Raw genomic sequence first — 72089 nt, forward strand, 5'->3', positions numbered from 1 at the left:
ACATAAAACAGCAAATTAGAAACTTTGACTGGTCAAGGAATCAGCCTCAAAGTCCTTAATCAATTATATAAAAAACTCCAAGGGGGACAAGTTCTTCCAATTTGAATCTATGTTGTAAGGCGTTCCAAGCCGATGGAGCAGAGTACATAAGATGGTAGCAAACACAGAAAGGCTTTGTAAATAAAAATATACCAGCCTACAGGTGACTAGAGAAGGCCAGCCAACCCCAGCTTATGAAGTGCAATGGTGCGTAAGTACTTTGCAGTTTTAAATAAATCTCAATGCTCTGTGGTGAAGAGTGTCAATGGATCTTAAACACAGAGCAGAAGCATTCTCATATAAAATATCACAGTTGTCCAATATGGGCATATAAGCTGATACAAGCCTCCCTTTGGCTTCAAAAGAAAAAACAAGCCTTATTCCTGAAACAATAATCACAACTTCAGCTTCAATTTGAATGTGCAATTTAAAAGAGATTATGTCATCAATTAAAAGTTACAGCCCAGTATTACTATAGTCTAGTAATGCTTATTTTGGTGCCTTGAACCACACCAGTCATGTAATTTATTTGTAGAACTGCTAAAATTGGAAAAACTTTTCTCAGAATTAAATGAAGTCATTACCATGTAAGATATGCAAATTGCCTCCTTCAGAAAGGAACCTTTAAACACATTGCTCCAAATTATTTCGCCATTGTGTTATTTAGCAATAAGCATTATCCTCTATAGCCTAAGCCAGGGATAAAGAGTAGTATTTTTCTAACGACATGGTATTCTGTGTTCAAGTGCTTCTAATCCCAATATATAGTTTGTATGATCTCTGTTCGCCAAGTATCCATATTCAATAATTTTCATGTAATTTCTGTCATGCAGCATTACCACTGGCGTCCTTAGGCCTTGGCTTCAGGGGCTTAAGCCTTGGGTCTTTTTAGAGTAGCCTGGGTCTCTTGATTGAATTCCAAAAATTGATTTTTTGGGGGTTCTGATTAGATTGTGTAACCATGGGCATAACTGCTCGGAGATCTCTGCTTGTTTCGTGAGTTGACATCAATGTTTCATTAAACAAAAAAATAAAAAAATTTAAATGGTATATTACGTATATATTGAACCTTATTAGTGTTATATCCCTATACATAAGGAGGACACATGGCTGCTGGTCAGTTTGTAAGAAAGACAGGCTTCCTGACTATTGTGAGGAACAGACTTGTTTGAGCCTGCTGTCTGCGGTAAGGTTCATAGACATGCAATTCTTCTCTAAAAATCAAACCAAGAGCATAATTGACATAATTGGGAGTGAATTGTAAATTAGTTGAGTAAAGACCAAGAAAGACAGTATCTGACTGATACTTTAAGGTGGGAACATAATTGAATTTCCCCGTGGCACATTATTGAGGAAGTGAAATTGACCTGTGTCTAATATCGGAGAGGTTATGACCTCCCGGTTTCAGCTGTCCGATTTGAAGTGATTAGCGTAGCTGAGGGCATTCATTGAAAGGTGTTTTAAACATCCTTTCATGAGCCGCTTACAAGGCATTTAAATGTTCTGTTACCTACTGCTTTCTTAATGGCTCCTTTCATTCCCCTTCCCTCCCATCCGGACAATCACAGGGAGGACAATACCATGTTTGACATTGAATGGCTTGGTCGCAGGGTGGCCTTGAAGGCCAGTAATGGGAAGTACGTGTGCACCAAAAAGAACGGGCAGCTTTCCGCTGTCAGTGATTCTGTAGGTAAGTGCTTTGAAATCCAAATCTCTTCTGTGGACCAAGCACTATAAATATCATGTTTAACTCGCTCAACACGACAACGAATAAAACAAGGTTTTTGTCATGTGATCATAGGAAGAGGAAAATTCAGATAAAGAACATGTATTATTACCTAGGCCAGACACCACAGTTAAATCTGTCAATTGTCAGATTTTAGGATATTTTGCAACTTTAACTTCCATACTTGATTTATATAATTTTATCCCAACTCCATCAACTACGCCTAGCATAAATGTTGTTATTCTTAGCATGTTTAATGTAGACATTAAACCACTATTTTTAAAACTCAGGTTGAAACATATATCGTTCAAAAGCTTGTTTTCCGCAGCATATTGTGAGCTAGTCCACACGTCTATATCTTCTGTAGACATGGTGTTTTGTGCTGAAAGATGAGTCATTCTTATTTCTGGAAACTACATTCTAATTGCATTTGCCTATCTTCTTTTTTCTTTTTCTCATAATTACATGTTTAATTACAATCACCATCCAATTTTTCTCAGTCTTCAAAGGAGGTACTCTACAATCATAATATTCCACACAGGTTCTTAGGTCTTATAGCCAGATTTATGTAGAGGCTTTATATATCTTGTGTCATTTAGCTTTTGTGTCATTTTATCTGTAAATATAGGCAAAATATTATGTATTCGTCATACATATGAATATAGTTTTTATAATAATTTCATGAAATAACATATTTTGATGAACTGTTCTGTAAAAGTCTGAACATTGGGTGTCTTTTCACAATAAAAAAACATAAAACATTCTAGTTTAATGTGTTGAAAAATGTATTCTCGTGATATGCAAATTAGCAAATATTAGTAAATATTACATTTGCATATTTTAGTAGTTACATAAATAAACCTTGTAATACCGAAATATCTTATATTTCTGAAAACTTTCAACTGGTAAAGTTTCTGTTTGGTATGATTTAAGCAAAAAAATAATAATTAATAAAAATATATTAGAGGGTGGTACCTGGCTTTAAAACGGTATCTCTCTGTTGTTGCAGGAGATGATGAGCTCTTTTTGATGAAGCTCATTAACCGTCCCATGTTGATCCTGCGAGGGGAGAACGGTTTCGTGTGTCACCACAAGAGCTCCAACACGCTGGATGCAAACAGATCTGTCTACGACATCTTCTCGCTGCTCTTCAATGATGGCGCCTACCACATAAAGAGTAAGTGTGTTTGTGCGTGTGTCTGCCTTTTCTATGTATATGTAGGTATTTTGTTTGCCTGTGTTTTGTCTGTCTTAGGTAACATGTACCTTAGGCTCAGTATTCAGTCTAAGCTCAACTAAACACATTTAAATAGTGCATTACGGGGCCAATTCCAAGTTAGAAACATGCTATACTACCCATACATTTTTAACATACTTCTAGGTCGTTTTTCTTAGACTTTCCTCATGCACAGTGGTTGGGGGGGAGGAAAGTCTAAAAGTTCACCCACCTTTTATAAAAGGTGGGGGAACAATCATGCAAAACAACAAAAGGAACCAGGCAAGCCTAGTTCAGCCAGCCCACGATTAGAAAGGATGAATGCTACTGCCCTTGCTGGATTCAAACCGGGGTCTCCTATGTGACAGGCTGTGTGTTTAACCAGTAACCCACTAATCTATACGCCAAGTGTCGGTATAGCATCTTGACATTAGGCCAAGTTTGAATATTTAGTTAGACACCATTAAGCATTGTGTTAAACTGTCTTATTAAGTTTACTTCCACCACAAATAGCATGTATGAATTGTATGGATTTTGCCATTGGCCGTTTTAATAGCTCATTAGTCAGTAATAGGCTTACTAGTATCTACTAACTTACTACTTGGAATAGTCATAAGAATTGAGCAATTGCTAGCTTTCGTTTTTCATTCATTCGTGAATAACACTGATACAGTAACTATCCTTATAGGTGATGATAACTGACTTTTTGTCAAGTGAAAAGACGAGAGAATCGTGGAAACCCCTACTCTTTTACTGCGCAAGGGGTTGTGATCTATACCCCATAAAGCATGCTCATAGGCATACTTCAAAGATCCAACAGAAATAGCCGCAATATAAATGTAAAGGGTTTTATTTTAGGCTTACTAATATGTAGCTACTGAAGGTTGTAGCCAACAACTTTTTATCTGTGGCAAGGCTCGAACACCGGTCACCTGTATGGCAGTCCACATCTCTAACCACTACACTATTTAACTTGGGTAGTCAGTCAGCCAGCCAGTCACTCACTCAATCACTCAGTAAGAAACATTCACTCTCTCTTCTTGGCACTTCTATTAAAGGAGACTATGTAATGGCTTGTTTATTTGCCTCACTGTTATCATCAGTTGGTATTTTTAATATAGTGCTGTCAAACCAAAAAAATCATTGGGATTAATCGTAGTGTCTTCTGTAGTTAATCACGATTAATTGCAATTTTAAAATGTATTAAAATGTAATGAAATGATACCATATTTCTACAATCTCCTACCATTGTGCTTTTGATCAAGGCTCCAAATAAAATAACATTTATGTTAGGTTATTTTATAAGAAGTCAAAAATGAACAAACACACACCTTAGTGAAATGTAGTGAAGAAAAAACATAATGAAAATTTGAGATGAAAGTTGCTCTGAATTAGAGCTTTTGCTAAATGACTAAAATCTATATATTTTAAATTAAATAGGAAAGTACTAATGAATTAATAATTTAAAAAGGTTTGGAGAGGCTATACGCACAAAGAAAACAAAAGTGGCAAACCACTTTTCTGGTTTTCAACCCAAGATAATGATCAGTCTACATATAGAAGAATAGTATATAACACCCTGGTATGTTCCTATAAAAAATGGACTGACACGGATTTCTGTTACAGGCAATGGAGCAGAGCTACTAGTTTACAAAAACCTGTCATAAATCATGTAATCCATTGTCACAGCTGTCTAAGTTCTAACTACAGGAAAAGGGAGGAGAGAGCAAAAACCTACAAATTAGTTTGAATGCATAGAATCAATCAAATATTATTTTAATATGATGACTTCCCTTTTAAGTCTAAGGTCAGAAGAGAACCCAGAACATTTTAATTGCATACCATTTAAGCATTTGTACCTCGGGTAGGAATCGGACCATATGTGAACATCGATCAAGGCAAAATTATTCCGCTTTAACTAACACTAACATTGTCCATCTTCATTAAGGTGTGGGCGGAAAATTCTGGTACATTTCCTGCAGTGGTCTGGTGTGCTCAGATGGAGACAAGCCTGAAGACTTCTTTCTGGAGTTCCTGGAGCATGGACGGGTTGGCATTAAGGGGAAGAATGGCAAGTATGTGCGAGGGGACAGCGGAACGCTGAAGGGCGATGCTGAAACTCTGGACCCCTCCTGTCTCTGGGAGTACTGACCCGGCACAACCCATGACAGACTGGTTCCCACCAGAGTCCACAGTTTACCCAGGGTACAGACTCATGTGGAAAATATTCTCTGCACTTAATTTTGTTAGCTGCGAAGTGCTCCCACATTTTTTTTTGTATTGGCAATAAGTACAATGTGTAGAAAATTACTTTGTGTTCATTTTATTGTATTTGATGCCCCCCCCCCCCCCCCCCAAAAAAAAAATTTGGTTTTAAAAAGGTATTTATCTATTCAATCATTTTGGTTTAGGCCCCTGTGGGTGTCAGGTGTCTGTGCCTGTTTGTTCATTCAGACTTGAGCTTTTTACATTCATGTATTTGTTGTGATATTTACTGATGTGATGAACAGGACACTGCTCTTGAACATATTTACTGATTGAAAAGTTGTCAGGTGGCCATTGTAAATAATAAGGTGTTTGTAACTGCCTGGTTAAATAAATGTTAAGAATTTTTTTGTTTGTTTTAAAGAGGAAACAAATCAGCCTCCACAATCATCAAATTAATGACCCTGTTTAATTAACTTTGTAGAAACCAACAGATATTTGATGTCATCCTTGTGTTCATAAAACTACTCTTTACCAGAGGTTTCTCCTTGGAATTGATCACTGATATGACATGGCTGCTGCAAGCAACCTTGCATGGAATCTTCAATTATGTCCTGTCAGATCAGTGATTTACTCTAGGGTGTCTTTAAAAGGCATCTGAAAAATGGCAGTGTCTGGTCTTCCTACAGAATATGTATTGCAATCAAAGTAATTATAACTAAGACAAGAAATGACTAGTATGTTGAACCACCCACTAGTACAAGGAAGTACTAGAAAGTTGTTAGATGTCTACATGACAGAAAAACTTAAGACCAAAATAGTTTGAAAAGGGAGCATAAAAAAGCTGGGACACTGTGTAAAATGGAAATAAAAATGGAATGGAAAGATGTGCAAATCATTTAAACCCTATATTCAATAGAAAATGGTACAAAGACAACATATCAATATGTTGAAACTGAAAAAATTACAAGTATATGCCCACTTTGAATTTAATGCCAGCAACACGTTTGAAAAAAGCTGGATCAGGGGCAACAAAAGACTGGAAAATTTGTGCAATGCAAAAATAAAAATCCTGGTGGAACATCTCACAACTAATTTGGCTAATTGGCAACAGGTCAGTAACATGATTGGTTATAAAAAGATCATCCCAGAGGATGCTCTTCCAGAAGTAAAGATGGGGAGGGATTCACCACTCTGTGAAAGACTGCACGGGCAAATTTTGAAATAATGCATGACAATATATTAATATCAAGGACCTAATAAGGCGTAGGGCCATCCGTTGCCTTCTGAACAGCTCTAATCCTATTTGGGACGATGTCATACTAGTTCTGAACTCTGTGACGTGGACTATCACACCATTCTTCAAGAAAAAATCCTCTTTGTACTCTTCACTCCAGAACTTCCCATAAAGGAGGACAGGGAAGCTATTTGATGTCATCCTAGTATTCATAAAACTACACTTGCATTGATTTAGCAGTGTGTAGGGGTCATTATCATCCTATAATATTGGAAAATCTTGAGGGAACGGTGTTTGCACCATAGGGTGCACCTGGTCCTGTAAAATAGCCTTACATTCCTTGGACACTATACAACTAAGTTGGTTGTAGACATTGTGGGCTGTAGGCATCCTTTGGCTTTCTCCAGACGTAAACCCATCCAGATGAAGAACTTAGGTTGAAAGATGACTCATCCAACTATATGACATTTTTCCTTTGCTCAGGGGTCCAGGTTTTGTGCTCCTTACACTAAGTTATGCATCTTTGTGCATTGGCCTTTCCAAATGGCAGCCCTTCCATAAGTTCCAGCATTGTGAAGCTCACAACGTAAAGATTTTGTTGAGTGTCCCAATATGCCTGTCGGTCATCCTTATCTTGTGAGCAAAGTTCCTCTTTGCCGATGACATTTGTCCATTTATTGGCATATGATGTCAATATTTTTGTATGTAATTCCAACAATTACTATTTGGCCATAGATGTAACGTTGTTAGTTGCCTCATGTTTTTTTGAAAGCTGAAATATCAAACTGCTAATTGTCCAACCCCTTTTATAGCTAACACATATGTACTGCTAATTAGCAATCAACCTAAAGGGACCTCTGCATCTGTTTGTAAATGTGATTCAGTTACATCAAAACAACAGTATTTTTCTATGTGGTGCTTTTTGTCCAAGCTGTGTACATCTTAGTTCTAATCAAGCAACAGACCAGCTGATACACAACTGAAAATGTCACTAAAAATGGGATTATGTAAAATCATTATAGAATATATCAAATATCAAGAATACATCCCAGCATTCTATAGTTTGGCGCTTCCCAAGCCTGTTCCTGGAGATCTACTGTCCTGTGGTGTTTCTCTCCAACTCTAATTCAGCACAACTGATTCTAATAATTAACTGGATGAAAAGCTAAATCAATTCCGTCACAAATGGGGTGGGAGAGAAAACCTACAGAACAGTAGATCTCCAGGAACAGGGTTGGGCAGCCCTGCTATAGTTCCTTTCATGTTCTTTTGACATTTAAATCCAAACGTGTGCTGATCAGAAGGGACAAAGAAACAACTCCATAAAACCATCTTCCAAACTGAATGTTAGACAACATGTAAACACAAATCTAGTGTAATTGTGGAAATCTTTAGCCTCTGAAAGATACAATGACGAGGCAGTTTTAGCCTCCTCAGAGTAAGACAGATTTTCTCTTCGTACTTGATGGAGTCCATGTTGCCATACAAAACTACTCAAAAGTTTGAGTGACTTAGAAATGTCCTTGTTTTCCATGAAAACATACATGAAATCAGTTTGAACAGGAAATATAGTAACATTTATAGGAAATGTAGTCATTGACAACGTTAGAAATAATGCTTTTTAATGGAAATAATAATTAAAGGAAATAAAAATTGTGCTTTTGTCAAAGAATTCTCCATTTGCAGCAATTAAATCCTTGCAGACCTTAGGCATTCCAACTGTTAATATGTTGAGGTAATCTGTTGAGAATTCACCCTATGCTTCCTGAAGCATCTCCCAGTAGTTGGATTGGCTTGATAGGCACTTCTTACCTTCCATAGGGTCAAGCTGCTCCCACAACACCTCAACTGGGTTGAGATCCGGTGTCTTTGCTGGCCACTCCATTATAGACAGAATACCAGCTGACTGCTTCTTCCTGAAATAGTTCTAGCATAGTTTGGAGCTGTGCTTTGGGTCATTGTCCTGTTGTAAGAGAAAATTGGCTGCAATCAAGTGCATGGCATGGTGTCGCAAAATGGAGTGATTGCCTTCTTTCTTCAAGATCCCTTTTACCCTGTACAAATCTCCCACTTTACCACCGCTAAAGCACCCCCAAACCACATTGCCTTGCTTGACAGATGTCGACAAGCACTCTAGCATCTCTTCATATTGTTTGTGTCTCATGAATGTTGTTCTTTGTGATCGGTACACTTCAAACTTCGATTAGTTTGTCATAACACTTTTTTCTAATCTTCCTCTGTCCAGTGTCTGTGTTCTTTTGCCCATCTTAATCTTTTCTTTTTATTGACCAGTCTGAAATATGGCTTTTTCTTTGCAACTTTGTCTAGAAGGCCTACATGTCAGAGTTGCCTCATCATTGTTGAAGCTGCCAGTTGAGGACCCGTGAGCAGGGCCTTGGCTAGGATTTCTGGGCCCCTTGAAATTCTGGGCCCCCACTCCTCTTTCTATTCTGGTTACAGACATTTTGTGCTGTTCTGTGAAGGGAGTTGTACACAGCACTGTACAAGATCTTTTTTTTTTTGTCAATTTCTCACATGGAATAACCTTCATTTCTCAGAACAAGAATTAACTGATGTGTTTCAGAAGATAGTTCATTGTAATGGAAACCACAATTGTTGACGCTCCAGATACTCAACTAGACTAAAGGCCAGTTAAATTGCTTCTTTAATGAGCACAACAGTTTTCAGCTGTGCTTACATAATTGCAAAATAGTTTTCTAATGATCAATTTGCCTTTTAAAATTATAAAATGTGCCATTTGAACACAGGACTGGTTGCTGTTAATGGGCCTCTGTACAGTTATGTAGATATTCCATTTAAAAATTCAGCTGTTTCCAGATACAATAGTAATTTACAAAAATACACTATATTTCTTATTAATTTGATGCTATTTTAATGGAAAAAATTTGCTTTTGTTTCAATAACAAGGATATGTCTAAGTGACCCCAAACATTTAAACTGTAGTATACATCCTAACAAAGTTCCTAGGGCCTTTGGAAGTAAAACAGCCCCACAACGCAGATCCACCACCATACTTCACAATGGGAAGTAGGTTCTGTTTTGCAAGACAATGGCTCCTTTTATGCTAAACACTCCAAATAGCTAGATTTTAGTTTCATCAGAGCATTGAACCTGTTTCCAAACCAAGTTCTAATGACATTTAGTCCAGGCGCTTATGTCTGTGGTTAGGTGACAGCAGGGCAAACAAATTAACACTAGCACACATTTACTTGTAGAATTAGCAAAGAATCCTTGCTTCCCAACTAATGTGGTTACTCTGATACCACCCAAGTTGTAAAAAAAATTCGGAACGACAATAAAGTAACTGCATCCACGTAACTTAGATGCAGTAAAAAGACGATTACAGCTCCCAATAGTTAATTGAATAGGCATGGTTTTATGATAAGTAAGGCCCACATAATTTGCTGTTAACGACAGTAAATAGTCATATGCAAATAGAAGGTTATACATTTTTCAGTAAATTCCCAGCAAAATATCCCAACAGTTAGCTTCTGAATATAGCCAAAAATAAGCTGTAAATTCCATTGTTTATTTAGCAAGAATCAAGGCAGAAATCAAAAGAAATATCAGACTTATTTTCAGATTTGGTATTTTTAAACTGTTGTGGTCCAAATGCAATTATTAATTATAATTTTTGTATCCATATTTGAACATGTTTCACTAGGCAGGAAAATCCCAATAATATCCAAAAGCCACTGTCTTTAAACCTATTGTACAGTAGCCTACTCCGGTTCAAACATGAGGTTCAATATCACAGAAAGGCGCAAAAAAAAAAAAAGTATGATCCCTTAGAAAAATGAATCCTTCAAATCATGGCGACAAGCCATTTTGTTTAATGCAAAGTTAGCTAGCTAGCTAGCAGTATCCAGTCTACCATGGATGGTTTTAAAGAACCAGCTATGTGTGGGGGGGACGTGGTATCTGTTGTATCAATATTTTGGGATCGATCCGCCCACCTGTAATGGAACTTACGGGTTTTAGCGTTGGAAAAATGTTGACGTCTTGTACATTTATCAACATACACGGTATGGCCAAAAGTATGTGAACACCCAACCATCACACCCATATGAGCTTGTTGGACATCTAAAAACCATGGGCATTAATATAGAGTTGGCCTCTCGAGTTCCTCCAAACCAACCTCGTCAAACCATGTCTTTATGGACCCTGCTTTGTGCACAGGGGAACAGTCATGCTGGAACAGGAAAAGTCCTTCCCCAAACTGTTGCCACAAAGTTGGAAGCACCCAATAGTCTAAAATGTCTTTGTATCCTGTAGCATTAAGATGACCCTTCACTGGAACTAAGGGGCCAAGCCCAAACATTGAAACACAGCCTCCGACCATAAACCCTTCTCTGCCACACTTTACAGGAGGCAGTATGCATTCCGGTAAGTAGTGTTCTCCCGCCACATCCAGATTCATCCATCAGACTGCTGGATCATGAATGATGATTCATCATTCCAGAGAACATATTTCCACTCCAGAGTCCAGTGGTATGCTTCACACAGTTCCAGTCGACGCTTAGCATTGCATATGTTGATGTCAGGCTTGCGTACAGCTGCTAGGCCATGGAAACCCATTTCATGAAGTTCCTGACCTACAGTTATTGTGCTGATGTTGCTTCCAGAGGCAGTTTGGAAACCTGTGGTGAACAGGCCTGGTGACGGGGGGGGGGTTGTTTCCCCATAAATACTGCAGTTTTGTTTCCCCATAAATACTGCAAATGGTATATATATTAAATATGACCCCTCATTTAGGAAAAATGCTCCTACAGTTATTTCATCCTGCAGCTGGGCCTGGTGGTGAGTGAGTCGGCCGCCCTGATCTGTGAGGTTGCACAGTCTACCACTTCATGGCTGGGCTGTTGTTTCTAGACACATCCACTTCACAAGCATAGCACTATATTTGACTGGGGCAGAAATGTCACTTGTGGCAAAGGTGGCATCCTATGACAGTGCCATGTTCAAAGTACAACCCATTGGTCTGCCAGTGTTTGTCTATGGAGATTTCATGACTGGATTTTTTGCACCTGTGAGCAGTGGGTGTGGCTGAAACACATTAACTCAATTAATTGTAAGGGTGTCCACATACCTATTGCCCTAAAAATCTCTCAGACCATATACACAGTGGTGTAGTCTACGTGATACGCAGGTATACGCCGTATACCCACTAGGAAAAGTCAAGGATTTCCGTATACCCACTTACAAAAGCGCAATGATACGTAACAACATCGTTGTGACAGAACGTTCTCATTTTCATTCATAAATTCACCCCGTCTGTGTTGTGAAGCACTGACACTTGGACCTTTGAGGATTCCGTGGCGGTGCCCTGGTTACCTATGGTTACCTTATATACCGTATATATGTCAATGAACGTTACTAAGCAACAACAAGTTGTTTCTCGCAACTAGCTAGCTAGGTAGAGCAGAGCCAATGAAACGTAAACAGACCCAGGAAACACTATTTCAGTGTTTTAAAAAGTCCGTCCCTGAAGCTACTGCCGCGTCGGGTGACACAGCTGCCGCAGATCATGACGACTGGATTACGGTTACAGAAAACCAGCCCGACAATCCAACGTTACTGTTACCTGGTAAGTGACAGTATCATAGATATATTGTCCTATATCTATGGACAGTATCTTATATGATGTTGTGTGTGTGTGTGTTTTAAAAGCATTGAAAAAGTCTTAAATTTGATAATCTCAGGCCTTAAAAGCCTTGAATTTGGTATATAAAGTCTAGGATTTCGTTACAAATGTCTTATATTGTTTGTCTTCCCTAGGATTAAGTTCATACCATAACTAAATGAACTGTTACTAATGTAGGCTAATTAAAAACTGACCGGAGCGAGGACCGAGACACAAAGTAAACACGTCTCTCTGACCGGTACCGGGAGGGGGGGTTAGCTCGGTTAAACTGATCGGCGGATGTGCGGAATGTGTCGGGTGTGTCGGAGCCTGGCTGGCCACTCGGCGCCTTCAGACAAAGCTCAAGGTAACAGGCAAACGGCTTATTAGCTAGCCAAACACCGAGCGGCTCCATTAATCTGCTCTTATAACAAACCGAGCATCTGTGATCCGTGCAGGACTTCACTGTGAGCGGACTGTTTAGAGACCATGTTACCGGGAGGTAACGTTAAAGGTTCGCTGCTATTGTAGCGGAGCTGCAGGTAAACCACCAGGGCTCTCAAGTGTCACACATTGAGCGTGACAGTCAACGTAAAAAGCAAACGGGGCTCTGTGTCTGTCAGACGGTCTGAGATTTACCCTATCAGCAGAGCAATCATGTAATGCACAGCAGACTATGGTGCAGGTAGATTCTTTTTATAGTTTTTTTTAGGTACTTTATTTTTCTCAAAATATCACGACTCCTCCAAATCTCAGAGAACACGGATATATTTTGAATGTGCACAAAGTTTTGAACATGAGCAGAAATCTTGCTCAAAACACATCTGAAATATTACAGTCCAGGGGTGTATTAATTCATTAAAATGAATGAGTTTATCATTGAGGTGAATAATTGTCATATGCACATTAAAGGAGGTTACTTCCTCAAAAAAGGTGTCACTCTTGTCCTTAAAACTTAAGAGCCCTGAGTAAATGCTGACCTGAGCTATATGTTTTCAGTGTTAAACACAGCTGCAGGTATTCATGCACAACTGTTGTTGGTGATTTACAGAGGTGGAAGATTGTGTATTGCAGTAAAAGTAGAAAAAACAGTGTTGTAGAGTTACAAATTACTTGTCAGTTACAAGTCCTGGATTCAACATTGTCCTTAAGTAATAGTACAAAAGTATTATCAAAATATACTGTAGGCTACTTAAAGTACCAAAGGTAAAAGTGCTCATTATCAGTTTAATATATCTTATTTTATTGGATTATATTATAATCCAATAAATTGTATTAAATGACTGATACTTTAAATATTACTGTTATATTAACTCGCCTAAAACTTGAGACATTAGTTAATGAGTGGCCTGTTGATACCTTGAACCTGTTATGGATGGATAATCTCTAAGGGAAGAGCATGGCTGGTTTTCTTAGTGTGTGATGTCCTGTGGTGTTCAGGTTCAGTTGCATTTTTCAAAAAGTTAAATATGTCTCATCTGTTCTCAACTTTAAGTGTTTTTCCAGGGCTTTCAATAAACGCCATCAATACTGAAGCAGTTGTCTGTGTATACTAGTTTGTATATGGAAACGTCACAGTGCTTAGTGTATGGGGTGTTGCTCTGGGACAGGCGAGTATGAGGCTGGGAGGGGAAATCACAGTTTACTCACTACAAAAATATAGACTACACCACTGCATATACACACCATGTAATGTACCCCAGGGTTAAGTGCTCCTTTATTGCCTCATAGGAAATGTGCATTAAAATTAAAAGAGTGGTCTTCGAAAAGCACAGTAAAGCCCACCTTAAGATGGATACCTCAACTTGTGCCCATTATACAGCAAAACCACATAGAGTACCAGTCAAATATTTGGACACACCTACTCATTCAAAGGTATTGTTTTTTTTGTTTTTTTTTACAATTTTCCACATTGTAGGATAATAGTGAAGACATCAGTGAAATAGCACATGAAACTAGACATATGAAATAACACATATGTATTCATGTAGTAACCAAAAAAGTGTTTAACAAGTCAAAATACATTTATATTTCAGATTATTAAAAGTAGCCACCCTTTGCCTTGATGACATATTTGGACACTCTTGGCATTCTCTCAACCAGCTTCATTAGGTAGTCACCTGGAATGTGTTTCCAACACTTTTGAAGGAATTCCCACATATTCTGAGCACTTGTTGGCTGCCTTCCCTTCCCTTTGCGGTCCAACTCATCCTGACTTCTCTTCCAATTTTCACAGTGGGAACCACACATGCGGAAATAATCCGCTTTTCCCCTTGGTTGGATACAAAATACGGTTGGATCCAAACTCCTAAAATTTGGATTCATCAGACCAAAGAACAAATTTCCACCGGTCTAATGTCCATTGCTTGTGTTTCTTGGCCCATGCAAGTCTGATTATTATTGATGTCCTTCAATACTGTTTTTTGCAGCATTTCAAGCATAAAGGCCTGAATCATGCAGTCTCCACTGAACAGTTCATGTTAAGATGTGTCTATTACTTTAAGTCTGTGAAGCATTTATTTGGGCTGCAAACGGTAGTGCAGTTAATTGCAATATCTGAGGCTGGTACCTCTAATGAACATATTTTCTACAGCAGAGGGACTTCCTAATAATAAAAAAAATTGAATGAGTGGGTGTGCCCAAACGTTAAACAGTTTTCCATAGACACTTCTTCTCCATAGATACATCTGAGGCCAACTAATATTTTGGTAACACTTTATTTGAGTAGTTCATCTGTAGATGCTTTACAGATTATCTACAGAGTATCAATAACATTTCAATTGACTAGCTACTAACACTAACCCTAACCTTAAACCTTATCCTATCGTGGAACTTAAACCTTTCCCTAACTCTTACTGTGACACTTATCCTAACATTAATCTTAAGCGTAGCAAGCATTTAATAAAGTTTTTATAGTTTGTGGAGAGTATGAATATTTGTAGAATATCTACAGAAGATACATTCACTTAGAGTGTACACTATGTTTTAATACAATTGTACATGGAAACTTTGGGACCAACCGTTTGGTGACAACACATTTGACATTAGACAAATAAAGTGAAAACAAATAATGTTTGTTCTTCATCCATGTGTAAGAAATCTAAAGGACATTAGAAATGAGTCCATATGCTGATTCTGCATAGCATAGCATAGCATAGCATCATCTTCCGCTTATCCAGGGCCGGGTCGCGGGGGCAGCAGTCTAAGCAGGGATGCCCAGACTTCCCTCTCCCCAGACACTTCCTCCAGCTCTTCCGGGGGGACACCGAGGCGTTCCCAGGCCAGCCGGGAGACATAGTCCCTCCAGCGTGTCCTAGGTCTTCCCCGGGGTCTCTTCCCGGTGGGACGGGACCGGAACACCTTCCCAGGAAGGCGTTCCGGAGGCATCCGAAACAGATGCCCAAGCCACCTCAGCTGACCCCTCTTGATGTGGAGGAGCAGCGGCTCTACTCTGAGCTCCTCCCGGGTGACCGAGCTTCTCACCCTATCTCTAAGGGATCGCCCAGCCACCCTGCGGAGAAAGCTCATTTCGGCCGCCTGTATCCGGGATCTTGTCCTTTCGGTCGTGACCCAAAGCTCATGACCATAGGTGAGAGTAGGAACGTAGATTGACCGGTAAATCGAGAGCTTCGCCTTGCGGCTCAGCTCTTTCTTCACCACGACAGACCGATACATCGACCGCATTACTGCAGAAGCTGCACCGATCCGTCTGTCAATCTCCCGTTCCATCCTTCCCTCACTCGTGAACAGGACCCCTAGATACTTAAACTCCTCCACTTGAGGCAGGCACTCTCCACCAACCTGAAGTGGGCAAGCCACCCTTTTCCGACTGAGAACCATGGCCTCGGATTTGGAGGTACTGATTTTCATCCCCACCGCTTCACACTCGGCTGCAAACCGTCCAAGTGCATGCTGAAGGTCCTGGCTTGAAGGGGCCAACACGACAACATCATCCGCAAAGAGCAGAGATGAAATCGTGTGGTCCCCAAACCTGACACCCTCCGGCCCCTGGCTGCGCCTAGAAATTCTGTCCATAAAAATTACGAACAGAACCGGTGACAAAGGGCAGCCCTGCCGGAGTCCAACATGCACAGGGAACAAGTCTGACTTACTGCCGGCAATGCGGACCAAGCTCCTGCTTCGGTCGTACAGGTACCTGACAGCCCTTAGCAAAGGACCCAGGACCCCATATTCCCGAAGCACTCTCCACAGGATGCCGCGAGGGACACAGTCGAATGCCTTCTCCAAATCCACAAAACACATGTGGACTGGTTGGGCAAACTCCCATGAACCCTCCATCACCCTGTAGAGGGTATAGAGCTGGTCCAGTGTTCCACGGCCTGGACGAAAACCACACTGTGATTCTGCTCATTCCTGATTAATTTGGATTTTAGACAAATCTCTTTTTAAAGAGTTTGAAATGTAGCTTCTTTGCTTAAGATAATGACATTTCCAGTCTTAGCACTAAAATGGTAATAAAATTCAATATTTTTTTAAAAGATAAAAATTTGCATCAGTGTAATGTAATTTATAGATCAATTACAGTGGGGAGAACAAGTATTTGATACACTGCCGATTTTGCAGGTTTTCCCACTTACAAAGCATGTAGAAGTCTATAATTTTACTCATAGGTCCTTTCAGCTCCTTCCAAAGACCTCCTTCCAGAGATTTTTTATTGGGTTCAGCTCTGTAGACTGACTAGGCCACTCCAGGAACTTGAGATCCTTCTTACGGAGCCACTCCTTAGTTGGCTGTGTGTTTCGGGTCATTGACCCATCTTCAATGCACTTACTTTGGGAAGGAGGTTGTTGGCCAAGATCTCACGATACATGGCCCCATCCATCCTCCCCTCATTACGGTGCAGTCGTCCTGTCCCCTTTGCAGAAAAGCATCCCCAAATAATTATGTTTCCACCTCCATGCTTCAAGGTTGGGATTTTGTTCTTGGGGTTGTACTCATCCTTCTTCTTCCTCCAAACACGACGAGTGGAGTTTAGACCAAAAAGCTCTATTTTTGTCTCATCAGACCACATGACCTTCTCCCATTCCTCCTCTGGGTCATCCAGATGGTCATTGGCAAACTTCAGACGGGCCTGAACATGCGCTGGCTTGAGCAGGGGGACATTGCGTGTGCTGCAGGATTTTAATCCATGACGGCATAGTGCGTTACTAATGGTTTTCTTTGAGACTGTGGTCCCAGCTCTCTTCAGGTCATTTACCATGTCCTGCCGTGTAGTTCCAGGCTGATCCCTCACCTTCCTCATGATCATTGTTGCCCCATGAGGTGAGATCTTGCATGGAGCCCCGTCATCTTGAACTTCTTTCTAATAATTGCGCCTACAGTTGTTGCCTTCTCACCAAGCTGCTTGCCTATTGTCCTGTAGCCCATCCCAGCTTTGTGCAGCTCTACAATTTTAACCCTGATGTCCTTACACAGCTCTCTGGTCTTGGCCATTGTGGAGAGGTTGGAGTCTCTTTGATTGAGTGTGTGGACAGGTGTCTTCTATACAGGTAACGAGTTCAAACAGGTGCAGTTAATACAGGTAATGATTGGAGAACAGGAAGGCTTCTTAACGAAAAACTAACAGGTCTGTGAGAGCCGAAATTCTTACTGGTTGGTTGGTGATCAAATACTTGTTCTCCCCATTGTAACATGTGGTCCAATGGTTACAGCCACCAAACCTGGCACAAATATGCCACAGTTGGCCTGGGTCAAAATCCAATCTATTGCCACACAACTTGTTACCTACTGTATATTATGGACTGGATGCAAACAATCTAAAGAATTTAATATGTAACATTTACATAATCTTTCATTGCACTACAGTTACAATTTGTTTAATAGCATGGACATTGTGACATCCTTTGTTTTGTGATCAACTAATATTCATGGCAATCACCATTTAAAATAAATAAATTTCCTCTTGCTAAGTTGGCAATGCATGAACAAATTGAAAAGATTCATGCCAGCTACTACAGTGCTTGAGCAAAACAAGCATGACTGGTTATTTACTGCAAACTGCAATGCTAAAATGGTTACAGTGGACTTTAATTATTTGGCTAGTCCCTCCTGCTAGATAGAATTATGTTAACCCTCCCTAACTTATATGACATCTCACCCATTTAACTGCTTAACATTATTCAAATCTTTAATGAGTCTGGCTGCCAATACCAAACAGTTTTTGTGGAAAGTATGCCATCAATCCATTTTAATTGATGCACTCTTACATCTCTCTGGTCCCCTACCCACTTAATTTGCCTCTGTCCTCCAATCAGCCAAAGACATAGCATTGTGGAACTGCATCTGCGACTTAAACCAACATGTGATTTTAATGGCTGTTGAACAATGACAAAACGCCGGTCAACTCGATTTCTTAACTTTTTTCCTAAAACATGATAGCCCTCTCCCCCCGGAGAAAACATATAGCCTCCAATCAGGAGAGCAGTTGTGTAAGTCCTGCACTCAAATCTAATTTATGAGTTTGTGTGGACCTCCTAAATGTAAATGACTGCATGTATTTAGAATAGGATGAGCATTATTGACCAACATTTGAACTTGTGATCTGGCCCTCGTAATACTTGGACCCCCTCTACCTGAGGGAGCGAATGAAATGCTTAGACAGTGACTGAAAGCATTAACAATGACTCAAAGGGCTATATGAAACCAGACACATTTTCCATATTCCTCTTTTATACTTTCAATAGGTCACAGGTGGGATCTGAAACCTGGTCCTCCAACCCAGGCAAAGAGGAAATGTCGTTTCCAAGGGTAACACTGACCAAAAGTTGCAGACAAGTCTACACAATGAGAGCATGATTACACACACCTCCACTACAGTAGCCATTACAGTAGGTGGCAGCATGCACCTGGTATGGTTCTTAGTCTGTCAACATGCCCGCTGGGGAAGGAGAACAGATAGAACCACACTGAATGAATGATAATGCAGTCATAATGCACATCTAATCTCTTTACATAATGTATTTTTATTGTTTCATAAGAATCCTTTCCAAACCATTTTCAGAAAATATGCTATCAGGACAGTTTTATAAACCATATATAATAATACATTATCAAGGCTCATGATGTGCATTAAGTATTATTAAATATTTTTTTCCAGAGAATTTAAAGGGTTTGTGTTAGTGTTTGTAGGTGCATTTGAGACCGTAAACTTACATAATACTTGCTGAATTACATAATTCAGCAAGTATTCATTCTGAGCCTGTATTTGAAACATTGCTTTCATAACAACAACCACATACCTGTGAACAAAATCCAAGCAAGCTCGCGCCATGTTAAATCACCAAACAATCCATCCTTACCTAGCTAGTTTTAGATAATAATGCTATCTACTATGCTAAGCTAGCTAGTAAGTAAAATCGACATTGTCTGAAACTAACAACTGGTTTCATATGTTTTGTTAAGCATAACGTTGTTGACATGTTGACCCTGATTTTGGAGCAACTGATTTTCAGTTATTTCACTCTTTAGACAGTAGACGTAATGGCCCTACAGATAGATACACAACACTGTGTTATGTTACTTTAGACAGATGTATAAGTTACATACAATACTCAGTGCATGAGCAAGATTTTATATTGGCTACTTAGTCCTACGTCATCATGTCTGAGGAATCAGCTGCAAAATGTCAATAAACGAGAAAGCTAAGAAATGAAAATAAGTCCTGTGTTTCCAGCTTTGTAAAGTCAAAAGAACTGAATATGAAAATTAAATATTTCTTATTTGAGTGATAAAATGCAAAATCCATTAAGCAATGATATTTTTTTGCACTTACTGAGTGCGGCTTTAAAACACTTAAATTGAAGTGTAAAGAAACCAGGCAAGCCTAGTTCGCAATAGAGAGTATTACCCTCTTGAGATTTGCACCCAGGACTCCCACATGAAAGGCTGTGTTGGCAACCACTACACCACAAAGCTCTACATTCTGTGGGTGTCAGTATAGCCTCTTGTGTCTATGAACAAATCTTCTTCTGCCACCGGCTTTTTTAACAGTTAATTGGTCATTTGTGAATGATATTGATACAGTTAAACTGACTAACGTTTCTTACTACGTTTACCTCCACCACAAATAGTGTCTATGAACTGTTAGCGTCTGCCACTGGCCGTTTGAACAGCTTATTAGCCAGTAATAGGCTTTACCAGTATCTACTAACTTACTGGAATAGTCATAGGAATTGAGCAATTGCTAGCGAGTCTGCCAAAGCTATTTAATTTCATGGCATAAGAACGTATTTTTTACTTTCATTCATGAATGACATTGGTACAATAACTATCAAGAAAGGTGACAATAACTTGTTCATCACGTGAAACGTCGAGAGAATCGTGGAAAAAAATTAAATAAATGTCACAATAGATTCGAACTTGAGCCTTCCATGTGAGAAGCAGTGTCTTTAACCATAACACCACAGCATTACGCATATCACCAGTCCCCAAACACTATTGAGCATTGTGTTAAACTGACTAATGTTTATATTAAGCTTACCTCCACCACGAACAGCGTCTATGAACTGTTAGCTTTTGCCACTGGCCTATTGAACAGCTTATTAGCCAGTAATAGGCTTACTGGTATCTACAAACTTCTTAGGAATAATCATAAGAATTGAGCAATTGCTAGCAAGACTGAAGAGGAACTTTTCCGTGCCAGAAACCGTCGCAATATAACCGTATACAATTTTCGTTAAGGCTCACTGTAACGTAACTACTGCAGTCTATGTTGTAGCCAGCAAATGTGTTTTTCAATCCTGACCCAAAACACATCCACCAGAAACAGTCGCACTATTACCGGAAACTGTTTTATTTCAGGCTTACTATAAAGCAGTCACTGGAGGTTTTAGACAGAAAAGTATTAGTCTATACAGAATAATTCATAATGCGTACTTCGCTTTGCCTGCGAGGAGATACAAACGTGGGACTTATAGTTCACAAGTCTGCTTCTCTAACCACTATGCAATTTAACAAGGTGCAGTCAGTCACTCACTCACTCACTCAGTAAGAGACATTCGGTCTTCTTAGCTGGCTCCGCTTACACGGTCCGGCAAAAAGATAAGCACATCAAGAGGTCTTTGTTGATACTCCTATGTTTAATGACATTGCCAGACCCAGACTATGTGGTACTCACATTGTCCTTGATGAAGACATTCTCAACTCCCATATTCTCAATCCTCTCATCAAGTAATTTGAAAAGGTCAAAGGTCAAGGAGAAAAATAAAGAGAAATCCAAAAGAGGAGGCTAGGAGAGGAAACAGGGAAACCAATGCCTGAAATCTGACCCTCCTTCTCCACTCACACATCACCAGATAAATAATGTTTAAAAAATATAAACACTAAAACAAATGCTTATTTATGGATGAAATATATACAGTATTTAGCTATGTTGTTTTTTTATGAATACGTCCAGATTAAAAGAGGTGAGCATCTACATTAATTCCTCCATTTGTTTAAAAACAAACTGACATTTCCTTCCAGGTCACATAAAAAAAGAGGGCAGATGACACAAGATTTATTTTTATTTTGCCTAATGAATGTAACTCCCCATTTATGTCATAGTCTATGTTGAAGGAAAATAGACATTTTGAACTGGTTTTCAGTGTGTTACAGGAGGATAAGGCACTCTACTCACAATAATATGTTTATGACTGGTATACACCCACACCTTCCTGTTCTGCTCTATACCCACACAATTCCTACACAAAAGAGTTGCTTTTTAACATATTTAATCTACTTGTTTTAAAGAAAACGGTATTACTCATACAGCACGTAAATTACTTACACATCACGTCATACACTACAGAAACATTGGGAAGTTAAGTATTATTATGAATATTGTTATTCTCTTCTTAATGAGTAGTAAACTATAAAAATAACTATAAATATACTGTACATAAAGCATAGTATCTACACATCCACTTCAGCCGTTTCAGCAGTTTTGGCATTGCTGTAGGTGGATTCAAGGAAACCTGGTACCAATAATTGCTTCTGTTACACCTGATGTATGAACTATTTCACACAAAGAAGATGTTATATGAATAATTTAGTTTCCAAGGGTAGTACTATTTGCCTTCAACTTTAAATATCCAATATTGATGGTGGCACTGAGCTAGCCTGTAAAGTCAGATCCTAGAGTTGCTCATGTACTTTTTCCATAACACACCATCTCAGGCTTGGGGCCAGGATTTTCCCCATCCTGGTGCTAAGGGAGAGCTTGACCAATATGTGGGGATGCTAACAGAATTGCTGGTAATTAACTTTTAGATATATATCAATTTAAAAATAATGCTTAAATGGGCTTAAGTGGGGCTACGCAGATTTGTGACGTGGCTATAGCCCTCCCTAGCCTGGGTGTAGCGCTTTGCCTTCATCACCTTGACCCAATTTGCTTGGCATCCTCATGACCAGTGGCAGAACATCCACTACAGATGGAGGGTCATGACCCTTCCATAATCTGAAATTGCATCGTTTGCCTCCACAATTTTGCAATTTTACTGACATACAAAAAAACTCAAAACTTGGTCGGAGTGGAAAATAAACACTGTTGCACCTTTGTAGTTCAACCAATGTCATTGGTTGCTTGACACTGCTGTCTTATTTAAAAATGGATGGAAACATGTTTTGTAGCAAATATTGCAGCCTCTGAAAAAGGCTCTAAAAAGCTGCATGTCTGAAAATTGCCATCTACGCTATTAGGGCAATAATTATAGTACATTTTAAACAACTGGAGCTGTGACAAACATACCTGTTAGAGGATACTTGTGTATTTTGCCTTCACACAATACAAGAAGGATGGTCCAAGTGGCATAAATATCTAAAAAAGGATTAGAGTTAGAAAAGTGTAGAAGTTGGTTAAATCTTGGAGTCACCAAAGTCTCCAAAACTAGTTACATGCCATCTCCATGCCAACAAGTTATTTGGAAGTGTCCCACATTATCCCACCACAAACAAAAATAAACCAGTGTAGGGCATTAGAAATTGCCATACAGAGAAATAAACAATGTAGGTTACAATCTTCTGACTGACTTATTTAGAGCATATAATCAAGCCTGACTTTAATATATAGTACATCACCTACTGAGATTGTAGCAGCATTTTAAGTACTTTGCATGTATGAAACAAATACAATAATACTGTATCTGGGAAAGAAAAATCACATTAAATCAGCACCTTTCTGCATCTTTGTGCAAAATGTGTACACCTACATCATATGAGGTTTTGATATTTCATTAAACATTTTATGACATAGAAAGGCATCGTTGACAGAATAGATTGATGCAGTTCTAAAAATTATTAATATTGTTTGCTAGGTAGTGAAATAAATAGGTAGCAGGTTATGAGTAAATTAACAACATTGCTGCATCCAGTAAAGTAAAATCAATACTATTAGCTTGTTTGTATTGGAATTAATTAATTGTCATTGATGAAAAGGGAGCCATGGGCAGACAGTTAAGTTGTCATTGGAGTATGTGCATCACAAACTGGTTGCTAGTGAAATTTTACAGCCAGATAAAAAGTTTAAAGGACTTATTAACTTTTCCTTGTAGTCTGTAGCTATTGGCGTTTACATGGTTCTTTTTTTTGTTTTTTTATTCACTCTATTAAGGGTTGGATTCATATGATATTTATTAGTCAAGATCAAGCTGATAAACAATAATATTTTTAGCCTTTTTTCTTCATATTTCCCTGGGGTGCTAATAATACTGGATCAATAAAACAAAATGCAAGGGCAGGGGAACAGCATCCCACTCATCAGTCTTCTTCCCTGTTCTGCTGGCCAGAGCTACTTTCCAAGAGGCCCTTTTAGCTCCCCCTGACGATACCTGATTGGGGGCAGGAGTGCCTTCTCCAGGGGTGGCAGCCAAGCTGCAGTCAAAGGCTACATCTGAGTTGCGTTCAAGGGCCTTGTTTCATAGCCGGGCCAGGTTGTTCTCCCTAGGGCCCGGGTAATGTCTAAAAGAGGTTGGGCAACATTTTGGACATATCGGGGGCCTTTCTTGGGAACTAGTCTGAATATTTCCTGAACTTGTGAGGTAAACGTCCTTTTCCTGTTTCCATGCTTTGTTGATGAACGATAATTGTAAACCTTCACATACATTTGAGTAATTCAGTTGACACTTATCCAGTTGGACACGGCAATTATAGTTACAGTATAAAATGTATATCAATTATTAAATTGATGAACAGCTCACGTCCAAAAGGTGTTCATAAGATGATATTTTTATTGTACACATCAGATTCTATTGAATCACGTCAATATGTATTGCACTCTTCCTACTTTATCCAACCAGTTTCTGTTGCTTGGCCACACCACAATGGATGTCTGCGAAAGATAGTTTTTTTGGCACTTGAATTCATTAGCTACTTATCCTAGTGTATTAGTTGTCAACCATCAGACGATAGGGGAGCAAGAGCAAAGAAAGTAGCTAGTAACTATCTGCACTGACTCAATTCTGACGATTGCTAGCGTGACTAAGCAATTCGTTTTTGAGGGGTGTGGTTGAAGAGTATTGTAGTGACCTTGGTAAGGCTCGCCCCTTCTAAAAGGATATCCATATTTGGAGCGGTGGGTAGTGCGCCCACCTTGGAGTTTGAGACACTGCCCGCCAGACACTACACTACAGCATTTAAACAACTATTTTTTCAGTTCCAAAACTTTTTTTAAAATGTATAATAGTAGATACATTGAATGTGCTCGAAACTACGCCGTGTTAAAAGTGGTGGGGCATCACCACACCACTTTGAAAAGTACTGGGACAAATGCCAGCTCGCCACACATTTGCCGACAGCTATGCTCAATGCTGATATAGCAAAATAAACTAGAAGTGAAATTTCCCTTGAATCAGGCCTAAGGCTTTAAACTGCACTGACTTGTTAGGATCAGTGTTGGGGGTTATATGTTACAAAGAAACGCAATACTGTTGTCAGACTACTTAACGGGTAATGTAAAAATTTTTCTAATAAATAACACGCTACTTAATTTCCTTCAGTGCAACCAATGTAGCTTTACGTAGCGTTTAATTTCTGCTGTAAGTGGCAACAAAAGAATGTAAAGATGGCAGCACCAGCACTTCCTGCTAAAGTTCATGATACACCTAGTGCCCAGCTCCAATTAATTTCAAATCGATATGTAGCGTCGGCAAGCGATTCCGACTTGGGAAGCAGTTTATTATTTTGACTAAGTCATTATTATCCTCTCCTATAACCAATCACCCGGGGTTGCTGTTATATTTTGCTGGAATCTCGTGCCTGTTGGACAACCAAGGAAATCATCCTCTACCTAAGTTGATCGCAAATGAACATTCTAAACGCGATTATTCTGAATCTATTCAAGGCCAATTTAGTAACTGCTCACCTCTGAATAAAGTAATGAAACATTAATTGATTATGCACATTATTGCAAAGAAATTTCAAATTGCAATGTGCCTAATGCTTTCTTTTTTGAGAATATGTTTATCAGTGTACACGGCTACTGTCACGGTTGAGATGAGGCAGGACACGAGGTGCAGAGCTGATGAACATCCTTTAATGTTTCTTCCAAACTTCACAAAGAAAACACACCAATGAGTGGGGCACCCTGTGAACAGCCGAGGAGCACAACAGAACGCAAACTTCAAACAATGACGGACATAAAAGGTAACTTAAATAGGATCCCCAATCAGAGGCAAGGGAGCAGTTGCCTCTGACTGGGGATGATTAAACAGTAATAAACATAGAGGTGCCAAGAGGCACTGCTGCAGTCAGGCCCTGACTGTGGACTCCAGACATATAGAGATGCCTAGAGGCACCCCTGCCAGAACCTGACAACTACAGCTGTTTTTTTTGTTCTTCATTGTTCACTACAATGGATCTATCTAGTTTTGTAAATCTATAAATATAGGCTGTGAAATATGCTGGTCCTGAAAATATGGAGGCCCTTGCAATACAAAATAATTTATTGATGTAAGAGATTCTTGATTAAAGAACAAATCGCTAACATTGTTTCTCATAATGGTATATGATTGCTTGAGATGATAAGATTTGTCCCTCTTGCTGTATAGTGATTAATGATTGATAATGTTATATGCTGTTGACTGACACTGATTATGCAATACCTGAATATGTAATTATATGACATCCCATTAAATCTGTGCCTTCTGGGCATAAATGACCAAAGGACTTAAAGTGACTAAGTATCTTAAAGTAACTAAGTAACTTAACGCCTTACTTTCTACAGCAAGTAACTAAGTAATATAACTAGTTACTTTATGGGAACTGTAACTACTAACTGTAAGTAACGATCCCCAACACTGGTTAGGATGGAGACACCTCGTCTTTATACAGATCCTTGCTTTGGCTTAACAACTACGGCAGAGCTGAAGCCACGGAATGTGAAGAGGAAGTGAGGAGGTGAAGCAAATACCTGTAGATAATCTTTGGTTTGCTGTGCTAGATTCTCCAAGTTGTATATAAGCATGTAGAGCAGAGAGTGACTGCTGTCTCTTTTGTGTAGTTAATAAGCTGCTGAGTACACTCGGACCTAGGCATAAACGACATGAGCGGTCGCTTAGGGCCCCCGAAATCAAATAACAGTTTCTTTTAACTTTTAACCTTCTTTTAACACTTTTTTTTACACTTTTTCAGCACAAATGCGCATTATGTGAGCGTTTATGCACCATACCTGTATTGAAAAGTCAGTTTCTGTGGCCAATTCTCTATAATTGGAACTTAATTTTTTCACAGCAATGCATCTCTAACAGGCTCCCCAGGTACTCAGTGCACAAAATAATGCTCATCATGTCTTAGCAGGATCAAACTGTGACAGAAGTCCCCGCAGGATCAGACAGGAGTCTGGTGACAGGAGTCTTTTATGGACCTGAGGTGAATTCTGCAATATAAATATTTCAGCTACAATAGTTCTGGGAATGTGTGTAATGGTTATTTCATTTAGTCAGTCATTGAGTCTTGTCTTGAACCGTCTAACTCTGCTATGTTATAATACAGTTTAGACAATTAACACATGTACAGTAAGGAATGTCTTGGAACTAAGATCCTATGAATTTGTGATGGGTTACATTTTTCCCTTCCCTTAACTGTTTACCATAATGAGGCTGATATTTAGGGGAAAAAAAAGTGTGGCTTGTAATTTCCACTTCTCATAATGCCTCAAGTATTTATATGACTGTAAAATAGAGGGTCTGTGCCACTTTCTGTTATGGAAAACAGTGAGAAAATGTAATCTTTGTCACACCTCATCTTAGCAAAATCAGACTGTTACAGGGGTCCTAGCAGGGTCAGACAGCCAGGGAAGACAAGTCGGTCATGAAACTGAAATTAATTTTACAATATAGCAATATCAGAGAATAAAACCATTCTTAGTAGCTTCTGATAGAAAAAAAGTAATGGCGCTGTCATTTTGAGTAATGAAATGAATAAAACTTGTCAAGGGACAGCATACCCTGTTTCTGGTTTCATAATAATGACAACATCCATGTGAATACAATAACAGTTTATTAACAAGGCCATTTGTGGCCAAGACAGTTATTTAAAGAAAGTCAGTTGATGACCGCTATGGGTTCTATTGGATACATTTTCTAACAGCCTAAAAATAATTGCCTGATGCAGGATATTAAATTGTGCAGGAAATGTATTCACAAGATCCCCACCAACTTTAAAAGGTTGTATGTCCTCCACTTCTAAAACCTGAGTTCCTGCCAATGCTCACAGCAAAGTCATGTATTAAACACATGGTTGAAGGCACAATGGAAGATATTGTACATTAAAGCCATATTTTGAATGCTATTGAATCCATTTTTATTCCATATTGTAACTGTGAAAAGCCTTTGAGGGCTGAATACTTACAGGGGTGGATAAAATAAGAGTGAAATAAATTGCTAATGCAATTTGTCCATGTTTAACATGTGCTGTCATGAGACTTTTTGAGACTGTTCCTTTTGACAGAATAATTCAGACGTTTTATGACCGATGCACCTGCAATTCGGGTACTGACACGTTGCTTTGAAAACTCAAATATCACCTAAGAATAAACACATAAGAATCTATCAATAGCAACATATCAATATCAATATATTGGAGTAGGGCACACTTTGCCTTGAGAACAACTCCAATCTCTCTTGGAATGCTGTCATACAAGTCCTGAACTGTGAGTAGTGGGATATTGCATCATTCTTCAAGATAAAAAGCTTCCAGTTCTTTGAGGGATGAAGGAGGTGGAAATCTACTTTGCACTCTGTGCTCCAGAACTTCCCATAAAGGTTCAATTTAAAAGTTGGCAGCAGACATTGTGGGCTGAAGGCATCCGTTTGCTTTCTCCAAGCGTGTGCTCATCCAGATGTAGGAAATAGGGAGTAAAAATGATTAATCCGACCATAAAACCTTTCCTTTTGCTCTGGGGTCCTTGTATTCCTTACACCAAGTTATGCTTCCTTTTGCATTGACCTCGGATACAAGTGGTTTCCAAATGGAAGCCCTGCCATTAATTCTAGCTTTGTGAAGCTCAGACACACAGTTTTTCTCAGTGCTGTGCCTAGACCTTTTGAGAAGCATGTGACAAAACGGAAAAAGTCCTCTTAGGAACGAAAGTAGTCGGCTCACACTAACAAATGACGCGGACCTGTCTGAGTGAATGATGAGCATCACACGGATGGGTTTTAGTCAGAGTTACATGTGTCACAGAGTTACACTCAGCAGAGATGGAGCATCCGCCCGCTCTGGTTCCTGGTCTCCTTCCTGCGGTGGAGCCTCCACCCATCCCCTGCCCTGTCCTCAGGTGGAGCCTCCACCCGTCCCCTACCCTGTCCTGAGGTGGAGCTTCCACTTGTCCCCTACCCTGTCCTCAGGTGGAGCCTCCACCCGTCCCCTACCCTGTCCTCAGGTGGAGCCTCCACCCGTCCCCTACCCTGTCCTGAAGTGGAGCCTCCACCTGTCCCCTACCCTGTCCTGAGGTGGAGCCTCCACCTGTCCCCTACCCTGTCCTCAGGTGGAGCCTCCACCCGTCCCCTACCCTGTCCTCAGGTGGAGCCTCCACCCGTCCCCTACCCTGTCCTCAGGTGGAGCCTCCCCTACCCTGTCCTGAAGTGGAGCCATCCCCTACCCTGTCCTGAAGTGGAGCCTCCACCTGTCCCCTACCCTGTCCTGAGGTGGAGCCTCCACCTGTCCCCTACCCTGTCCTCAGGTGGAGCCTCCACCCGTCCCCTACCCTGTCCTCAGGTGGAGCCTCCACCCATCCCCTACCCTGTCCTGAGGTGGAGCCTCCACCCGTCCCCTACCTTGTCCTGAAGTGGAGCCTCCACCCGTCCCCTACCCTGTCCTCAGGTGGAGCCTCCACCCATCCCCTACCCTGTCCTGAGGTGGAGCCTCCACCCGTCCCCTACCCTGCCACCACCTTGTCTCCTGTACCCTCCGTTCCTGTCTTGAGGAGGTTACTGTAACTGCCGATCATGGCCTGTGCCACACCGGTCATTGTAGTTCTATTTTCCATGTGTTTTAGTTCTAGTTGTCCTGTTTCTATATTGAGTTTAGTGTCCTGATTGTAATCAGGTTTCACCTGTCACTGGTTAATCCCTTGTTTAGTTCCTATATAAGTTTATCCTGCCCTAGTGTTTCTTGTCTGCCATTGTTTCTTTGCTACGTTCCTGTCTAAGTCCATGTTGTCATTGAGTTTGATTAGTAAAATATACTTTTTTGGGAACTTTCAGTGTATAATGACTGCAGTTTCTTGCTAATACTGCATCCAGCATAGTCACCTCAACATGAATTGCACTCTTAATTAAGAGTATTTTTTATGTAATTACAGTTACTGCAGTTTCAAAACTGATTTTTTTTTTGTTGTAACAGTAATATGGAGATTCAGAATCAAAGCCCAGCTACATATTAACAGTGATATGGAGATTCAGAATCAAGGCCCAGCTACAGCCTCAATCTACAGAAACAGGTGATAGGCTCGTGCCTTACAAGCCATTTTGGTTCAAACAAGGCTTTAATAATTTTGACAGATTATAATTTGAACGGAAGATGGATGATAATGGGAGACACAGTAGAAAGCATTGATGGGGAATGAACTTTGATATTTCTGTGTCAAGCGCCAGGAGTGTTAGCACTTCACTTGGCTCAGTGGCAGATGGTTTTTATGTAGTATAAAGTGGCTGCACTTGTTCATCAGATTCCACAGTACTGCTGTGGAAATTACATATAACTTTAGGAGCTGTTGAAATCTTGTAATCTAGTCTGTTGACTGAATGAAATCATGGGACTGTCTAAAAACTTTTTTATAGTGATAGAAAAATACATTTGATTCACAAACTACACTTTGAATTTCTAGAAAGCACCCAATTAAGGTCCTACAATTTACTACATAAGACTCAAAAATAACATAAAAGGCCTTAATTTAAGACTTACTGTACATTATAAAGGTGTAATGACAAAAGTGAAATACAAATGAATACTTTTTTTTCATAAAACCAAATGTGAATATTTTGGCACCCAACATTTATAACTTAGTGGAAGGACCTTTGATATCTATTCTGAATTTAAAACACTTAAATAATATTGTATTTCTCTTAATCTAACATACAATGCACTGAAAAACAATTTCCCAAACATTTTCTGATTATTTGACATTGTATTCGGTCCAATAGTTTTGTGGGTTGTAGTATATGCATTCCACACTAAGAACCTCATACCGACAGTCGAGCATGTTGGTGGTGTCATGGTGGTGGTGTCATGGTGGTGGTTTCATGGTGGTGGTGGTGTCATGATGGTGCTGTAGTGGTGGTGTCATGGTGGTGTCATGGTGGTGTTGTGGTGGTGGTGGTATCATGGTGGTGGTGGTGGTAGTGTCAAGGTGGTGGTGTCATGGTGGTGGTGGTGGTGGTAGTGTCAAGGTGGTGGTGTCATGGTGGTGGTGGTGGTGGTGGTAATGTCAAGGTGGTGGTGTCATGGTGGTGGTGGTGTCATGATGGTGCTGTAGTGGTGGTGTCATGGTGGTGGTGTGGTGGTGGTGGTAGTGTCATGGTGGTGGTGTCATGGTGGTGGTGGTGGTGTCATGTTGGTGGTGGTGTCAAGGTGGTGGTGGTGTCATGGTGATGGCTGTGGTGTCATGGTGATGGTGTAATGTTGGTGTTTGTGTCATGGTGGTGGTGGTGTCATGGTGGTGTTAGTGTGGTGGTGTTGTGATGTTGATGGTGTCATGGTGATGGTGGTGGTGTCATGGTGGTGATGGTGTAATGGTGGTGTCGTAGTGATGGTGTGATGGTGGTGATGTGGTGGCGTTGTCATGTTGGTGGTGGTGTCATGGTAGTGATGGTATCATGGTGGTAGTGTCATGGTGGTGGGGGTGTCATGATGGTGGTGTCATGGTGGTGGTGTGGTGGTGTCATGGTGGTGGTGGTTTTATGGTGGTGTCATGGTGATGGTGTAATGGTGGTGGTGGTGTCATGGTGATGGTGGTGGTGTTGGTGGTGTCATGGTGATGATGGTGGTGTAGTGGTGGTGTCATGATGGCGGTGTAGTGGTGGTGTCGTGGTGATTGTGGTGGTGTAGTGTTGGTGTCATGGTGGTGTTTGTGTGGTGGTGGTGGTTTTGTGATATTGGTGGTGTCATGGTGATGGTGGTGTCATGGTGATGATGTGATGGTGATGGTGGTGTCATGGTGGTGGTGGTGATGTGGTGGTGTTGTCATGTTGGTGGTGGTGTCATGGTGATGGTGTAATGGTGGTGGTGGTGTCATGGTGGTGGTATCATGGTGGCGGTGTAGTGGTGGTGGTGTTGTGATGGTGGTGTCATGGAGGTGTCGTGGTGGTGGTAGTGTCATGGTGTTGGTCTGATGGTGGTGGTGGTGTCATGGTGGTGGTGGTGTCATGGTGGTGGTGACATGGTGGTGGTGACATGGTGGTGGTGTGGTGGTGTTATGGTGGTGGTGTCGTCATGGTGGTGGTGTGGTGGTGTTATGGTGGTGGTGTCGTCATGGTGGTGGTGTGGTGGTGTTATGGTGGTGGTGTCGTGGTGGTGGTGGTGCCATGGTGGTGGTGTGATGGTGGTGGTGGTGTCATGGTGCTGGTGTATCATGGTGGTGGTGTGGTGGTGTCATGGTGGTGGTGGTGTCATGTTGGTGGTGTCATGGTGGTGGTGGTGTCATGATGGTGGTGTCGTGGTGGTGGTGATGTCATTTTGGTGGTGGTGTCATGGTGGTGGTGTGGTGATGGTGGTGGTATCATGGTGGTGGTGGTGTCGTGGTGGTTCCGGTGTCGTGGTGGTTCCGGTGTCGTGGTGGGGGTGACATGGTGGTGGTGTGGTGGTGTCATGTTGGTGGTGGTGGTGTTATGGTGGTTGTGCCATGTTGGTCATAGTGTCATGGTGTTGGTCTGGTGGTGGTAGTGGTGTAATTGTGGTGGTGGTGGTTTCGTGGTGGTGGTAGTGTCATGGTGTTGGTCTGATGGTGGTGATGGTGTCATGGTGGTGGTGGTGTCATTGTGGTGGTGGTGGTGTCGTGGTGGTGATGGTGTCATGGTGATGGTGGTGGTGGTGGTGTCACGGTGTAGGGATGCTTTGCTGCCTCAGGGCCTAGATGCCTTGCTATTATTTAATTAACCATGAATTCTGCTTGTGTCAGAGAATTCTACCTAGTCAGCAACTCTGTTAATATACACTGTGGCGTTCAAACATTGCTCAATTAGTTTTAAGGAACCTTAGGCCAGGTAAACATTTGCCACACCATTACACCACTGCCACCAGCCTGTACGATTGACACCAGGCAGGATTGGTTACTTGACTGATGCTGCTTATGCCAAATCCTGTCTCAGCAACTGGGATTTTTTGAACCATGTGTTATTGTTCCATTCCTCAATTGTCCTTATCTTTTATAACTGATAGGAGTGGAACCCATTGTGGTTATATGCTTTAGTTGCCCATCTGGGACATGGACTAATATGTACAGTGGACAATTATGTTACTTTACTGCATCTACAGTTCAAAAGTGTAGACTGACAGAAACAATGCAAACACATAATATTTTGGGGGAAGGCATATTGAAATGAAAGGACAAAAACAGGATGTATTACTTACTATTTAGTGTTTGAAGGCCTTCAGCAGATATACCTTTTAGTCATATATCATTTAATACACTGAGTGACACAGTAAAAACAAAATAATGATATAATAATTATGTTTTTGTTTAATATAGAATGTACTTTTGATGATAATGCTAAAGAAATACACAGCTCTTTTGCCTTGTGTTCATATGACTAATTCTATGTAAAGCAGATCACGGAAAGATTCTCAGATTATCTCTGCCAAAACAAAGTGTCCCAGTCTGTGCCATTCTAGAATTGGTTCAATGTTGTATGGGGATAAGGCCAGCATCCAAATGTATCACTGCGTAGTTCCTACAGTAATAACCATAACTATAATAAAACTATTATCCCAAGACTGCAGAAAACAGAGACTGGAATTGTAAGCATTATTGTTCATTCCAATCTTACTGTGAGCAATTGGCCTGGTCCCCTCTCTTGGATAAGGTATCAAAATCTAGTGTCATTTTGAAGTAGAGATACACAAAACAGCTGACAACTGGTCATTGGTTTTGTTTCCCCTGTGATGGGACTTGTTGTAGTTCATAACTTCACAGACGCGGATCTGAATAAAACCAACATCATCTGGCCGTGCTTTTTCATGTCTGTAAACCTATATTTAGTGATCATAAAACCGGTCTATTATAGCTGTGTTTTATTTCTTCTTGAAAGTACTGTCATACTTGATGTCAATGAGATCCAGTTGTGTCTGGCAGTGCTTACTCCGTGTTGAAAGACTGTGGGATGCACCTGTGTCTTTTTGAAGCTTTCACCACTTTGACAACTGGATCAACATGTTGGAGATTCAACAGACTTTTACACAATCCAACACACTTTTACACTCAATTCTTCCGAGTTAAAGCTTTCTTCTTTTACTTTATGTCATGTTTCGTATAATAGTCCAGAGTTCTTTCCGGTTAGATTTGGGGTCCTTCTTTGACATTTGTCAGTTTACTCCGGGATCCACTATAAAAAAAAATCCAAAATACCCTTCAGTGCTAGTGTGGAGTATTGTTAAATAAATATATTTGCAATGTTTGCAAATTTCTGGCAAAGTCGCCTTTCCTGGGACAATAGACTAATACCATAGTTAGCATGCTTGCTTGAAAAATGACTACTGTAGTTATAATCCTTAAAGACTGCTACACTTCCTTTACATACAACGAATACTGCCTTATGTCCAACATTAGTAAAAAGTATTTGTTGGCCATTCCTCATTGATCTTATAATATTCAGAGCCTTCTTCCTTTTTTGCCATGGTAATTTCATTCTGTTGTCCAAGGGATTGTCAGAATGTGTAGCAGCAAGGCTAGAATCTACTGCATGTTGTTTGTAAAGCATAATAGATGTTTTAATAAAAAATGCTATTCAAAAATATAAAAGCATTCTATTCATTTTAAAAATGGCTTGCAGGCCGAATTCAGCCCTTAGGCTGTATTTTGCCCAGCTTTGCAGTAGAGGGTTGTTCATTGAAAGCCTGGGAGGGCGGACATTTCTGAGATGTTGGAAGTGGTGCCTGGCACAGACAGTGACATCACACTCAAAGATTGCTTTGGTCGAATGTTTTGCCCATTCTAATGTTTAATCAAACTAACTGAATGCTTCAATGCCTGTCTTCTTGCTTCATGAAGCAAGCCACAGCCATGCAACCCACCGTCTGTAGGAGTGATCTGGTTTCCTGAATGGGTTGGTGTTTCTAATTAACACCTGGCTATTTTTTTTTTATGTTATTCCAATAATCACAGCTGTAATAGCTGCCAAATGCGCCTCCAGCAGATTTTAAAATGATGTGAGAAGACACACAATCGGGATATATTTTTTATGTTCTTTAACAATCATTCTATGTGAAGACTGTGCAAGCTGTTTAGACTACGGGTCTTTTCTTGTACAGGGACCCCCACCCAAGCCATCATTCAGTATGTTGTCCCATGTAACTCATCGGGTTGGTTTGATTCCCATGTGGGGCCAGTATAAAAATATGTGTGTTTTGGAGCTACTATGTCTGCAACTATATATTACTTAATATTTTAAATGTACATTTTTCTTAAATAACTAAAATCTCTCCAGGCAAATATTTAAAGCTAATATAATTATATTTGGTCCCAATTTTGCATCTATCTATTTAATTTAAACACGTGATTTTGGGAGTTCTTTCAAGGACCCCCATACAGGAGTTGTGTGGACTCGCAGGGGCCTGGGACCTAAGGTGGAATACTCTTGGTTTAGACTCTCCAGTGTATCTAAAAAGTCAATTTGCTTTAGGTTTGTCTTTGAGAGTCACATACCATGTAATCCCTTTTTGATCATGGCCCTGATCTCTATACAATCTCCATCAAACAGACTGTTTTTGCAGATTAGAGTTTTGACTATGCTTCCCTGAACATGAAAGTCAACACGTTTTGATGCTTCATGTTAATTAATCACTGTGAGAGAAACATCCAATCACTCTATCTAGTGTTTCAGCAAATAATTATGGTCAAATTTGTTAAATGTTTAAAAGTTCTTAAGATGTCCAAATAACACCACTCCAGCCATATTATTTTTACTTTCAAGGATCAAGGACCATATTTGATTACATTGTTGCTACTGTAGCCTTCATGCTCAGATACCTGTCAACAGTAGAATTGAAAATATGTTGATCTAACCAACGACATAGCTATTATATAACCAACCTCAAATGTATATCACTATTGCAAAGGTATGCCAGGACTGACCATGTTATATCAACATTTACTAATCATATGGCTTTTACAATTTTTATTTTTTATTTTTTTACTAACAATGGGGTGAAACGAGCTACAAGGGGTTCCGATGGGGTTCAGAGTTTAAATCATGGATACTGATAACGTCTGTTCTTGGAGAATCAAGTGAACCCAACATTTTATAAATTAAAAATAAAAAGAAATCGATCAAGTGGAGACAGCCCATTCAATTGTTTCAGGTCCTGGATCAACATTTCCAGAAATAGGATTTCTCTACTGAAAAGCAAAATACATTACGTGCCACTGCATCAAAAACGTAATAGAAGAATTGAGTGGACCTGCCCGGAGCGCAGCACCAATGCTATAATTGCCCTCCCAGTAAGCCACGGACCCTCAATATAAAGGCGACACCGTTTCTTCATCCAGTTATATATATTGGACGCAAATTGCCTTTTTTATCATTGGTTTAATTTAATCTGTCAAGATCAAAGATAGTAAACGTGTAACCAGATACGGACTAGGATAATTTGTCAAGTTAGCACTAAACGGCAAGGAAGAATACATACAATGTTGGAGAGCTTTGCGCATCTCTCCATCTCCGGTACCCGGTCGATCTAGAACGTTGGGTGTCACTCATTTCTTTTTTGACTATGAAGTTAATTTGAATTGATCAGAGATTTTTGTTAAGCTAAGTTTCCTACAGGAAAATGAAGTACGGAGTTATTGTAATCACGGCTGGCTTTTCTGGTTTACTCAGCTTCAGCTTTCTTGCTGTGGCAATTGGGAGCGACTACTGGTACATCATCGACGTGAGCAGAGCGAATCATTCGGACTTGGAGGAACTGAGTTCGCATTCCGGTCTCTGGAGGATCCGTGAAGGTACGCTCAAGCTGTGGTTATCAATATATAAAGAATAAATAATAATGTTTGTCTGTATTACACCAAAGTCAAATTTCTAAAGCGCGCACCGTCCGAAGTAATGGTTCTCTATACAATGCGCTTTCGTCTGGTAGCTTGCCATTTAGCTTAACCTGGTATTCATAAATAACACTTAATCGAATAAACGACCCATGGATTCCACCTTTTGCTCTATCTAACCCATTGCAGGCTGCAACTCCAAATAATGTGGATATAATAAGCATGATGCATATATGCTGTATAGCTATATTAGTTATATTAGTTTATTTTAAAACGTGTGCATGTAGTTATATTTAGTATATCCTATGTAAAGAAATTGAGTTCAATTCAAATACATCAACTTAATTGCATTTTACCCTCAAACATCTGCCCCTCTCAATGTATGCACTCCTGGTTTATAGGCATCTCTATTAATTTCATTTGCATATCCAACAGGCCCAGGGCTACAAAAAACAAACAGGTGCAATCTAAACGATTCCTTCCCACATCTGTTGATTGCACTCCATCTCATTTATAATTAGCATACAGCTTATTATTATTATTCACATCGCACACCTGTTGCTTCCCCCCTGCCATTTCATCCCCATCTCCATCAGCCTAGAGCATATTTTTGATTTTCAACACAGATTCCTAAACCCCCCCTATACCCAACATAGGGCACTACTTTGACCCAGACTCATATAGCTCTGTTTCAAAGTAGTGCACTGCATAGAGAATAGGATGCATGTTGGGACACAAACATAGGTGTTACCGTAAAGGAGTGACGTGCGGTATTACACAGGACCCTGCGGTGTCTGCTAGTGATTCAAGTCAAGGTACTGCAGTCTACACTGCTCGTATCAACAATATCAATCATGGCTATAGATTTGTTGATTCATGCCCTGTAACGATTTCTGTCTGAGAGCTCAGCACTGAAGCAGTTGTCGATCTTAGGCACACACTTTGCCATACATTAGCAACCAACCATACAGAACTTACTCAACGATAATGGTGTGCACGTGTTTTTGATGCTGATTTTACTATACTGTAACACCTGTCAATCTGGTCCCGGCAAGGCGTTTTAGCCGGTTCGTGCACATAACCACGGGAAGTAGCGCTGCCGGGGCAGGCTTAGTCTCAGTACCCCACGGTGAGGTTCTTCTGGAAGAGATGTAGCTGTGCTGCAACTCCCTGTAGTAGCCTCAGCATCCCAATCTGCTGGATGCAATGAAGGTGACGTTCTTTGCCGCAGCCAATGGGCGATGACCGATGCCGATGACCATGCATCGACGGTACCATTTTCTCCCAGCACCCCCTGATCAAAACTTCTTCCCATGGCTGTGTCACTATAAGGAAAATGCTGGATGTTGGCAGCTGGGTAGTTTTTGGTTTATGGTAACAATTACAATTGGGATTAATATTAGAATTGGGATTAGTTTTAGGTTAGGCATTAGGGGTTAGGTTTTAGGTTAGAAGTAGAAAAAATAAGGAAGCATTGTTCTGGTGCCCACGAGGAACTTTTGTATGTGTGTGCCAACATATACTGTGTGTGTACAGTATATACATTTACAAATATATATACCCCCATTAGCACATAAGTTGATGAGGCCTGCCTTTCGACACAGCACGCAAGTGATCGGTGCCCTCTAGGATCAGCACCCCCTTGCCTCAACGTGCCACCGTCTCAGGTCACCCAATCAAAACTTCCTGGTGTCACTTGTGTTTAGAGACATAATTTATATATTGCCATCAATCTACAAACAATAACCCCATAATGACAAAATCAAGTTTTTTTTGGGGCAAAAACCAAGCCGAGAAGTCCAAGGAACACTCTCTAGACTGTAGGAATAGAATTGTTCTAAAAGTATTGATTTACGGAAGGTCATAAAAAATTTGCTGAAGCATTTATAGTCCCCAGGGGCTGCACAGAGCTCTCCATCATAGTGAAATGTACGAAATTAGGAACCACAAAGACTATTCCTAGAGTCAGAATCAAACATTTAGGCCTGAATGCCAAGTTCTGCATCTGGCAAACACAAGTTGCCACTCATTACCTGGCTAATTACATACATATGGTAAAACATGGTGGTTGGAGAGCCATGCTATGGGGACGCTTCTCAACACAAGGGACTGACAGACTGTTCAGGATTGAGGGAAGGATAAACAGAGCAAAATATAGAGAGGTCCTTGAAGAAAACCTGATCCAGAACACAACAACCCTTGAACACACAGCCAAGACAATGCTGGAGTCAAAAGTCTGTGAATGTCCAAAGCATGGACCAAATTAATATCTGTGGGCAGACTTGAATATTTGAGTTTATTGACACTCCCCATCCAATCTGACAGAGTGTGAGATAATCTGCAAGGAACAATAGAAGAAACTGTTCAAATCCAATCTTGTTAGGGGCACTTCTATAAAATACTGAAAAAAGGGTCTGAATACTTACATACTGCATATATTTAAGTTTTTTTCATTTTCAATAAATTGGCACAAATATTTAAAAATGTGTTTTTGCTTTGTCATTGTTGTCCTTTGATTTATCATTATGGGATATTGTGGATTTACTGCAAATAAAATAATGTAACCCATTATAAATCTATGAAGTCTATAACACAACAAAATGTGGAGAATGCGAAGGGGTCTGAATATATTTTCCGAAGGCACTCTTTTACATGCTGATTCTCCAACACTTTCATGGATATATTGGTGGTCAACAAATTAATTGTTGCTTTATTTTACAGGAAGTAATGCCACCTCCTGGCCAATCCACTCGATCTTCCTGGACACCTCCAACAACACTGAGATAGAGAAACACCTCATCAGTGAGTATGTGGCACTGGCTAGTTGACCTCCATGAGGCTGCATTTTGGCAGGATGCATCACAAACTCTATTCCCTTCATAGTGCACTATGTTTAATAACTAGAGCCACAGTGAAGTAGAGAGCTATATACTGTAGGGAATAGGTGGATTTGTCCTATAGTTAGTGTTGGTTTGGTCTCATCACCGAAAGTTGCTCTACGATGGTTGTTGTGTTTACAAACTGAAAGGATTCTCACCGAATCAGCAGTCTTGCAGCACATGCGCTCAACTACTATATATCTACACCCAGTATAATTCAAAGGTGAAATTGGAGCTTCTGTTATCCTATAGAAAACAGGAAAATTCTAGAACCATTTTGTCTATGAGAGATTTCTCTTCAAATGTATCAGTGTCCAATAGATGTGGGGTGTATTCATGTTTCGTGAAACGTGTTATTGCACATCTCGACACATGCAGACACAAACACGTCCACACGAGAACACACTGTAAGGGGACAATGCCCTGAAAGTCCATGTATTCCTCCAGCTCACGGTGACCCAGCATGCTTTGCTCTCTGGCTCTCCTTGCAGGCTCACACAAGGTGATAGTCACCCTGCTGCCTCTCAGTCTGCTGCTGGTGGTGTTGGGAGGGATCTGCGGTCTGGTCAGCTCTCTGTCCCGGAATCCCAACCTGTTGGCCGGCTCAGCATCCTACTTCCTCTTCTGCAGTAAGTTCATTCCCGGAGCTTCCCCGCTATTTAGACCCTGGGTTTGTTGTTCGCACAACAAAAGAATGAAAAATGATGTATAGCCTTTCCTGAGTAGTCCAAGTGAAACCAATTATTTTTCCCCCTTTTTTTTGACAAGCATTTTATTTGTTTGTTTGTAAAACACCCTAACAGACATGTTGTTTCAGATCTGGTTTGAAATAGCATTTGTCCATGTGTGGTGCAGTACTCTAAGTCACTTCCTTGCAGTATAGCTGCATCAATGTGAATTTGACATAATGAAAGTATACAGCAGTACAAGAATAACAGTAATGTTTGCATGGTATTCTGGGGCTTTGGGTTAGGGTTGGGTTAGGGTTAGGGTTATGTATTGTTTTTATACTGTTTAACTGCTTTTGGCTAATAATGTACTGTGCTTGTTTTCAAAATGTAGAAATTGCCAGTGGTCTTTAACATGTCAGTGTGTGTGGGAGTGTTGGATGATTTGAGGACTTGTACACTTTCAATTTGTGTTCTTTTTTTACTTGAAGGTTGCTTTCTAATTTCAGATAAACTCAGTGTTCTCTTTCCAGTCAGGCTTGAGTGCCCTTGTTAATGTTGGGTCAAAAAAATTAACGTCAGTATTATACTTTTAATTAAAGTAAGTTGTTTAGTACAAAAGACAATACACAGACACACACACACACATACACACACACATATATATATATATATATATATATATATATATATATATATATATATATATATATATATATATATATATATATATACAGTGAGGAAAATTGATTTTGTACGTTTGCCCACTGACAAATAAATGATCGGTCTATAATTTCAATGGTAGGTTTATTTAACAGTAAGAGACAGAATAACAACAACAAAAAATCTGAAAAACACATGTCAAAAATTTTATATATTGATTTGCATTTTAATGAGTGAAATAAGTATTTCATCCCCTCTCAACCAGAAAGATTTCTGGCTCCCAGGTGTCTTTTATACAGGTAACAATCTTAGATTAGGAACACCCTCTTAAAGGGAGTGCTCCTAATCTCAGCTTGTTACCTGTATAAAAGTCACCTGCCCACAGAAGCAATCAATCCATCAGATTCCAAACTCTCCACCATGACCAAGACCAAAGAGCTATCCAAGGTTGTTGGGGACAAGATTGTAGTCCTACACAAGGCTGGAATTGGCTACAAGACCATCGCCAAGCAGCTTGGTGAGAAGGTGACAACAGTTGGTGCGATTATTCGCAAATGGAAGAAACACAAAAGAACTGTCAGTCTCCCTCGGGCTCCATGCAAGATCTTACCTTTTGGAGTTGCATTGACCATGAGAAAGGTGAGGAATCAGCCTAGAACTACATGGGAGGATCTTGTCAATGATCTCAAGGCAGCTGGGACCATAGTCACCAAGAAAACAATTGGTTACACACAATGGCATGAAGGACTTAAATCCTGCAGTGCCCACAAGGTCCCCCTGCTCAAGAAAGCACAGTACAGGCCCGTCTGAAGATTGCCAATGAACATCTGAAAGATTCAGAAAACTGGGTGAAAGTGTTGTGGTCAGATGAGACCAAAATCGAGCTCTTTGGTATCAACTTGCCGTGTTTGGAGGAGGAGGAATGCTGCCTATGACCCCAAGAACACCATCCCCACCGTCAAACATGGAGGTGGAAACATTATGCTTTGGGGGGGGGGGGGTTCTGCTAAGGGGACAGGACAACTTCACCGCATCGAAGGGACGATGGACGGGACCATGTACCGTCAAATCTTTGGTGAGAACCTCCTTCCCTCAGCTAGGGCATTGAAAATGGGTTGTGGATGGGTATTCCATCATGACAATGACCCAAAACACACGGCCATGGCAACTAAGGAGTGGCTCAAGAAGAAGCACATTAAGGTCCTGGAGTGGTCTAGCCAGTCTTCAGCCTTAATCCCATAGAAAATCTGTGGAGGGAGCTGAATATTCAAGTTGCCAAACGTCTGCCTCGAAACCTTAATGATTTAGGAGTGGGACAAAATCCCTCCTGAGATGTGTGCAAACCTGGTGGCCAACTACAAGAAACATCTGACCTCTGTGATTACCAACAAGGGTTTTGCCACCAAGTACTAAGTCATGTTTTGCAGAGGGCTCGAATACTTATTTCACTCATTAAAATGCAAATCAATTTATACATTTTTTGACATGTGTTTTTCTGGATTATTTAGTTGTTATTCTGTCTCTCACTGTTCAAATAAACCTAACATAAAAATTATAGACTGATCATTTCTTTGTCAGCGGGCAAACATACAAAATCAGCAGGGGATCAAATAATATTTTCCCTCACTGTATATAGTGTATTCATATACATGAATAAGTATTAATATATTCAGGTGAATATAGGTTTTACAGGAATACAGGTTTTTACATATTTGCAGAGAATGTGAAAGAAGCGTACACTCGTCGCTATTAAGGAGAGAGTTTTATCAAGTTATTTTGCAGTCATAATTTTTTTTAGAACAACCTACTGCCACTTGTATCGATATTTAAAGAACAAAACAAAACATTTTGTCCCTTCCACAAGGTACAAAAGATGACACGCCTTCGGATTCTGCACCATATTGGGACACAGCTGATATCCTTGATGATATACACACTGTCTAGGTTTAAACGTTTAAATGTGGATGATTTTAATATTAGATGTGTGGCTTGAAGCATTTATCAGAGGGGTGGAGAGACAGCAAATCAAATTAGCCAGGGAAAAAGACCCAGTGGTAATGTTAAAGAATTGGTCTATCTTGGCTTGATTGAACGAGGCTATCGGAGTCTACTTGGTTTTCTGCACAGATGATAAGCCTCTTTGTTTTTATGTCTGCTGTGATGAAAACAAAAAGCTTTTACATCATTTGTTTCCCTACTCCTACAATAATACAGACATTACAGTGTTCCATCCATCACTTCAATGGATGTGCTCACCTTGTGCATTTTCTAAAGCCCCAATCCAGTGTTTGTAAGAATTGTTTTTAATCATCTTGTACAGTATGTCTAATACACCCTATTTAAACACCCTGTGCAGTCATTTACTTTTTTAAATCTTCCCTTTGATAAACAATCCACACTATATTTCTCACCAATATCTTGAGTATGACATTGAACACAGAATAATTGCTTCCTTTTTTGTGCCTATAACAGGGTGTCATCCATGCCAGATGAAATAATTTATATTTTTCTGTTATTTCTATGGCAATTTTGAAGTGGTAAAACCTGGTGAAAATAGGCTTTATGGAAATAGTAAGGATTTACTGATTTATTTTTGTAGATTATTTAACACATTGACTAGGGAATTAAAGTGTAAATAGTAACTTGTAATACATTCATTATTATTATTATAACACAAATGGATATCCAGTCATGACTACAGTTGTGGTCCCCTAGGACCATTCTCTGACGATGTAGAACCTTTTAGAAAACTAGAACCCACCAGACATTGTGGAAAATAGATATTATAAATGTAAATACTGTAGGTCTGGGATCCATTCAAACCCGCTGCACCAATGTTTATCCTTGTGTTATTTATTTATGATAAGTATTCTGTGCCCACACTTGAGCCAAAATGTAAAAGGTTTGTACCCCCTAATTTCCAATTATACCTCTGTCAAAACTGTGCATCATGTGACCAAGAAAATATAGTTAGCGCAAATATTTAAAATGTAGCAGTTTTACACTGTAAAACATGCAAACATTCACTGATTACACATTGCATGTTTTATGAGCTACAATTTCAAACCAAATACTTTCGGAAATTTGAAAGAAACTGTTGGATTAAAAAAGCTTTACTGTTTCCACAACATTGTAAATTGGTTGAACAATTGCATAAAAAACAATAAGGGGCAAACACTGGCTACCATCTCTAATATGGGGGCTAGTTGTAATTAGTTACATTGCAAGATCTAGACCTTTGCCAAGAAAAAAGACAGAGAAAATAATTTATCCCAAATATGTAAAAAGAAAAATCAACATTCATGAAGGTATCATCATTAAAATAAGTCATGTGATGGTAATTATCTTCCTCAGCAAATAAATGGTGAATGCAATCAAGCTGTTAGATATTAGTGTTTTGATTTAATAATTGTAAACCTGTTGAGAAAAAAAAATCTAAAAATCAAGTGAGAAAATACATTCAGTATTTATTGGAATAATGCAGCAGAGTTGTTTTTACGGTGAATGTTCCAGAATTTTCTTGGTTACATTTTAGTCGTACACGCTCATTTATACAGGGGCATAACTACCCAGAATTAAACAACACAGTAAGGTGACTCCTGTAAACGTGACTTCCTGTACACGGATACAAACAGATGTTATGTTTATTATCTAAACACATAGATAATAACTTATACCAACGTGTGAATTGATACCATAATTCCACAAACCATAGTGTATTTGAGTAACATACTGTAAAAGCCTGTATTGACAGAACTCTTATTAATTAATTATTGAACTCAATGAATTTGCGATATACTCAATACATTTTTATTCTGTTTACTTGAACCCACAGAAAGGAGGCTCATCAAACAAAAGTGTTCTTCAATTACATTCTAGGAAGAGATAGAGATTAGATAGAGCTCATCAAATCTAATATTACATTCAGAGTATTTTACAGTTCCTGTCTAAAGGTCTAATTCATTATAGAAATCCTGCCCTGTAGAGTGTAATTTTACAGGTTTTAGATAAAAAAGCTTGACTTAAAGGCTGGAAAATCAAAAGGCACCCTGTATATGTTGTTTCCGGTTTCCTGTTGGAAATATAACTTTTTTGACTCTGGATTTCAACCAATTAAATGCCTTTAAAAAAATAATCTATTTCAATTATATATATATATACAGTGGGGAGAACAAGTATTTTATAAACTGCCGATTTTGCAGGTTTTCCTACTTACAAAGCATGTAGAGGTCTGTAATTTGTATCATAAGTACACTTCATCTGTGAGAGACAGAATCCAAAATCCAGAAAATCACATTGTATGATTTTTTAATAATTTATTAGCATTTTATTGCATGACATAAGTATTTGATCACCTACCAACCAGTAAGAATTCCGGCTCTCACAGACCTGTTCGTTTTTCTTTAAGAAACCCTCCTGTTCTCCACTCATTACTGGTATTAACTGCACCTGTTTGAACTTGTTACCTGTATAAAAGACACCTGTCCACACACTTAATCAGACTCCAACCTCTCCACAATGGCCAAGACCAGAGAGCTGTGTAAGGACATCAGGGATACAATTGTAGACCTGCACAAGGCTGGGATGGGCTACAGGACAATAGGCAAGCAGCTTGGTGAGAAGGCAACAACTGTTGACGCAATTATTAGAAAATGGAAGAAGTTTAAGATGACAGTCAATCTCCCTCTGTCTGGGGTTCCATGCAAGATCTCACCTTGTGGGGCATCATTGATCGTGAGGAAGGTGAGGGATCAGCCCAGAACTACACAGCACAGGGATTCAGAAGGACACAAAAAGCAGGCCAGAATTTCTAGAACCAAAAGATTAATTTACAAGACAGGAAGAATGCTCATCAAGCAACTTTGAAGAAACACAAAAAATGACTGCATTGAAATTTTAAGAAATGGATACTGGTATTTTCATACAAAACTCAAGAACTTTGAAAAAAACACACAAAAACTAGCCAGACTCTATGAAATAAAGACCAAAAGACCCACAAAGTCAAGTCTGTGGCTAGGGAAATATGTTCATCTCCACAAGCCATTAATATCAGATTCCACTAGTTTTATGAATCCCTTTACACCTCTAAAGCAGATGCTAATCTTTTCAATATGCAGATCTTTTTGGAGGAATGTAATCTTCCATCCTTAAGCCAAAACAACCCTGAGTCCCTGAAGATAGACCTTTCTCTCTAAGAAATTCGATAAACAAATAAAACGCAAAAGACATATTCCCTGGCAAATTCTATAAAAAGTACACCACCATACCTGCACTCAATGTTTGCCAGGGCAAGATGCAGTGGATCTCTGCCAATCATTTTGGAGTGGGCTGTTATTACATTTATACATAGAAAAGGCAAGCATCTGTAAGAAGTTTGATCATTTAATGATATCAGAAGAAATTTGCAGAATTTATCCCCATATCAAAATGTTTTGATTTATTGTATCTACATGTGATACTAATGAGATATAAGAGTATATATGGGCTAAAACAGGAACTAGTCTAACCTGTTTGATTAGCCACGCTTTCAAATATATCAATCAATCAAGCAATCAGTTAAATGTATATATAAGCCCTCATTACATTAGCAGTTGTCACAAAGTGCTTTTACAAAACAGTCTGAAAATCCAAGGATTTTCCTTGGAAGCAACAACAGCATTGATGCACAGTGGCTTGGAAAAACTCCCCAAAGGGGGCCGAAATTCAGGAAGAAACAGAGAGAGGAAACAGACTCGGAAGGGTGACCAGTCCTCTTCTGGCTGTAACGAGTTAACATTTTAAGAGTAAAAATTGTAGTAATAAATAAATGCATGTGGGCCAGAGTCTATAAAACCTAATCCAGGTCAGAAGCGTGACCAGACAGACAATATATTCCTGCTGTCTTCTTTCCCCAACACACTTTCACAATGAGTCGCGAGAGGAGGTCCGGACAGACAAGAAACCATGCGAAGTGGAGAGGCCAGGGGGAGTGGAGTACCTGGGGCAAGATAAATAAAAGCCAGGGAGAGAGAATAGAAGCACACAGGTTTATGAAGCTTACAGAGGGTTTTCTCTCATCTAATATATATATATTTTTTTTTTACAAAAAACAATGCCTAAGGCAAAGTTCCGTTTACTTTTCATTTCGGGAATGAATCAATAGGTGGCCGTAGAGGGACACCAGAAGAGTGGACAGGGAGGATAATATCGGACTTTAACTTCAACCAGCTAGCCAGCCAGTCAGCTACAGATGCACATGCTTGGTGCACTGGCATCCTGTGTAGGGCCATGCCAACTGATGTGGGGCGGGGGAGAGATGCTGTTGGACGGGCAGACCCGTGTTTCAGCCAGTTCCCTGACACATTCCTGTGTATGTCCCAAATGAGGCCATTTTAATGTTGACAGGATATGGTGGTGTGATTAGTTAGCACTGGCAGATATTTATTAAGACAACAGAGTTCCGGTATGTGCTGTGACGATACGATGGTCTCCGGCAGTGGCACTGTAATGTGATTCAATATTGAGTTGTGCGATACATAAGCTGAACCACATGTTCATACACTGGTTATATTCCTGGAAGGCTACTGTAGAGCAATTGCTATGAAAAACAATTTAATATAACCCAGTAACGGGAGAGACACAGGGAACGGACACTGGACAAAGGTTTAGAGCCCTGGAGGGCGTTTTATTAACACACTGAGAAGTGGAAAGGAAGGAGGTAAGGAGTAAAATAAAAACCAAATGACAGCTATGGTCTCTATGGCTCTATGGCTCTGGTCAGCTCATCTGGTGCAGCCAGAGCTTGCCAAATGACAAACCACTTTTATGGGTCGTATCTGTGGCAACCTCCCAATGGCTGTTTGGGAGAAAAGGAGTGCTGGCTGTCGTTTTTCTCAGTGGCCTCTCCCTCCTCCTTCTCCCTCCTACTACGGCTTCCATGCCGCTGGAGTCAAAAGGCATCCACTTCTGTAGCCTTGGTTTTGTTTTTTCAGCCTCCACCCCAAGCTGCATCCTGGGAGCCCTAAAATACCACTCCTGACAAGGTCCTGATAAGAGGAAGCTACAGTATGCAGGGGCAGGGCTAGCTTTGCTTGCTGCCCCGGGAGTCTGAAAGCCACCAGCTTTCTTTTGGGGTATGTGTGCCATGCTGATGCAACAGGTGGGGCACATTCGCTCAGAAATATTACTGAATAAAAATCATTATTTTCTGAGAGCTCTTTCTGACCCAGTTTATATTAAAAATTCAACAAGTTCAAATAATGTGCTGTATAAAACAAGTGTGCAGCTACATATATTTAGATGGTAACATTCATGAGTGATGACTAACTGCAATGGTAATTCCATCAATAGGAACTCTTAAAGCAAAAGCATCTCAGAGCAAAAGCCATGGTCCACAGAGAGCTTCCAAAGCATCAGAGGGATCTCATGGTTGAAAGATATCAGTCAGGAGAAGGATACAAAATAATTTCCAAAGCATTAGATATACCATGGAACATTGTGAAGATGGTCATCATCAAGTGGAGAAAATATGACACAACAGAGACATTAATAAGAACTGGACGTCCCTTCAAAATTGATGAAAAGAAGAGAAGAAAACTTCCAAGAAGCCTACAGCAACATCAAAGGAACTGCAGGAATGTCTGGCAAGTACTGGCTGTGTGCTACATGTGACAACAATCTCCCGTATTCTTCATATAAATGGGCTATGGGGAAGGGTGGCAAGACGGAAACTTTTTCTTACAAATAAAAACATCCAAGCCCGGCTGAAGTTTGCAAAAACAAACATCAATTCCGTCAAAAGCACATGGGAAAATTTGTTATGATCTGATGAAACCAAGGTTGAACTTTTTGGCCATAATTAGAAAACGTATGTTTGCCACAAAAACAACACTGCACATCACCCAAAGAAAACACCATAACCACAGTGAAGCATGGTGGTGGCAGCATCATGCTTTAGGGCTGTTTTTCTTCAGCTGGTCAGGGTGGAGTCAGGGTGGAGGGAATTATGAACAGTTCCAAATACCAGGCAATTTTGGCACAAAACCTTCAGGCATCCGTTAGAAAGCTGGAGATTAAGAGGAAGTTCACCTTTCAGCACGACAACGACCCAAACACACATCAAAATCCACAAAAGCATGGCTTCACCAGAAGATTAACATTTCGGAATGGCCCAGCCAGAGCCCAGACCTGAATCCAATTGAACATCTGTGGGGTGATCTGAAGAGGGCTGTGCACAGGAGATGTCCTTGTAATCTGACAGATTTGGAGCGCTTTTGCAAAGAAGAGTGGGCAAATAAATCCACGTCAAAACGTGCCATGCTAATTAAACTCCTACCCAAAAAGACTGAGTGCTGTAATAAAATCAAAAGGTGCTTCAACAAATTATTAGTTTAAGGGTGTGCACACTTATGCAACCAGGTTATTGTGAGTTTCTTTTTTTTTTTTTTCTCAAGGATTTCAGTTTGTTTTCCAATTGAATTTTTCACGTTGTAGGTCACATTAAAGGTGGAAAAAGTTCTGACATGATTTATCTTTGTCTCATTCTTTTACATCACAAGAACCTGGCATTTTAACAGGGGTGTGTTGACTTTTCAAATCAACTGTAAGCAATAATGTGCGGCTGCACTGAAAATGTGGGCATGTTCTGGTTCTGATTTTATTTATTAACTGATCTGAATCTTCGAGAGACTCACCCCTCTAAATAAATGAAATATTTTTCTGCGTATGCACAAAAATATATTTTTATAATTATGATGATTAATAACATTTCTATATTCAAAGTCATGCCATCGTACCTAACAGCCACAGTGGTCTTGAAGCAGTGCCAATCCTAGACTGTACACAATGCTCTGTCTATCACACTACCGGGGTGAACGCGGACGGACCTCATACTTCCTTCTGGTAACTATGAGAAACAATTCTAAAGCAATTGCAACAAATTGCACACACTCTCTATGAACCATGTCTGAATAACTTTATCTAGCTACCTAGCTAATTATCCAGCTATGTAGCTAATTATCTAGCTACCCAGTCTGAACTTAATGGTCCACATCATCAGGGCCATCGCCAGGAATCCTGGGCTCCATGAAAAGAGAGATGCCTGGGAGACACTGATAATTTTGCCAAGCCAGGGCTCCTTGAATCACATCCACATCCTCTCACATTAGCTATAGCCCTGCAAATCATTAATGGCAACACTGAGAGTTTATGAAAAACACTGGAAAGTTGGGGTCTCATTGTTGACAGTAAAGACAAGCCGTTCAGCAGAGCACGTACTTCATTCCGAAGCTAACGACGTTGTACATTTTAGAGCTGTTTTGTCTGATGTGACTAAATTACAAGTAGCTCTTTACACAAAAAAGGGCGTTATCATATTTTTCAAAATGTCAGTACAATAAACAAAAAAGATGTTTGTTGTCTCCCATGTAAAGATGCTCACAGTTTCCCAACAGAATTCCAAAACATGACACTGTCCTTTTATATCTACTACCTGATAGCGGTAAAATGTTGACTTACTTCACTGTATTTAAGCCCTTGGCTCTTATGAGGAACTTAGTCCATTGACAAATGTCCCCCATTTTACTCACAGGTATAGTACCCATAACATTTTGTTGAGAAATCCATCAGGTTCCGGTTATTGCTTTAGGCTAGCTTGTCATGAGTTCAGCTGGAGAACAGCAGTAGTAAACCAGTAAACAAAATCCATCACATCATTTATTAGATTAGGTCTGACATGATGACCACAAACTTAAAACGAATATATTTTAATCCTGGTTCAGGTGGAAAATCAAATTTGCGGATGAAGCATTTCAGTTAGTGTGTTTACATTGTTGTAATTACGGTCCTTTTTTTAAATAGCACTTATTTCAATTTCAGGCGTGTAAAAGGTAACATAGGTATATTTATTTAAGTAACACTTGGCTCCTCTTCGCTCAACTCTGGACATCAATACAAAGTGACAAATAACAAAGCAGCTAACAGCACACCCTTGAAATGTTCAGCTTACTAATAGCCAGAGAATGAGAGGAACCTTGCTTCATCACTGCCGTAGCAGCTAATGGCACACAGTTGTCTATGGAGAATGTGAATGAATAGAATCCTTTTAAAGGGAAATAGGATTGATCCAGTTTGAGGTCAAAGCTTCCCAAAAGTTCTTGAGTTTTGCTTAGTATTAGTGGCAAGGTCAAATACATATAGCATGTCCTATATCATTTTGATAATTTACTGCATTAGAGTTAAAAAATAAATAAATAAAGACAGTGATATTTTTTAAACTCCTTGGGTTGTCCTTGGGTTTATCCTCTGAGATTCAATAGCTTTTTTTTCATTTAGCTTTTCCTAAACAACTGTATTTTGTCTCTAACACCAACAGCAATTTTCCACAGCCAAAATATAATATACAATGTTCTTTTATTATACATTACTCTTCTTTTGCAGGCATGTCGTGTTGTTATCCATGCAGGAGAATAGCCTGCTGGGATAAACTGGTTCAATATTGTGCATCTTCTATGGGATTTGTGTTTCATTGCACATTAATCAGCATCTGTTTACCCAGTTGTGGCCCTGGTTCCCATCCACAACAACACCCTGTTCACCAGTGTGGCCACACAATATCTCATCCTAAGCCTACTCCTGTGTTCACATGCCCAAAATGTTCATTATGTCAGTCCTCCAGTGGATAAAAGGAAGTCTGCTGGGGAAGCAATTGTAGGTCTTAGCCCTGGTTTTTAGAATGCATTAGTCCCATTTATATTCTAGATCTGGACCCACCCTGACGCAAAGCCGGTAGACTCCTGTCTCAACTGTTGCTGTACGCAGCTGAAAGCATAGCAGAGATGACTAGCTACGGACAGATTTTCATTAACACTCGCTCTTGGGCAAGTGTTGGAAAATCCAACATGAAACAGTATTTTGGGTCTTTTTTCAGTATTCCTACATAATGATAAGTGATTTGAGGTGTTTTGGACATCCTTATGGAGCCCAGCAGTATTTAAAACATTTCACACCGGGCGAGTTCAATCAATTACGTAATTTGCTCTTAACCCTTTGAAACATAGCGTCAGACCTGCTAGAGTGGTCCCTAAGGGTGCCGTCGGCGTGTGCATAGGTAGTGCTCAACCTGTCCATGCCCCTTTGGTGTACAGTGCTCTTTTTTCCCGTCGCCGTGCGCCACTCACTCCGACAGGCACCCGCCGTTCGTCTGCATGACACGCATCACTCAGTCCGACAGGCACGTATCATCTGTCTGTGTGAGACAACAACATTCCTTATGGAGAGGACCTTATTTTCAGTTTGGGCACATGCCACTACTACGCTTTTGCATTGTACTGTGAAAACAAAATCCGTCTCCATTCTACCATCTACGCTACTGTACCATTCCAGTCATGCATACTGGCCACCCACCCTAAATGATGTATGAGGTGGGAAATGGGAACGTCACTAAATGGAGATGTTGCTTTTTTGGTCATACATGATAAATACAATAATGCATTTCTCTAGCATGCCCAATGCAGACATTATAGGAAAATGTTTTGAACAACAATTGCGCTGTCTGTCTAGTCTCACATTTGAGGTGTGCCACAAACACATTTTCCCAAAAGGAAATTTGAGATCAAAACATCCTCCCAGGACAATTCACAGAATGACTATCCCAGATAAAAAAAAAGCAGATCTACAATAATCTTTGCAGTGTATTTGAGACACACAGTCTAATGTTTTGGTGTGTCAGATGTTTTCTTCAGAGCCCAGAAACATGCTGAATGTTGATTTGTATTAATGCATTTCAAACTAATGTTTTAATCATTTCAGTTGGTCTACTTTTCTGTGTTTGAATCTAAAAAGGCTCCAGAACCAAAGTACACTGTATTTTTGTTTTGTGTAGAGTGATTCAATTTCTTTCAAGGGCAACATTTGTTACAAATTCACTTGTAATGCCATCTTTTCACCAAAGTATCCCTGTAATTGTTCATAATATGCTCTCAAATATCATGATCAAATGAACAAAAACCAAGAAAGCATATTAAGCATAGTCAACATCCCTTGTATTTAAAGGGACCAAACCGATATCCTTAAAAATGACATACTTAACACACTGCATGTTTTGGTAAAGAACTAAGGGGTGGGGCAGGAAAAAAATAACCACTCTCCAAAACATAGACAGGGGAAACAATTATGGAAGATCAAAATAATCATTGTAACCATATTTTGAGGTTACTGACTATAAAACAAGCTTATATGTTGGGGTCTGATGGGTTATCACAGTTGAACTAACCCCCAAGCGACATTTACCAGTTAACATTTTCAGATGTCTATAAACTGTTTCTTTTAAATGAACGTCCTAACCTTTTTAAAACATTGAGTTCCAATTTTATTTTGGACTCAGTTGTGGCTTTAGGGGTGGTGCCAAATAGTGAAATTATTTATATAATAACAGTCATGTATTTATTATTGATTGCAAGAACAACTAGCCAACTAGGGATACTGATTTACACAACAAATGTATGTAACTCATGAAAATATGCTGCCAAATATAATATATCCTAATATTCAGAAAATGATTGATTATGTTAGCTAGTACCGTGTATTATGGCAAGAAGACAGCCCAGCTCGCACTTTAACGTGGTCTCTCATTGATTGTACTGTTCAACGTCCAAAGACAGTTTTGGCTCTTTGGTTTCTCTTCCCCTCCATCAACTTAAAATTTAAACTTAATAGTCCATTTGTTTCAATATTTAAATGTCCCAGCCCAATCTAGCTGTATACAGCCGTGTACATTTTTTCAATCCATTCTAGTATGACTATATTTTTCTTCTGTAATTTGATGCTGCTGCTTGTTTGATGCAGATGTACTGTTTATCTTGTTGAAACTCTTTTTCCGATCCTGTGGTACTGCCATGACGACAGTGACTGAATGACTATTTTGCTTGCTCTTTAGCACCATCTAGGCTAAATCTGATATAGAAAGCTACCTTCAGAAACAAAGAGACAGAGACCTGGTCGTTCATTTCAGTCCCCCAAAGTGGTCACATTATCACTGCTGCAAAAGTCATGTGATGAAATCCCTAGTATCTCATTGGTGCAATCCACTTCATGTGTAATCCCAGCACTAGGCATTCTGCCCAAGACCCATAATGTATGTGAGATAATGCAGTAGGTAACTGATTTTGCATTATATGTCCTTTTTGAATTGTATTTCAATTATTGTTTGCACTTTAATTATGTAGAGGAAAAATCAACAATATAAATATATTTGTAATGTATTTTCTATTTTTCACAATTAATTAATTAATTAAAATGTCCAAATTATGGATGTACCAATCCCAGATTTTGCCATTTACACCTGATGATGCTTTAAGGTTATAATCTGTGGTGAAGTTGAACATTTCAGAAAACTCCAGGCACTTGATTATTCTGCTACTGTAGGTAATTACTATAGGTCAAATACGAAATGCTTATACAAGTGTTGAATCAGATCATGTCTGGAATTTAGAAGGCTGTTTAATAAGCCTATTCAAATATGAAGCACAGATGTTTCTAAATCACAGTGATTACAGCTGTTTCTACCACTCACATGTCTATTCTTTGTCTGTCACATAGTTCAAACATAAAGAAAATGGTTCATCATTATTTATTTTCCCTTCATCACATACTATTGTCCTTGTACAAAGGCATCACACCAATCTTCTTTTTGTTACATGAATTGGATTGAAAGTAAAAAATATGTAAGAGACTAGTCCGTAAACTGTACAATTCTTACTTATCCATATTTCTAGCCCAAAGATATTGCATTATAGTGAATAGTGTGCCAATTGGGACACAGACATAGAGACATTTGTGATAGAGAGAACGTTTACCTGTTCGCAAACATGTCCATCAACAACCGATTGTTGGTGGTACTGTGAGACAAGTCCATCTTTCTGGGTTTACATCATTCCCATCATATAATTATACTGTAATTAAATGAATGAATTATGTATAATTGCTCACAGACACACAGGGCATGGTTGAAGCCAATTGGGTTTTATGGACCTTAACCTAGTGGTTTTCCGTTAGCAACAAGCTTGAAAGCTAGCTCTTAGACAATAACCTTGACCTCTGAGGTCTCTATGTGAAATTAGAGAAAATCATTTACAAGCTTGTCATTACTGTCTTTTTGTTGGTGAGAGTATACTTAATCATATTGAAAAGCAGCTCACACAATGGAGCACATGGAATTGAGTCCTGCTGAATCATCTGCGATTGACATAATAGCGCAGCAGTCGAGAGACACTTTCATTTCATGATTCATTTCTTTTTTCCATCATAGCTGCATACGTTTATTTTCTTTAGAACCAGAAGGGGATTTGGAATCTCAATCTTCGGCTTGAATTTCCTCCATGCGCATAGCTGATTTCATTAGAGGGGCCCATGTGGACCTCATCACTCAGGTACCTCATCTTTAGGGCACCCCTGTATTGCCACCTGTTGGGATTTCATTTCTCAATCATCCTCATCTCTCTAGTCAAGCTCAAATCTGTGAGGACCACAGAGATCCTATCCAATTACTAGAGGGACTATGTTTCTTTGTAGGGTTTTAACTAAGCCTCTTAGACCAGGCCACGCTATGCTAAATCAAATATGTATTTTTTTTAAGTTGTAACACCTCAACACATATCAACCCAATAAAATGCTTTGCTTCGATGGAGCTACAAAAGGTGCTCACTAAATATGGTAATGACTCAAAGGGATACACCTAATGTTAAAGTGGCATCATACATTTCCAAGTTATAAATCGCCAATATTCATTATATATGACAGTGACATGCCCATTAGTTAACATTAGTTCCCAAGGACTTACCTGTATACATTGCAGCTACTCTGCATAAATTATGTACTGACGGAAATACACATTTTGGTATGTTTACATACTATTGAAAATAGTGTTAACATTAGAATTAGCATACACTGTCCAACGAACCAGAAGTCCTCTGAAAACACTGGCCCACAAAGCGAGTTACATAGTCACGTCTGCCTGTCTAACCATTTAACATCAGGTGTACTATAGTAAAAGTTTATAAATGACCAAGCATGGCTAACAGTATGTGATGTATTAAAGAAGAGCAATGAAAATTAATTATATCGAGGGTCAGGTTTTTGTTAAATAATTGGACACTGAAACAAGTTTTGTTATTTTGCCTGTTTACCAAAATATATTCAAATTACAGTTCAATAATGGGCTTAAAGTGCAGTCACATCCAATAGTGTGGACTATTCCTTTGTTATTTATTCATCAATTAAGCAGGTGAAAGGTCTGTAGTTGATTCCAAGTGTGGCATTCGCATTTGGAAGCTGTTGCTGTGAACCGACAACATGTGATCAAAGGAGCTCTCGGTGCAAGTGAAACAGGCCTTCCTTAGACTGCAAAAAAAAAGTATCCTCCAGAGAGTTAGCAGGAACATTAGGAGTGGCCAAGTCAACAGTTTGGGACATTCGGAGAAAACAAATGCACTGGTGAACACTGCAACACAAAAAGGCCCAGACATCCAAAGAAGACAACTGTGATGGATGATAGTTGGATCCTTTCCATGGTAAATAAAAATCCCTTCACAACATCCAGCCAAGTGAAGAACACTCTCCAGGAGGTAGGCATATCATTATCCAAGTCTACCATAAAGAGAAGATTTCACAAGAGCAAATACAGAAGGTTCACCACAAGGTGCAAACCATTCATAAGCCTCAAGAATAGAAAGGCCAGATTAGACTTTGCCAAAAAACATCTAACAAAGTATGCCGTCTTCTGGAACAGCATTCTTTGGACAGATGAAACTAAGATCAACCTGTACCAGAATGATGGGAAGAAAAAAGTATGGAAAAGCTGGAAACGGCCCATGATCCGAAGCAAAACACATCATCTGTCAAACACAGTGTATTTAGTGATGATGTGACAGAAGACAGAAGCAGCCAGACAAATTCTGCGTGTATAGGGTTATATTGTCAGCTCATATATTTTTTTCATTCATTTTTTATCATGGATAACTGCCTCTGGATTCTTTCAAAACCTATTGGAATTTTTTTTTATAGAGAAAATATGTCAGATGGTATCCTATGCTTTTGTAAGCACCTAACTATTTTTTTTAAATGTAACTATAAATACTGTAGAGATCAATGTCGGGTACCCCCAATAGTTACAAATGGAAACACTATAGAAGAAACGTGATCCTTTAGTGTAATCACTGTATTTGAGTCACTTGGAAGTCATCAGATGCTCATACAGATTACACACTAGACAGTCAATAACACACGTTAAATTGAGCTGGGATCGCATTAATGGTACACCCAGGCAAATGTCGGCTAAAACATAAATGAACTTCTGAAATCTAATTCACAGCTGTATAATGCACCTTGTCATGGCCATGCTAAGACTATCTGTCTGTGTCCCTCCAGGTCTCTTCACCCTCTCTGGTGTATGTGTCTACATCAGCTACTGCCAACGGGCCCAGGAGGCGTTGGAACCCGAGATTCTGGCCAGCATCCACGTGTCTTATGGCTGGTCACTGGGTTTGGCCTGTGTCTCCTTCGGCCTGGAGGTGGCTGCGGGACTGCTGCTAATGGTGGCAGCACGTATAGCCTACCTCATGGGGCATGATGACCATGGAGTCATTATCGCCATGGCCGGAAAAAGGATGATATCAGACTGAAACAGGTATCGCTGTGGTAAAGCATTTCGTGTACCCTAAGGAACAAGACCGCTGACAGAGACCACTGGTCAAAATCCCCAATACACTGTAATTCCAAAGGACTGGTTTGGAATTCTCATGTTCTAGGTTCCCAACTCTAAATTACAATTTCCCATATTAGGACTCTCCGAGACATTGTGGTCACATGGTTTCTTTATTCGCGGCAGCATATTTGCAGTGCTTTGTTAACTGTAAAGAATATGCAAGGCTACAATCATACAAGACCCATAGACAAGAAAAATGCAACCATTTTGGTAATTATAAATGGGCAGTACCTAGTTGAAAATGTTTAAAAAGAAAATGACTTCAACACCATGATAGAAATTTGGAGATAATTTATAAATAAAAAGCATATTACAAATAATTATAATCACAATTATAAATATATCATTATTATAAGGCCTTGATCATGAAAAACATTGGTTTCTTTATTTTCCTTAGGCTTCCCAACAATGTACTACTTTTAGAACATATATAATCCACACATGTATTACATAGTAGTTTTGATGAAAGAAACCCAAAATGTTAATCACCAATACATGATTGCTGTTAGGAAATAAGAACCATTGAACAAACTGTTAATGTAATGCCATTTTATTATTGTTTTTAATCTCAATTTCTCAGTTCACTCATCTCTGTAATTGTGTATGTAATGATAGTGGCTATTGTAGTAACTGATATGAAAAAAAACTAACCAATTGTCTATTGTTAAGCAGACAAATGCTTGCTTTGTACTTGCTTGTGTTATTACAATGTTTTATTTCCTTTCATGCCTTGCTACAGTAAAACATACACTTTTAAGGCTAAAAATGGTTTCTTGTGTATTGCAGTATTAAATTGTACTGTCCTAACACCCTCACAATGTTTAGAAGATTCCTGGAATGAGAAGTATATAAGTGGTTCTGGAAAACTGGGGCATTTTGTGATGATATAAAGAACAGTGTTAAGCTTAAAAAAAGGCATTTCTCAGGCCTAGTTTAAAGTCTAAACATATTTATTTTAAGTGCCCTGTAATGAAGATCTTACCCAGTGTTTACCAACAGTGAATAACTTGCTTGTATACTATGTAAATCCAACATACAGTACATTAGTCATTTGTAATATATAAACTACATCAAATTTTAATAGCATCGTATTTAATGAAGGGTACTTGAATATACATGGAGAATCCAATAAATATTCAACTCTGTGTAACATGTTATAGTGAAACTACACTGATGACCAAAAACATTATGACCACCTGCCCAATATGCTGTTGCAAGGTGGAGCAGTCATCAATCAGACTTTGGTCCAGCACATCCCATAGATGCTCAGTCGGATTGAAGTCAGGGCAACACTTTGAACTCTATCACGGTCCTCCAACCATTCCCGAACAATACAGTGTACAGGGCATGTTATCCTACTGAAGGAGGCCACTGCCATCAGGGAATATCATTGCCATGAAGGGGAGTACCTGGTTCGCAACAATGTTCAGGTAGATGGCATGTGTCAAATTGGCAGCCCCATGAATGCCCAGACCCAGGTTTTCCCAGGAGAACCTTGCCTAGTGCATCACACTTCAACCACTTCAAGCTTGTCATCTTCCCCAAGCGCATCCTGGTGCCATCACATCCACAGGTAAGTGGGGCCCACATACACGACTGTACAAATGTTTTTTTTTAAGAAAATGCAAAAGAAACCCTGACTCAGTGGACCAGGTGACCTTCGTGACCTTCATATGCAGCAGGGTGAGATGCACGGTGTGTTGTGACATCCTCCAATAACCATCATTAACATTTTCTGTGACTTGTGCCACGGTAGACCTTCTTTCGGTTCAGACCAGACAGGATAGCTATTGTTGCCCACGTGCATCAATGAGCCTTGGGAGCTTAACACCTGGTCGCCGGTTTGTGATTTGTCCCACCTCGGACCACACGGCAGGTACTCACTACTGCTGACCGGGAGCATCCCACAAGCGTTGTTTCAGAGATGTTCTGTCATCTAGCCATAAGAATTTGGCCCTTGTGAAAGTCACTCAGGTCTTTATTCCTGACCATTTCTCCAGCATCCAACATGTTGACAACGAGAACTGATTGTTTTCTTACCTTATCTAATATACCCAAACCTTGATTAATTAGTTAATTTTTCATACTCTCTGCGCTACAAGGATAATTTTGCTGCACGTTGCCCTCAACTTTTGACATCGTTTAAAAGGTAAGTACAGTTGATGTAGAAATGCTAGACATGGAAGGTCATTGATGCCCATTTGTTCCCCAGAGTTTTATTGTATCTTATATAGTAGGAAAATACAAGATGGTCACTGAAATATTTACGTCCTAATTGTTTTTTGATTGATTTACTTTTGTTTTACAATTGTTTTGCGTAAGTATACACCTGTGGAATGCTATATTTTTCTTTACATAAATTTGACACATTTGATGTAAACGTAATCCACATTAAGTGATATAGGTAACCCATTTATAAAAATAATTTATTTTTAACATTGACACATTTTATTCAAAATAAATTCAAATAATCACATAAAATGGCATAATTTTACCATGAGGTGCATAACAGGCACCTTGAGAGGTTTCATTCTTCCACAAAGATTAAAATCTTGGTCTGGTTTCATCTTTACCATGTAAGTGTGTGGTAACACAATAGTCTTCAGATATGGGTAAAGAAACATCAAAATGTATTTCAAAATACCAAATACCTGAATTTTAAGTGTATCAAAATAAACTACAAAATACATCAAATATAAGCAGAAATGGCGGGGTTCTTTCCTTTCAGGACCATCATGGTACCCATTTATTCTTAATTAATTCTCATTCATTGCCCATTAACTCCCATTCATTCACCACTGACCTCCATTAATTCCCCACTGATTTCCATGCATTCCCCATAGACCCCAATTAATTCCCCATTGACCCCCATTCATTCCCTATTCCCTTCTATGAGTTCCCCATAGACTCCCATTGAATCACCATTGACTCCCATTCATTCCCCATTGACATCCATTCATTCCCCTTTGGCTTCCATGCGTTTACCATAGACTCCCATTGAATCAAGATTGACTCAAATTCATTCTCAATTGCCCCTGATTCATTATCCATAAACTTGCATTAATTCCCCATAAACTTCCTTTGGAGCCCCATGCATTTGTTGATTATAGAGCCACCACCAGGTCGATCAGCTTGAAATTTTGTGGAGGCCTTCCTGCCATATGGCTGAACTCATATACTAAGTTTGGGTACAGTAGGCCTCACCATCTTGCATAAATGAGCATTTGAATTGAGACCACGCCCACAGGAATTTCCATAGGCTCATATCACCCATTCTGTTAAAGATATCAACAATCCTTATACCGAATCTTTAGATACTTACATCCCAAGATGATACATACTGAGCGGCGTGAAGATTGGTGCAGAGCTCTAGTAGAAGATATCTTTTTAGTGTGTAAGACAAAATTCTAAATGGCAGAAAATCCAAGATGGGGGACTTTATTGCTTCTTGAGGCAACATTGTTGCTTAGGTGAAGAGGGACCTGTGGACCGAATTTCAGACCTCTAGGTCATATGGGGTGGAAATGCCAGCGGAGCTTTGGAGTGACTTAGATTGTTTATTACAGCGCCACCTAGGGTTCAATTGCACCCATAGTCTAATAGATGAATTCGGCAGAAAGTATATAGGTGCTGGTCATAAAATTAGAATATCATCAAAAAGTTGATTTTTTTCAGTAATTCCATTCAAAAAGTGAAACTTGTGTATTATATTCATTCATTACACACAGACTAATATATTTCTAATGTTTATTTATTTTAATTGTGATGATTATAATGGACAACTAATGAAAATCCCAAATTCAGTATCTCAGAAAATTTGAATTAAGACCAATACAAAAAATGATTTTTAGAATTGTTGGCCAACTGAAAAGTATGAATATGAAAAGTATGAGCATGTACAGCACTCAATACTTTGTTGGGGCTCCTTTTGCCTGAATTACTGCAGCAATGCGGCGTGGCTCTTCTGCATTGTTGGGTCTGGCGTATCGCATCTTCACAATACCACATAGATTTTCTATAGGGTTAAGGTCAGGCGAGTTTGCTGGCCAATTAAGAACAGGGATACCATGGTCCTTAAACCAGGTAGTTTTGGCACTGTGTGCAGGTGCCAAGTCCTGTTGGAAAATGAAATCTGCATCTCCATAAATTTGGTCAGCAGCAGAAAGCATGAAGTGCTCTAAATCTTCCTGGTGGACAGTTGCATTGAACTTGGACTTCAGAAAACACAGTGGACCAACACCAGCAGATCACATGGCACCCCAAACCATCACTGACTGTGGAAACTTTACACTGGACTTCAAGCAACGTGGATTCTTTGCCTCTCCTCTCTTCTTCCAGACTCGGGGACCTTGATTTCCAAAGGAAATGCAAAATTTACTTTAATCAGAGAACATAACTCAGCAGCAGTCCAGTCCTTTTTGTCTTTAGCCCAGGCGAGGCGCTTCTGATGCTGTGTCTTGTTCAAGATTGGCTTGACACAAGGAAGGCGACAGCTGAAACCCATATCTTGCATTGTCTGTGCGTGGTGGTTCTTGAGTCCAGCTGCAGTCCACTCTTTGTGAATCTCCCCCACATTTTTGAATGGGTTTTGTTTCACAATCCTCTCCTGGGTGCGGTTATACCTATTGCTTGTACACTTTTTTCTACCACATCGTTTCCTTTGCCTCTCTATTAATGTGCTTGGACACAGAGCTCTGTGAACAGACAGCCTCTTTAGCTATGACCTTTTGTGTGTTGCCCTCCTTGTGCAAGGTGTCAATGGTCGTCTTTTGGAAAGCTGTCAAGTCAGCAGTCTTCCCCATGATTGTGTTGCCTACAGAACTAGACTGAGAGACCATTTAAAGGCCTTTGCAGGTGTTTTGGGTTAATTAGCTGATTAGAGTGTGGCACCAGGTGTCTTAAATTTTCTGAGATACTGAATTTGGGGTTTTCATTAGTTGTCATTTATAATCATAAAAATTAAAAGAAATAAACACTTGAAATATATATCAGTCTGTGTGGAATGAATGTATACATTATACAAGTTTCACTTTTTGAATGGAATTACTGGAATAAATACACTTTTTGATGATATTCACATTTTATGACCAGCACCTGTACACCAATGGGCAAAGTGGTGTGTCTGTAGCACATACCATCTCACAGGAACATGCGTCCAAAAAAGGAATAATAATAATAATAATCCTAACAAAAATAAGGACCCCTAAATACAGCAGCCACACCATGTATCATAAAAATCTACAGAATTTTTGTATTTTAATCATACAAAAAAAAACGTACAAGGAAGCATGAAATCACTTCACAAACCTTCCATTTATCAGCCTATTTGATCTATCCCTTCACCAGTACACTGACTCCGCTGATGAAGTAGACAATGTTTGACAGCAACAGCTTTTCTCTGCCTAACGAGTCGTGATAAATATGAAATATCTAACCAGTAAACAGATCAAATATTCACATATGACTGTGATCACCCAGTTGAAGGTTATTTTTTAAAGTAACCAACTGTTAATGTTTAACTAACAGTTTGCTAATAACTGATGGTAACTGAGGGCACCGTTAATCATAGCAACTAGTTTGTAATTGTTAAGTCCTCTGTGTTTCATTTGTTTGTGAGAGAGTGAGAGAGAGAGAGAGAGAGAGAGAGAGAGAGAGTGTGTGTGTATGTGTGAAAAATCTTTGTATTAGAATCTGAGTTAGGGTTAGGTTAGATGGCTGTTTGTGTAAGTAAGAGTGAGGTTGGTGCTTTTGTATGTGTACTTATCCCAGACCTCTATGGAGTAGGGTTAGGTAGACACCCTGAGGTTTACATATGCCTGTAGGTAACCCACTGTTATATACACTAGGTTAAACGCCAGCAGTTGGGTAACGTCTCCTTGGTTGTCTGTTTTCTCATTGTTCCACATTCAGCCAGGCCACTCACCCCTTTTCAGTAGGCCATTATCTAGTGTATTATCTTGGGTGGTTGCGTTCTCCTCCTCACCCACGAGCCATTGGAGGGGGAGTTAACACTAAGTAATTAATCCTATAATAATAAGTTATGTGTCATTCATGCAATGGTATGCAAAAGCATGATCCTACTAAACAGCTACTTTAATTAGGGTACAATGTCATAATCTCGTATCTTCGTGCACAACCGCCAAAACATTTTAATTGGCTGAAAGTAGCAAGCAAATGTTAACTGTGATTGCTGCAACTTGGGTCAAAAAGTTAGCTAGAACATTACATAAATTGGTAAACGGGTTAGCCTAGGATACTCAAACAAACCCCAAAACTGAACATGAACTGTATAACATTTTTGCAATTTATGCAATAAATTGATGGAAATCTGGCAAACTACACATTTCTCACCTTGTTCTTCTTTTTCAGGTATGGACAAATTTTCTGTTCTGATCTTAACAAGACTGGACAATTTTATGATGTATACAGCTCTGGAAAAAATTAAGTGACCACTCTTAAATCAGCATCTCTACATACACTCACCTAAAGGATTATTAGGAACACCATACTAATACTGTGTTTGACCCCCTTTCGCCTTCAGAACTGCCTTCATTCTACGTGGCATTGATTCAACAAGGTGCTGAAAGCATTCTTTAGAAATGTTGGCCCATATTGATAGGATAGCATCTTGCAGTTGATGGAGATTTGTGGGATGCACATCCAGGGCACGAAGCTCCCGTTCCACCACATCCCAAGGATGTTCTATTGGGTTGAGATCTGGTGACTGTGGGGGGCATTTCAGTACAGTGAACTCATTGTCATGTTCAAGAAAACAATGTGAAATGATTCGAGCTTTGTGACATGGTGCATTATCCTGCTGGAAGTAGCCATCAGAGGATGGGTACATCGTGGTCATAAAGGGATGGACATGGTCAGAAACAATGCCCAGGTAGGCCGTGACATTTAAACAATGCCCAATTGGCACTAAGGGGCCTAAAGTGTGCCAAGAAAACATCCCCCACACCATTACACCACCACCAGCCTGCACAGTGGCAACAAGGCATGATGGATCCATGTTCTCATTCTGTTTACGCCAAATTCTGACTCTACCATCTGAATTTCTCAGAAATCGAGACTCATCAGACCAGGCAACATTCTTCCAGTCTTCAACTGTCCAATTTTGGTGAGCTCGTGCAAATTGTAGCCTCTTTTTCCTATTTGTAGTGGAGATGAGTAATACCCGGTGGGGTCTTCTGCTGTTGTAGCCCATCTGCCTCAAGGTTGTGCGTGTTGTGGCTTCACAAATGCTTTGCTGCATACCTCGGTTGTAACGAGTGGTTATTTCAGTCAAAGTTGCTCTTCTATCAGCTTGAATCAGTCGGCCCATTCTCCTCTGACCTCTAGCATCAACAAGGCATTTTCGCCCACAGGACTGCCGCATACTGGATGTTTTTCCCTTTTCACACCATTCTTTGTAAACCCTAGAAATGGTTGTGCGTGAAAATCCCAGTAACTGAGCTGATTGTGAAATACTCAGACCGGCCCGTCTGGCACCAACAACCATGCCACGCTCAAAATTGCTTAAATCACCTTTCTTTCCCATTCTGACATTCAGTTTGGAGTTCAGGAGATTGTCTTGACCAGGACCACACCCCTAAATGCATTGAAGCAACTGCCATGTGATTGGTTGATTAGATAATTGCATTCATGAGAAATTGAATAGGTGTTCCTAATAATCCTTTAGGTGAGTATATTTGGCAGCCATTCCATTCCAGTGTCTGTTAAATTCCAACACAGGCACACCTCATTTTACTTAATGAGGTACTGTTAAGTGATTACCTGAACCAAATCTAATTTAACAAGGAAATTTATAAAAACCACTGCTGAGGTCATCACTATCCTTTTGCAATAGGACCAGCTGGCAGGCAAAAACAGTGCAAGCACTACCTGAAAGGTAATTTGAATATAAAATAACTATTCAGCATGACAAAAGAGTTTAAAAGAAGGAAAAGAAGGGTTCTATTCTGGCTTTACTGGCAGATGGATACAGTAAGTGTCAGGTTGCTTCCATCCTGAAAATGTCAAAGATGGCGGTTCATAAGAACATGGTCAAGCAACAGACATTGGTTACAACAAAGCTACAGACTGGCATAGGGAGAAAACGACTGTCCACTGACCGAGATGACCGTCAACTAATTCAAATGTCACTCAACAACCGTAGGATGACATCAAGTGACCTACAAAAAGAATGACAAACAGCAGCTGGGGTGAAGTGGACGGCAAGGACGGTTCAAAACATGCTCCTAGGGGCAGGGCTGAAGTCGTGCAAAAGACCATAAGGAATGGAACACAGAAGAATGGAGAAAGGTAATCTTCTCTGACGAGTCAAATTTTCACCTTGTTGTCTCATGGTTAGACGAAGACCTGGAGAGGCCTACAAGCCACAGTGTCTCGCACCCACTGTGAAATTAACTTTCCAGGGGGTAACTTACTTTTTCACATGACTGTATGTGACTTACAGTTCTTTTCTAATGTATGTACAATAGCATTATGGACCAATGTTATTGATATAATAATAAAAACATATTGGGGGGGTGTTAGGTCATAATACTCTGTTCGTTATTCGCAAAGAAAAATAGATCAAGACAAAGCATTATAAAGATGTGTGGTGAAGTCAAGGGTCATATACGGGAGTTCTTTTGACACATTTACATCTGATATTGTGCAATTTCAACACAACACAACAGCACAAGGATTTCGGAAATGATCGCAGTGGTCAACGTTACCTAGGTTGAAAATCCATCCATCTTCTTCCGCTTATCTGGGGCCGGGTCGTGGGGGCAGCAGTCTAAGCAGAGATGCCCAGACTGCCCTCTCCCCAGACACTTCCTCTAGCTCTTCTGGGAGGACACCGAGGCGTTCCCAGGCCAGCCGGGAGACATAGTCCCTCCAGCGTGTCCTAGGTCTTCCCCGGGGTCTCCTCCTGCTGGGACGGGCCCGGAACACCTTCCCAGGAAGGCGTCCAGGAGCCATCCGAAACAGATGCCCAAGCCCCCTCTCGATGCTCTACTCTGAGCTCCTCCCGGGTGACCGAGCTTCTCACCCTATCTCTAAGGGATCGCCCAGCCACCCTGCGGAGAAAGCTAATTTCGGCCGCCTGTATCCGGGATCTTGACCCAAAGCTCATGACCATAGGTGAGAGTAGGAACGTAGACCCGGGTAAAGGTTAAAAATGACTTAGAGAAATTTACTTAAGGGAATTGTAGTATTACATTAGGTATGCTGTGTTGATTATTAGCATGTACAAATGTGTAGGGTTAATTTAAGCAAATATGTTGACATTCGTCACCTTGTTCGGAAGACATTTAAACGGTATTCAAAATGGCGAGGTGGCTTAAGTCTACATGAAACACAGACCTTATTTAAAGCGATTCTAAAATCCCTTATAGGAAAAATAAGTGGGGAAAATGCTAAACAAACCAGAAACTAGGCAGTATAGCATTCTGCCGATAGGTTTTATGGGGATTAAGACGTGTCGACTATTTTGGTCAATATAGCCTATACAACTGTGACTAAACACAGGGGCAATCCAACTTCGCATTATGTTGAATACATTGCTAAAACATTGGCATGAATTCGAAATTTCAGAACAAATGTGATTATCCTCTCCAATATACCCAATAAGATTACTTTTCGCTGAGCTAGCAGACATCGTGGGTTGGCATCATGCCAACCTTGTTGGCGGGCTGAGAATGCTAACACAACTACATCAATACATTTGATAACAAAGAAACCATTCAAAGAAAAACACTGAAATGTACGTATCAATAATAATGCTTACTGGGAGAACATTTTCTAACTAAACTGTATATGCTTATTCTTTGAAACTGGCAGTGTTGCCAACGTCTCAGTAAGGAAAGTAGCTATTGGTTATCCTAAAAATCATCACCTAATTTGCATAATTGGCCATGTGCATGTGAAGAGTTGACAGAATTGCGACCTAGCGTCTATGTTGACTTTGTTTTCTCCATGGAGAGTAGCTGCTGGTCTTGCATTGGACTGCCGCTTCTCTTTGGAACTGTGCATCGTTTGTTGTACTCATCTGGTTTATTGTCTTTTTTTACCTCTTCTACCTCTTGGCTTGTCTGTATGAAGTGAGCGGGGACTTGGCTAACTAGCAGTTTTTCAGCTCTTGTTTAACTCCTGATAGCGACACTAGCTGACCCTCTGTGGTGCTAGAGCTAATACCTGCGCAGAAAACATTTTCCACACCCAACACTGGACTACCACCTCCCGACTGGATTATTTTACTTGTGGATTTACTTATCAACTCCCTGTTGACTTCCATCATTGGACCTCTCTCCTGTTCTACCACGCTTGAGGCCCCCCCTCCCCAACCCATTGCCTACTCACCGGCTAGCTCCACGCCTTCTCCCCCGAAGGTATTCGCTCTTTGGCTCTTGTTCTGGCATCCTGGTCACCTCCTGGATGCCACCACTGTGCCCCAGATATCACTTACATTGATTAAGTTTACACTTTCTCATTGTATTTGTTGTTCTGACAAGGGGGTGCTTTTTTTCTGGGTTTATGTTAATCGGTCTTGCCGAGTTGTGGCCTGGCCCAGTTGTCTCATCTATGCTATTGCTAACCCTTCTACTGCTAACCCATCTCCTCGTCATGTACCTGCCAACTCTGCTTCCAATGCTACTCCTGACAACACCTACCCCTGGATTACTTTGGTCCTCTCCTGCAGTTTTTACTTGTAACAATCACTACTCTCCCTTCACGCTGGAATCCATTAACAACAACTATCGCCTCTCTTTGGAGGTAGCTAGGCGTGCCAGCTCACTGGGCATTCTATGCCGACGCCCCTATATCCATCGAGGCTGTCGACGCAAATGGTCGAGCAATGTTAACACCAGCACCAACATAAGATCTATCTGGTCTAACTCTCGTATCAAGTTCTACCCTTCCCCTCCCTCCGTTGATTTTAGCTGCCTCCGTGCCCTCCAACCTACTGCTTTCCCCAACCATAGTTTACCCTGTTACGCTACCAATCTTGCTCTTTTAAATACCCGTTCTATGAACAATAAATCATTCCTCCTTCATGAACTCATATTGGACAATAACCTGGACTTCCTCTTACTTACTGAAACCTGGCAAACACCTGACAATTTTGTCTCCCTGAGTCTAGCTACTCCTCCTGGTTATAGCTATCTGTGCCAACCCCGCCTCACTGGCCATGGTGGTGGACTTTGTGTTTTGCACAAATCTATTTATAAAGTAACTCAGCTGCCTCTTCCCTCATTTCTCTCATTTGAATACGTTGCTTACAAATCAGCCTGTTCCCTCACCACTATTCTACTTTATCGACCTTCAAAAAACAATTCATTTCTTTCAGACCATGCAGAACTACTCACCATAGCGGTATCACTTTCCTCCCGCCTTCTGCTGCTTGGCGACATGAACATTCACATTGACTCCTCAAGCTCTAAACTCACCTTTGATTTCACTGTCGTCCTGGACTGCTTTAATGTCACCCAACATGTCAATTTCCCAACCCACATCAAGGGCCACATTCTTGACCTAATTTGCAGTGTTGCCCTCAACATCACCCACATCTCCCCTTCACTGTTTCCCTTATCTGACCAAAAGACCATGAATTTCTCTTTTTCCTCAAACATACCACACAATACTGTGAAACAACACATCTCCTTCCACAACATAAAAGCTGTCGACCCCCAGACACTCTCGGATGCAATCTGTTCTGCCCTTCCCGTGGATCTTGCACCTTGCACGCCTGAAGACCTCACCAACCAGTTCAAAAAAACAACTACCTGCTCCCTGGATCCCCTTCCTGCCACTCTCATTAAGGCCTGCCTTCCTGCTCTCTGTCCTTACATCACTCAAATAGTCAATCTTTCTCTCTAGCATGGCATCGTCCCCTCCAGCTTTAAACATGCTGTTGTCACACCCATCCTAAAGAAACCTGGCCTGGACACTACCAATTTCAATAACTTCCGCCCCATCTCCAACCTCCCCTTCCTTGGGAAAATCCTGGGAAGGACTGTTGCCACCCAACTTCAATGCCACCTCCTCAATAACTGTCTGTTTGAGACTTTTCAATCTGGCTTCCGACCACTTCACAGTACTGAAACTGCCCTCCTCAAAGTTGTTAATGACCTTCTTGTCTCTGCTGATGCTGGCGCCCTCAACATCCTTATCCTGCTTGACCTGAGTGCTGCCTTCGACAAAGTCATTCACCAGATCCTCCTCACCAGGTTCAAAGCCTTGGGTGTTGAGGGAGCCGCACTTTCCTGGTTACACTCATACCTTACCAACTGTACTCACAACATTTTGGTCCATGGTCATAATTCTGACTCAGCAGTAGTCACACAGGGTGTGTCCCCCAGGGTTCCGTTCCTGGGCCCCTGCTCTTTATCATCTACAGTGGGTATATAAAAAATAATCACCCCCCTTTAAAATAATCACATTTTGTTGCTTTGCAGCCTGAAATGAAAACGGACAAAAACTATTTTTGTTTTACTCAGCTGTATTTACAACTTATAACTTTCAAGTGAAAGATATAATACCAACTTAAAAAACAGAATCACTGAAAATGACTTGTAAACCCAACCAGGTGTAGTTAATCACCTTCTCATTAGCACTCAAAGCCAATTGACTTTCAACTGTGATCAGATGTGGTCATTTTGATTAGCTCAGCATGAAACAAGATTTTCCTGAAGCATTTCAGTCCTTGGTAGTGCAACTGAAGAAAACAATCAACTATAGGTGGCAAGGCATTGTCAAAAGATCTCCGGGATAAGGAGATGGATACAAAAAAGGCTTTATCAGTGCCTAGAAGCACAGTGAAGTCTATTATTAAGAAGTGGAAGGTATTTGGTACAACACAGACCCTCCCTGGGTCAGGACGTTGCTCCAAACTGGATGAAAGAGCCAGGAGGATACTGGTCAGAGAGGGTACCAAGAGGCCTACAGCAACTCGGAAGCAGTTGCAGGAATTCATGACAAAGAGTGGTCATTGTGTGCATGTGACAACAATATCACAAATTCTCCAAAAATGTGGCTTGTATGGGAGGGTTGCAAGAAAAAAGCCACTCCTCAAGAAAGGCCACATGCAGTCACGACTGAGCTTTGCCAAAACGCACCTTGAAGATTCTAAGGCCACGTGGAAAAAGGTGTTATGGTCAGATGAGACTAAAATTGAATTATTTGGCCTCAACGCCAAACTATATGTCTGGTGAAAATCCAATACAGCTCACCATCCAAATAACAACATTCCTACAGTAAAGCATGGAGGTGGTAATATCATGTTATGGGGTTGTTTCTCTGCAGCAGGGACTGGAGCACTTGTCAGGATATAAGGAAAAATGGATGGGGCAAAATATTGTCAAATTCTTGAGGAAAATCTGCTGTTCTCTACCAGAAAGTTGTCAATGGGAAGAAGATTTACCTTCCAACATAACAATGACCCAAAGCACACAGCGAAACCGACCACACAGTAGTTGAAGGAGAAAAAGGTGAATGTCCTTGTATGACCTAGTCAGAGCCCGGACTTAAACCCCATTGAAAATCTGTGGAATGACTTGAAGACAGCAGTCCACAAACGGTCCCCATCAAATTTAACTGAACTTGAGCAGTTCTGCAAAGAAGAATGGTCAATTTTTGCCACGTCTAGATCCCAACAGACTAAAGGCTGTAGTTAAAGCAAAAGGTGGTTCAACAAAATACTGACACAAGGGAGTGATCCTTTTTCCAACTCGGCTAAAATGACCGGCTAAAATGAATTTTCTTCTGTCGATTCTGGCAGAGCTACTTAGTATAAAAAAAAAAGAAAGATTGCATTTTTTCTGTATACAATCTACATTAACAATCTAAATGGACCAAAAAGAGACCATAGAAAAAACTGTCAATGGCAATGTGAGAAAATTATGGTAATATCAGCTGCATCCCTGAACTTCCAAATTTCACTCCAGAAGCTCAGTGTGTTTTTTGTCTCATCCCATTTACTAAGATGGATGGCACGCCATTGCTGGGCAATCTTGTCTGTCTCTGCAGGGGAGTAGCCAAGGAGCTTGGCTATTTTTTCTATTTCTCCAGGGCTCTTATTGTGCATCCTCAACATTGAAAATCATCATGTAACGCAATGCTTCGATGTTGTCTGGCAGTCTCACCCTCAACTTATTAGTCAGGGAGATGGTGAAGACTACACATCGCTTTCAGACATTATTTTCATCCTCAGGCGCAAAGTGGAGCTCAGCTCCCTTTGACTCAAAAAGGTAACCAAGGTACGGTTTGGGACTGATGTATCCATCTATTGGCCCTTTGAGTACATCAACATTTGCCAGTGAATTCAGCACCCTGCTGCTCACAGACCTGATCAGGCTAATCAAGCTGTCAATTAGCTTAAGAGGATCTACCT

The 72089-nt window shown here is 40.1% G+C and overlaps 2 protein-coding genes across 2 annotated transcripts in view; both read left to right on the top strand.

Annotated features, from left to right (window-relative positions):
• The window catches only part of fscn2a (fascin actin-bundling protein 2a, retinal), a 20316-nt gene extending 14985 nt beyond the window's left edge, over positions 1-5331 (top strand). Inside the window, exons 3-5 of the mRNA XM_010873953.4 lie at positions 1608-1729; positions 2775-2942; positions 4930-5331. Of these exons, the coding sequence (XP_010872255.1) occupies positions 1608-1729; positions 2775-2942; positions 4930-5132 (493 nt within the window). The 3' untranslated portion in view covers positions 5133-5331. The remainder of the gene's footprint in view (positions 1-1607; positions 1730-2774; positions 2943-4929) is intronic.
• A 30926-nt stretch (positions 5332-36257) lies between these two features.
• Positions 36258-58378, top strand: LOC105012847 (transmembrane protein 235). The gene is made up of 4 exons (XM_010873955.3): positions 36258-36719; positions 39480-39560; positions 40129-40266; positions 57370-58378. Exons 1-4 carry the CDS (start codon positions 36548-36550, stop codon positions 57621-57623), a joined length of 645 nt encoding a protein of 214 aa, XP_010872257.1. The 5' UTR covers positions 36258-36547; the 3' UTR covers positions 57624-58378.
• Positions 58379-72089: the final 13711 nt, after the last annotated feature.

This window comes from Esox lucius, chromosome 11, assembly GCF_011004845.1.
Source record: "Esox lucius isolate fEsoLuc1 chromosome 11, fEsoLuc1.pri, whole genome shotgun sequence".
In the NCBI taxonomy this organism is placed as follows: Eukaryota; Metazoa; Chordata; class Actinopteri; order Esociformes; family Esocidae; genus Esox; species Esox lucius.

Excerpts from the sequence above, each read along its gene's own strand:
- LOC105012847 (XM_010873955.3), top strand. The coding sequence starts at position 36,548 with ATGAAGTACGGAGTTATTGTAATCACGGCTGGCTTTTCTGGTTTACTC. Across the intron at positions 36,720-39,479 it reads TCTCTGGAGGATCCGTGAAG|GAAGTAATGCCACCTCCTGG; the intron begins GTACGCTCAAGC and ends TTTATTTTACAG. Across the intron at positions 40,267-57,369 it reads ATCCTACTTCCTCTTCTGCA|GTCTCTTCACCCTCTCTGGT; the intron begins GTAAGTTCATTC and ends GTGTCCCTCCAG.